Source organism: Leuresthes tenuis, unplaced genomic scaffold, assembly GCF_036924035.1.
Source record: "Leuresthes tenuis unplaced genomic scaffold, fLeuTen1.0.hap1 SCAF_48, whole genome shotgun sequence".
Lineage (NCBI taxonomy): Eukaryota > Metazoa > Chordata > Actinopteri > Atheriniformes > Atherinopsidae > Leuresthes > Leuresthes tenuis.
In genome coordinates, this window is record NW_027325402.1 from 5,735 (window position 1) to 77,823 (window position 72,089).

At 41.9% G+C, this 72,089-nt stretch overlaps 3 non-coding genes and 1 pseudogene across 3 annotated transcripts; 1 reads left to right on the top strand and 3 right to left on the bottom strand.

The window, feature by feature from the left end:
* Positions 1 to 3,916: 3,916 nt before the first annotated feature.
* LOC140285589 (U5 spliceosomal RNA) lies at positions 3,917 to 4,030 on the top strand. The gene has a single exon (XR_011910601.1). It is a non-coding gene; the product is annotated as a U5 spliceosomal RNA (small nuclear RNA).
* A 3,114-nt stretch (positions 4,031 to 7,144) lies between these two features.
* On the bottom strand, positions 7,145 to 7,328 carry LOC140285617 (U2 spliceosomal RNA). Its single transcript, XR_011910626.1, has one exon. It is a non-coding gene; the product is annotated as a U2 spliceosomal RNA (small nuclear RNA).
* Positions 7,329 to 7,636: 308 nt separating this feature from the next.
* On the bottom strand, positions 7,637 to 7,750 carry LOC140285653 (U5 spliceosomal RNA). Its single transcript, XR_011910639.1, has one exon. It is a non-coding gene; the product is annotated as a U5 spliceosomal RNA (small nuclear RNA).
* A 35,073-nt stretch (positions 7,751 to 42,823) lies between these two features.
* LOC140285629 (U2 spliceosomal RNA) lies at positions 42,824 to 43,000 on the bottom strand (annotated as a pseudogene).
* Positions 43,001 to 72,089: the final 29,089 nt, after the last annotated feature.

Genomic DNA, 72,089 nt, shown 5'->3' on the forward strand with positions numbered 1-72,089 from the left:
TCTGACATTCACACCTACTTGCAGTCGAACAGCTCTGCTCCCGCTTTTGATTATGTATGGTTGGATATTCGAACCTTTTCTTAACTGCTTTTTACAAACTTTGGTCGCACGTTCACACCTTCTTGTAGCCGAACACATGCACTCCTGCTTTTGATGATGTATGGTTGGGCATTCGCACCTTTTTTTTACCCATTTTTCAGGTATTATGGGTGGACATTCACACCTTCTTGCAGTTGAACACCTCCTCTCCCACTTATGATCATGTGCGGTTTGATTTTCGAAAATTTTCTTTCATGTTTTCTAGCAATTATTGATGGACATTTAGACCTTCTTGCAGCTGAACACCACCTCTCCCGATTTTGATGATGTATGGACCGGCATTTTTACCTTTTCTAACACATTTTTCAGCAATTATGGTTGGAGATTCACACCTACTCACAGCCGAACAACTCCGCTACCGCATTTGATGGTGTATAGTCGGGCATTCTCACCCTTTCTCATCAGCTTTTTGCAAATTATGATCTGACATTCACACCTACTTCCAGTCGAACAGCTCTGCTCCCGCTTTTGATTATGTTTGGTTAGATATTCGAACCTTTTCTTAACTGCTTTTTACAAACTTTGGTCGGACGTTCACAATATCTTGCAGCCGAACACCTCCGCTTCCGCATTTGATGGTGTATATTCGGGCATACGAACCTTTTCTTACCCGCTTTTTACAAACCAAGGTCGGACTTTCACACCTTCTCTTAGCTGAACAACTCCGCTCCCTCTTTTGATTGTGTACAGTCGGGTAATTTAACCTTTTCTTACCCGCTTTTTACCATCTATGGTCGGACATTCACACCGTCTTACAGCGGAACACCTCCGCTCCCTCTTTTGATGATGTATGGTTAGGCATTCGCACCTTTTCTTACCCATTTTTCAGTAATTATGGGTAGACATTCACACCTTCTTGCAGCTGAACACCTCCTCTCCCGCTTATGATCATGTGCAGTTTGATATTCGAAAATTTTCTTTCATGTTTTCTAGCAATTATTGATGGACATTCAGACCGTCTTGCAGCTGAACACCTCCGCTCCCACTTTTGATGGTGTATAGTCGGGCTTTCGAGCCTTTTCTTCCCCGGTTTTTACAAATTATGGTTGGACATTCAGACCTTCTTGCAGCCGAAAACCTCCACTCCCTCTTTTGATCATACATTGTCGGGCATTCGCACCTTTTCTTACCCGCTTTTTACAAACCATGGTCGGACTTTCACACCTTTTAGTAGCCGAACAACTCCGCTCCCGCTATTGATTGTGTACAGTCGGGTATTTTAACCTTTTCTTACCCGCTTTTTACCAACTATGGTTGGACATTCACACCTTCTCTCACCCGCCTTTTACTATGGTCGGCCATTCACAGCTTCCTCTCCACCATACTTGTATGGTGGGATATTCACACCCACTTGCATCCGAAGACCTCCGCCCCCACTTTTGTTGATATTTAGTCGGTCATTCGCACCTTACCCGCTTTTGGCAAACTATAGCCTTCTTGCAGCCAAACACCTCTGATCTCGCTTTTGATGATGTAAGGTTGGGCATTCAGACCTTGCTTCACCTGCTTTTCACCAAATATAGTCGGACATTCACACCTTCTTGCAGCCGAACACTTCCGCTTTTAGTGTTCTATGAGGCATTCACATATTTTTTTTCACCGTATTTTATAGATTATGGTTGGAAATTCTCACCCACTCTCATCCGAAGACCTCTCCTCCCGCTTTTGTTAATATATAGTCGGGCATTCGAACCTTTTCTTACCCGCTTTTTACAAATTATGGTCGAACATTCACACCTACTTGCAGCTGAATACTTCCGCTCCACCTTTTAGGTATGTATGGTTGGCATTTGCACCTCTTTTTATACTGATTGCTGAAGATTAAGTTGTTCTTTCTCAAACTACAAATTTTTTTTAATTGTTGAAACTTGATTTGAAGTGGATAAATAAGGAGGAAAAACAGTTTTAAGTCAGGCTGATAGAAGGAATTAATTTTATAGCAAAATCTGTATTTCGTCATATGTCGAGAGATGCTTATTGCTGAAGAAGTTCTTTCTCATTCTACAAAGTACAACATTGTTTATCGTTGAAACTTGATTAGACATGAATAAATATGAAGGACAAAGCAGTCTTAACTTGGTTTGAGTTAATGAATTCGTTTTATAGGAGAATCCGAATTCGTGCATAACTCATAAAATAGAGCTTATTTTCGGATTCCTGAAGAATGAGTCTGGTTCTATCTCATAATACAAAGTTTGTTGTTTATTGTTGAAACTTCATCAGAAGTGAAGAAATAAATGAATGCCTATCAACAAATGTGGGATCTAAACTCTAGTGCTTCCTCTAAAATAATTTCCTTTCTCAATTTAGAAATGTGTGTGTGTAAGTCACAACACCCGTGACACCAAAACGGCTTTCTTTTCTCTACACTCTGCACTATGAGCACACACACCAAATCAGAAAGGCTTTTTTCTCTCTTTTCTACATTATGGACTGTGGGGACACAAAACCGCTCTCTCTCTTTTTTTTTTTTAATCGTGTGCCAGGGCGTTGTCTCACGTATTAGATTATGCTTAAGAAACGAATGGGTTTATCAGTCACATCAGAATCCATACATACTGATCCTCCCGTAATAAAATGGTCGGATCTTATCAAACACACTTTGTTTCTTGTGACAATCAAGTCAGCGAAACAGCGTATACACGTCAAGACACTGAATCAAGTTTGCCACAAGAACTCATAAGTTTGGCAGTATTGCTCTGCCGTCAGCAATCATACACCCATTTTATTTTCGTGAGACATGTGCAAGCACCTGTTCATCTACTGTTCTATCACTATGAATTAGTGATCTATTATCAATAAGGATACTTCTACAACTACTATCAAAGTATGTCCGGACTTCTTATGTTGTCAGTTGCTATATATGAATAAGTGGGCAGCTACTGACAAGCATTAAGCATGTCACACAGCCCAAACATATAACATTTCAGGACACACCACACAGTTAACAACCACAGTGAAGCGTGTCAAAGCCCAAACATGTAACATTCAACAGGACACTTACACAACACATTCAAATCAAACAGTCAGACAACATACAAGAACCTATACCCCAGCCGGCATTGCTCCCTGCCTATTTTCCTACAACTCACTATGTGTGCGCACACCTTTATTCACAAACTCTTCAACTTATACTCTTTTACCGAAGCTGCTACAGCTCGATTGGCCAAATACCCTTAGATCCTATTTCGGTGAATTTGACATCTGCCTTGCATGTAACAGATTAGCGGTTTAGCAGTTTTAATTTAGTTTGAGTGAAGGAATTCATTTTATAGCAAAATCCGAAATCGTGAAGAACTCATGAAAGTAAGCTTATTCTCGGATTCCTGAAACTTTAGATTTGCTCTTTCTTTTACTGCAAAGTACAACGTTGTTTTTTTTGTTTAAATCTTTCTAGACATGGTAAATATTAAGGACAAAGCAGTTTTCACATAGTTTGAGTGAAGGAATTCATTTTATAGATAAAATCCCAAGAGTCTGCTGAGAAAAGAGAGTGAATGCGAAGTAGACTTTAACACGGCTATGGGAGCGAGCCGAGTGTGGGCTAACCGGGAGAATTGCTTGAAAGAAACGCGACACCGAATGAGCGATCAGAACAAAGCCTCAATACGGGATTCTCGTGGTATTTTTGTTGCTGCCTTGTCTTTTGCACAGAGTAAAAGACAAGGCAGCCATCGAATAGGGCCCGATTAATCCTACTTGGTCAGCCGAGGAGCAAGGGGGGGGGGAGCAAGCGTCTCAACCAAGCAAAGCTCACCATGGGGAAGGTGGCTATGCCAACTAGCCTGATGCCCTGCTCCCGCAGTGACGGATAATCGTACTCTGGTTTCTCTTCATAACGTACAAGTCTTTCGCCTTTTACTAAAGATTTCTGTGGAGAGCAGCACTAATGAGTTGTTTCTATTTTTGGCAGGCTTTACCTTTGCGGGTGAAGCCCTTTCTGTCTGTGCAAAAGAAATCTTCTTACTGTGCAGAGTGACTTCTCTGAGTAGAGTCGCCTTACTTGTTGCGACTGTGCCGATGTTCGAAGCTGGAGTGCAAAGTTGTTGCTTGAATGGTGCTTGCTGGAGCGTGCGGGAGTGCAAAGTTATACCATTTAAAAGGGCTGAAGAGTGCTCAGTGCAGCGGGTGGGCGACACTCTGGCCACCTTGAAAACCGAGGTTACATCCACTACCAGGGGCAGCCCAAGTTCTGCCGCAAGTGTGGTGAGCATGGGCACCTGGTTGAGGCTTGTACCAAGGTGTTATGTGGGAAGAGCAGAGAAATTGGGCAAACTTTTGGAGAGTGTCCAAATGGCAGGAAATGTAATCTCTGTGGAGAATTAAATCACCTCTTCAGAGATTGCCCTAAATCTTTTGCCAACAAATTAAAGACGGTAAAGCCACAGTCAAGCCAACAAAGAGAAGGACCAAAGGTGGCAGTTGGTGAACAAAGTGAAGAGGTTGACCCAATAAATTCAAACTTCCCGCCAAAAGCTTGGATTGGAAGTGAGGAGCAAAAAGGGGAGGGGCCTGTAGAGGCCTCACCACTCAGTGTTGAAGTCTGTGAGAATTCACAGGCAGAGGGTGGAGCTACGCTAAATGAGGAGGAAGAGCAGACAGGTGAGTCTAGTGAAGATACTCACCTCCCCGAAGGTCAACAGCCGAAGAGGACGGCATCTGAGCCTCTGATTCCCCAGTGGTATCAGAGAAGAGGGGAAGGGTTAGGTCCCTTTCAGACAGTTCTTCAGTGGAAGAACCTAGAGTCTTCCCCTCCGACTCACCAAATGAGGTCTCCTTTTTAACTTCAGCTCTGCAATCGACCCCCAGGGACTCAAAGTTAAATGCAACATTGCGTCAGAGGCCAACATCGAGAGTCCGAAAAGGAAATATAGATCACCCTACTCACTTTTCACCTAAAGAAATGGTTAATGGTTCTCACCTTCTCAACACTAAATGTGAGAAGTGTGAAATCAAAGACAAGAGCCCAGAGTATTTTATCCTTCTTAGACTCCATAAAATCAGATGTGTTTTTAATACAAGAATGTGGACTACCTTTTTTAAAAAACCATAGACAATGGGAGGAAATGTGGCCCCATTTATCGATATGGAGTGGCTCAAATCAAAATAAAAATGATGGTGTGGCCATTCTAATTAAAAATCCGCATGTTCTGGTGAAAGGTAGCACAGTGGTGAGAGACGGACGGGCACTTTTAGCACACTTGAATTTTATGGGGCAAGACTTTAACCTCTTAAATATTTATGGTTTCAATGGAAAAAATGAAAGGTATGACCTTTTAGAAGATATACAGCTTTACATGCTAGGGCAAGTACCTTTAGTTGTAGGAGGGGATTTTAACTGTATCTTGAGCAGGAAAGATAGAAAAAGAGCAGGGGTAGATTTTAAAGTGGATAAGACTTCGATTTTACTTCAGGGCATATGCAGGGATTTTAAGCTTACTGACTGTTTTAAAACCATGCATCCCAGAGAGGAGGGCTTCACCTGGTTTAGTCATGATGGCACCAGAGCCTCTCGCGTTGATTATTTCTTTACTAGAGATTGCCCACCCACTGATGTTAGATTAACCCCTGTTTTCTTTTCAGACCACCTTATGCTCTCCTGCACCCTTTCACCCCCTTCTGGTGTGACGGTAGGAAGTGGTCTGTGGAAACTCAACTGTTCCCTGTTGGAGGATGAAATCATAGTCAGTCAGTACAGGGAATGTTATAAAGAGTGGCAGACCCTTCAAGACCTCTACGAAACACATGCACAATGGTGGGAAATGGTGAAGGAAACGACCCAGACTTTTTTTAAACAGCAAGGTAAACGTAAAAAAAGGAAAGAGAATAGATGTATGATGGGACTACATAAACGCTTACAGCGCTTCTTTAAACTAAATCAGTGTGGCATAGACTTTAAAGAAGAAATCAAAGATGTCAAAAAGGAAATGTCAGTTTTAGCAGAAATAAAGAGTAAAGGAATTTTTGTAAGAAGCAGGGAGCAGGAAATTGAGGAAGGTGAAAAAGAAAGAAAGTTATAAATAAAAAGGAGTGTAATCAAAATCTAAAAAGAGAAGATGGGTTTTTAACAAAATCCACACAAGAGATGATTGAAACTGTACATACCTTTTATAGTAACATGTACAAAGAGAAACCAGTGCACTTGGAAACATCGGCAGAAATCTTAAAATTCGTTGACAAAACCGTAAAAGAGAATGCACACTTGACACAGAATTTTACTGCTTTAGAGTTAAAAAAATGCCTAACAGGTTTTAAGAGAAGTCGAGCTCCGGGTTTAGACGGGCTTCCTGCAGAATTCTATCTGACCTATTGGGACCTTTTATCATCAGACATTTTAGATGTTTTTAAAGATTTTGAAAAACTCGACCGACTGCCTGACAGTTTTAGAGTGGGAATAGTGACTCTACTTTATAAAAAAAATTATAAGACTGACCTAAAGAATTGGAGGCCCATCACACTTTTAAACTTTGACTGTAAACTTTTTTACAGGTAATTCACCCAGACCAAGCTTGTGCCATCTCAGGGAGACAACTCACCGACAGCCTCGTACTGATTCGAGACATCATTGATTACGCTAGAGACAGAAACACCCGGCTTGTCATCTTAAATTTAGACTTTGAAAAAGCATTTGATCGGGTCTCGCATCAATATCTCTTTCAGGTGTTGCAGCCATCGAAAAGGGCCCGATTGTTCCTACTTGGTGAGCTTTGCTTGGTTGAGACGCTTGCCCCCCCCCCCTGCTCCTCGGCTGACCAAGTAGAAACAATCTATTCGATGGCTGCCTTGTCTTTTACTCTGTGCAAAAGACAAGGCAGCCACAAACACCACGGGAACACCGTATTGAGGCTTTGTTCTGACCACTCATTCGGTGTCGCGTTTCTTTCAAGCAATTCTCCCGGTTAGCCCGCACTCGGCTCGCTCCCAGAGCCGTGTTAAAGTCCACTTCGCATTCACTCTCTTTTCTCAGCAGATTAAAAGAAAGTTTCATCTTGGGCTCCCTGAAACTTCCATCCTGCACCGCTGTTTGCTTTTTCACAAGAGCAGAGGAGAGCGCACCGTTCCCAGCGGCACTGCAGTACCGGGTCGAGGCTTGGAGTTAACGGAGCAAGCTTCTTTTTCAACTCCTATTCTTAAAAATCCATTTAATATGTTGTCCTCGTATAGAGGACATATTAAACTGATAAGAACAGATACTACACTTGATCTTAGCCAAAAGGCCGAGAAGCGATAACTGTCCACTGTTTCAGGTCCGAGGGCCCTTGCTGGCACAATGCGCACTTGTAGCAGTGTTCTTTTTATGGCCATAGGTGGCCAGAGTGTCACGTTGCACCTCCGCCCACCCGCTGCACTGAGCACTCTTCAGCCCTTTTAAATGGTATAACTTTGCACTCCCGCATGCTCCAGCAAGCACCATTCAAGCAACAACTTTGCACTCCAGCTTCGAACATCGGCACAGTCGCAACAAGTAAGGCGACTCTACTCAGAGAAGTCACTCTGCAAAGTAGCAAGATTTCTTTTGCACAGACAGAAAGGGCTTCACCCGCAAAGGTAAAGCCTGCCAATAATAGAAACAACTCATTAGTGCTGCTCTCCACGGAAGTCTTTAGTAAAAGGCGAAAGACTTGTATGTTATGAAGAGAAACCAGAGTACGATTATCCGTCACTGCGGGAGCAGGGCATCAGGCTAGTTGGTTTAGCCACCTTCCCCATGGTGAGCTTTGCTTGGCCGAACACATCCACTTCTGCTTTTGATGATGTATAGTTGGGCATTCATACCTTTTCTTACCCATTTTTCAGTAATTATTGGTGGACATTCAGACCTTCTTGCAGCTGAATACCTCCGCTCCCGCTTTTGATGGTGTATAGTCGGGCTTTGGAGGCTTTTCTTCAACGGTGTTTACAAATTATGGTTGGAAATTCAGACCTTGCAGCCTAAAATCTCCGCTCCCTCTTTTGATCATACATTGTGGGGCATTCGCACCTTGTCTTACCCGCGTTTTACAAACCATGGTCGGACTTTCACACCTTCTTGTAGCCGAACAACTCCGCTCCCGCTATTGATTGTGTACAGTCGGGTTTTTTAACCTTTTCTTACCCACTTTTTACCAACTACGGTCGGACATTCACACCTTCTTATGGCGGAACACCTCCGCTGCCTCTTTTGATGGTGTATGTTCGGGCATTTCAACCTTTTCTTACCCGCTTTTTACAAACTATGGTCGGACATTCAAACCTTCTTGCAGCTGAACACCTCCTCTCCCACTTATGATCATGTGCGGTTGGATATTCGAAAAATTTTTTTCATGTTTTCTCGCAATTATTGATGGACATTCAGACCTTCTTGCAGCTGAACACCTCCGCTCCCTATTTTGATGGTGTATATTTTGGCATTCGAACCTTTTCTTACCCGCTTTTTACAAACCATGGTCGGACTTTCACACCTTTTAGTAGCCAAACAACTCCGCTCCCGCTATTGATTGTGTACAGTCGGGTATTTTAACCTTTTCTTACCCACTTTTTACCAATTATGGTCGGACATTCACACCTTCTTTCAGCGGAACACCTCCGCTCCCTGTTTTGATCATTTATGGTCTGGCAATACTACCTTTTCTTCCCCTTTTTTAGGTAATTATGGCTTGACATTCACAGCTTCTTGCAGCCGAACACCTCTTCTCCCGCTTTTGATGATGAATGGTCCGGCATTCTTACCTTTTCTAACACATTTTTCAGCAATTATTGTCGGTCATTCACACCTTTCTCATCAGCTTTTTGCAAATTATGATCTGACATTCACACCTACTTGCAGCCGAACACCTCGGCTTCCGCTTTTGATGGTGTATATTTTGGCAATCGAACCTTTTTTTACCCGCTTTTTACAAACCATGGTCGGACTTTCACACCTTCTTTTAGCCGAATAACTCCGCTCCCGCTATTGATTGTGTAGAGTCGGGTATTTTAACCTTTTCTTACCCGCTTTTTACCAACTATGGTCGGACATTCACACCTTCTTACAGCGGAACACCTCCGCTCCCTCTTTTCATGGTGTATGTTCTGGCATTCGAACCTTTTCTTACCCACTTTTTACAAACTATGCTCGGACATTCACACCTTCTTGCAGCGAAACACCTCCGCTCCCTCTTTTGATTGTGTATGTTCGGGCATTCAAACCTTTTCTTACCCGCCTTTTACAAACTATGGTCGGACATTCAAACCTTCTTGTGGCCGACACATCCACTTCTGCTTTTTATGATGTATAGTTGGGCATTCACACCTTTTCTTACCCATTTTTCAGTAATTATTGGTGGACAGTCAGACCTTCTTGCAGCTGAACACCTCTGCTCCCGCTTTTGATGGTGTATAGTCGGGCTTTCGAGGCTTTTCTTCAACGGTGTTTACAAATTATTGTTGGAAATTCAGACCTTGCAGCCGAACACCTCCGCTCCCTCTTTTGATCATACATTGTCGGGCATTCGCACCTTGTCTTACCCGCGTTTTACAAACCATGGTCGGACTTTCACACCTTCTTGTAGCCGAACAACTCCGCTCCCGCTATTGATTGTGTACAGTCGGTTATTTTAACCTTTTCTTACCCGCTTTTTACCAATTATGGTCGGACATTCACACCGTCTTACAGCGGAACACCTCCGCTCCCTCTTTTGATGGTGTATGTTCGGGCATTCGAACTTTTTCTTACCCACTTTTTACAAACTATGGTCGGACATTCAAACCTTCTTGTAGCAGAACACATCCACTTCTTCTTTTGATGATGTATGGTTGGGCATTCGCACCTTTTCTTACCCATTTTTCAGGAATTATGGGTGGACATTCACACCTACTTGCAGTCGAACAGCTCTGCTCCCACTTTTGATTGTTTGGTTGGATATTCAAACCTTTTCTTAACTGCTTTTTACAAACTTTGGTCGGACATTCACACCTTCTTGCAGCCGAACACCTCCGCTTCCGCTTTTGATGGTATATATTCGGGCATTCGAACCTTTTCTTACCCGCTTTTTACCAACTATGGTCGGACATTCGCACCATCTTACAGCGGAACACCTCCGCTCCCTCTTTTGATGGTGTATGTTCGGGCATTCGCACCTTTTCTTACCTGCTTTTTACAAACTTTGGTCGGACGTTCACACCTTCTTGCAGCCGAACACCTCCGCTTCCGCTTTTGATGGTATATATTCGGGCATTCGAACCTTTTTTTACCCGCTTTTTACCAACTATGGTCCGACATTCGCACCATCTTACAGCGGAACACCTCTACTCCCGCTTTTGATGATGAATGGTCTGGCATTCTTACCTTTTCTAACACATTTTTCAGCAATTATTGTCGGTCATTCACACCGTCATTGGAGACGTCCTTTGAGTGAAGGAATATATTTCCCCATTCCAAGTCTGAGAATGGGAAACAGTAGTGAAAAAATATGTGCGCCTACTTTATTGGCTGTGTCGCTCACTCCAGAGTAATTCGATTTTTTTAATGTTTGTGGTGCTCGCCCTCACATTTCCTTGGCCAAACCTACACACTGGCATTGACAAGGTGTGGGAGAGTTTGTTGCTACATGTCAGAAAGAAACAGATTGGACCGTTTCACCTGCTGATCCAAATTTGATGTTTTCTGAACGATTGTCAGCATACAAAAAAACATTTTTGAGTACAATGCATTGTCAAAGAACTGTGGAATTAATTCCTACCACAGAATCACATTTTTCAGCAACTTTTGTTGGTCATTCACACCTTTCTCATCAGCTTTTTGCATATTATGATCTGACATTCACACCTACTTTCAGCCGAACACCTCGGCTTCCGCTTTTGATGGTGTATATTTTGGCATTCGAACCTTTTCTTACCCGCTTTTTACAAACCATGGTCGGACTTTCACACCTTCTTTTAGCCGAACAACTCCGCTCCCGCTATTGATTGTGTAGAGTCGGGTATTTTAACCTTTTCTTACCCGCTTTTTACCAACTATGGTCGGACATTCACACCTTCAACATGCCCTTCAATGTCCACAATTTTTGCGTCACGAACAGGATCCCTCGACTGGTGTCTCTGGACCGGACCGCAGTGCATGGCCAGCCTGGACTGAAGTAGCTGTTCCAGCCTCATACCTCCAAGGCCTTTTCTGAGAGAGAGGACTGGCAGGTCCTTTTCCTGAATACCAGCGCTGGGATCATTTTTTAAATATGATAGTCTGAGACGATAGGACTGCTTTTTAGTTTTTATTTGAATAAAAGAGGGTTTCCCGGTTGTGTCATTAGTGAGACAGAGATTTCATGGGTAAGTGAAACTTTTGAAGCAGTCCGAAGAAGTGTGAAGTACTCCGAAGAAGTGTGAGTACAGATTAAAGGTCCTCATTGGAGACGTCCTTTGAGTGAAGGAATATATTTCCCCATTCCAAGTCTGAGAATGGGAAACAGTAGGTCTCAGACTTTTGACCCTACCGGGGGACCTAAGCATGTTGAAATGAAAAAGAAATATGGTCCAGAGGTTTTCCACCTGAAGGTTCTTTTAGTATGTTAGAAATAAGAAAATTAGAAGAAAAGTTTTGCAAATATGAGAAAGAGATGAAGCAAAAAAAAGAAAATTAAGTTTAAATAAGAAGTAAGAAAGGTATAGAATGTTGGAAAAAATAAAGTGTATTAAGAGAAAGAAAGGAAAATGTTAAACAAATGTCATGACGGAATGATGATAATAATTTAGTATGTGGACGAAAACATAATTCAGCTCTGATTAAGACTGAATCTTCTTTTAAACCACCACCATATTCCACTGATAACACTTTTTCTCCTTCTGCACCTCTTTACCCCACCCTGAGCGCTCTCGCTGTGCCGGATCCAGACCTGGACTCCTGCCCTCCACGACGCCTGCAACAACAACAGCCAGCCCTGCCACAAGCCTCTGGCTCTCGGGAAGAAGGGACTTCTTCCATCCTCCCTCGGGAAGAAATTCCATCATTCTCACAACATCAGTTACATAGGTCTGATGATGAGGAAAAGGAAGACGTTTGGTTCTCCAGCGTACCTGCCCAAGAACTTTTAACGCAAGTGACAAAAATCCTTTACCCACAATCTGGACTTCAGAGATCTAAACGTGAGAAAAAACAAAACCAGATTCAAACCATGCCTATGGTTAAAGTTGCAGTTCCCACTGGACCATTACTGGTTTATCGACCCTGGACTGAGACTGACATCATGGAAGCATAACAATGCTTACCAGATCCAGAGATTTCTGGACCCCATTTTGCTGACGAGTTGCGAGATTTCTGCGCACAATTCTGCCCGACCGGGGTTGAATTGCGTCGCATATTGGCAAAAAAGTTCAAACTGACCGACCTCTGCAAAATAGAGGCCAGTATGCTACAACTGGATTTGCGACCTACCAACAGTGAACGAGGACATAATGATAACGCTCAATATGAAGCAGCCATCCAAAGACTGTGTCAAGCCATCACCACTCAATTTCCAAACAAAATCAATATGTCCCACAATTACACCTGCAAACAGAAACCCGGTGAAGGGACTGATGATTTTGTACACCGCATCCTTGAGGAAGTCAGCAAGCACAGCGGTCATCAGAGACCAAGGGATTTGGGTAATGAATCAGGACCATGGGAGAGTATTGCATGCAATGCAATAATTAAAGGCCTCATGCCAGATGTCGCCACTGAAGTAAAGAACATTTACGTGGGATGGTGTGAGGGTCCTCTTTTGGCTGACGTTCGCCGATATGCTCGCCATGCTCATAACCAAGTTGAGACGCGTAAGACAACCAAAAGGGACAAGTGTGAAAAGGAGCTGCATTTGGCAGCCAGTTGGTGTAAACAGAGGACGAGGCCGAAGTTGAAGACGTGGACGTGTGGGAGAGGAGGTCGAAATGGGCCACGCCAGAGCTATGATCCGAATATTTGTTTTTACTGTGGCTGTGTCCACAGCTGAAAAGTGATGAAATTGGGCAAAAGGCTGACTGAGGGTGGGAGGCAGGTTCTGGACGTCACGCGGCAGCGGAGCCTCCACTAATGGGTGATAGCACAAACACACTCACACATTTTTCCTGCTCTGTGTAGTGAAGAAACGCTTGCCGACTGTGATTCACGTAGTAAAGTTTTGCATGCTAGTTCCGTCCTAGAGCAAAGATATTTCTCTCAGAATATAGGAACTTATGTTCATCAGTAGTGACGTCAGGGGAGGTTGATTGTCCTCCAAAGTTAAGTGGAAACCACGTTTACTCTATGTCTGCATCAGGCCAGGTTGTGAAGGAGAAAATGACATCGCCCATTGCGTGTGTCACTCCCGATGGGCTCTCCTTCAAACACTCATTTTTGTTATCAGAGTTGTGTCCCATTAACCTGATGGGCTGTGATCTCATGTGTAAATTAGGCATTATTTTAACTTCTACACCAGAGGGTGTTAACGTTATGTTACAGCCTGACAAAGTTTTTACAGCAGTGCAGTTTGATTCATCTGCACTTACATATGCTTATGAGTGGAAACTTCCCAGCTCTCCTTTTTCACAACAACTAGTGGAAGAAGCAAAAGCGTTAGTTTCACCCCTTTCTGATTTCATGCAACCTGCTGATTTGCACTGAACATCACACATTTCTTTGGGGCCTGACAATGACTATGAGAAGAAGTGAAAAAATATGTGCGCCTACTTTATTGGCTGTGTCGCTCACTCCAGAGCAATTCGATTTTTTTAATGTTTGTGGTACTCGCCCTCACATTTCCTTGGCCAAACCTACACACTGGCATTGACAAGGTGTGGGAGAGTTTGTTGCTACATGTCAGAAAGAAACGGATTGGACCGTTTCACCTGCTGATCCAAATTTGATGTTTTCTGAACGATTGTCAGCATACAAAAAAACATTTTTGAGTACAATGCATTGTCAAAGAACTGTGGAATTAATTCCTACCACAGAATCACATTTTTCAGCAACTTTTGTTGGTCATTCACACCTTTCTCATCAGCTTTTTGCATATTATGATCTGACATTCACACCTACTTTCAGCCGAACACCTCGGCTTCCGCTTTTGATGGTGTATATTTTGGCATTCGAACCTTTTCTTACCCGCTTTTTACAAACCATGGTCGGACTTTCACACCTTCTTTTAGCCGAACAACTCCGCTCCCGCTATTGATTGTGTAGAGTCGGGTATTTTAACCTTTTCTTACCCGCTTTTTACCAACTATGGTCGGACATTCACACCTTCAACATGCCCTTCAATGTCCACAATTTTGGCGTCACGAACAGGATCCCTCGACTGGTGTCTCTGGACCGGACCGCAGTGCATGGCCAGCCTGGACTGAAGTAGCTGTTCCAGCCTCATACCTCCAAGGCCTTTTCTGAGAGAGAGGACTGGCAGGTCCTTTTCCTGAATACCAGCGCTGGGATCATTTTTTAAATATGATAGTCTGAGACGATAGGACTGCTTTTTAGTTTTTATTTGAATAAAAGAGGGTTTCCCGGTTGTGTCATTAGTGAGACAGAGATTTCATGGGTAAGTGAAACTTTTGAAGCAGTCCGAAGAAGTGTGAAGTACTCCGAAGAAGTGTGAGTACAGATTAAAGGTCCTCATTGGAGACGTCCTTTGAGTGAAGGAATATATTTCCCCATTCCAAGTCTGAGAATGGGAAACAGTAGGTCTCAGACTTTTGACCCTACCGGGGGACCTAAGCATGTTGAAATGAAAAAGAAATATGGTCCAGAGGTTTTCCACCTGAAGGTTCTTTTAGTATGTTAGAAATAAGAAAATTAGAAGAAAAGTTTTGCAAATATGAGAAAGAGATGAAGCAAAAAAAAGAAAATTAAGTTTAAATAAGAAGTAAGAAAGGTATAGAATGTTGGAAAAAATAAAGTGTATTAAGAGAAAGAAAGGAAAATGTTAAACAAATGTCATGACGGAATGATGATAATAATTTAGTATGTGGACGAAAACATAATTCAGCTCTGATTAAGACTGAATCTTCTTTTAAACCACCACCATATTCCACTGATAACACTTTTTCTCCTTCTGCACCTCTTTACCCCACCCTGAGCGCTCTCGCTGTGCCGGATCCAGACCTGGACTCCTGCCCTCCACGACGCCTGCAACAACAACAGCCAGCCCTGCCACAAGCCTCTGGCTCTCGGGAAGAAGGGACTTCTTCCATCCTCCCTCGGGAAGAAATTCCATCATTCTCACAACATCAGTTACATAGGTCTGATGATGAGGAAAAGGAAGACGTTTGGTTCTCCAGCGTACCTGCCCAAGAACTTTTAACGCAAGTGACAAAAATCCTTTACCCACAATCTGGACTTCAGAGATCTAAACGTGAGAAAAAACAAAACCAGATTCAAACCATGCCTATGGTTAAAGTTGCAGTTCCCACTGGACCATTACTGGTTTATCGACCCTGGACTGAGACTGACATCATGGAAGCATAACAATGCTTACCAGATCCAGAGATTTCTGGACCCCATTTTGCTGACGAGTTGCGAGATTTCTGCGCACAATTCTGCCCGACCGGGGTTGAATTGCGTCGCATATTGGCAAAAAAGTTCAAACTGACCGACCTCTGCAAAATAGAGGCCAGTATGCTACAACTGGATTTGCGACCTACCAACAGTGAACGAGGACATAATGATAACGCTCAATATGAAGCAGCCATCCAAAGACTGTGTCAAGCCATCACCACTCAATTTCCAAACAAAATCAATATGTCCCACAATTACACCTGCAAACAGAAACCCGGTGAAGGGACTGATGATTTTGTACACCGCATCCTTGAGGAAGTCAGCAAGCACAGCGGTCATCAGAGACCAAGGGATTTGGGTAATGAATCAGGACCATGGGAGAGTATTGCATGCAATGCAATAATTAAAGGCCTCATGCCAGATGTCGCCACTGAAGTAAAGAACATTTACGTGGGATGGTGTGAGGGTCCTCTTTTGGCTGACGTTCGCCGATATGCTCGCCATGCTCATAACCAAGTTGAGACGCGTAAGACAACCAAAAGGGACAAGTGTGAAAAGGAGCTGCATTTGGCAGCCAGTTGGTGTAAACAGAGGACGAGGCCGAAGTTGAAGACGTGGACGTGTGGGAGAGGAGGTCGAAATGGGCCACGCCAGAGCTATGATCCGAATATTTGTTTTTACTGTGGCTGTGTCCACAGCTGAAAAGTGATGAAATTGGGCAAAAGGCTGACTGAGGGTGGGAGGCAGGTTCTGGACGTCACGCGGCAGCGGAGCCTCCACTAATGGGTGATAGCACAAACACACTCACACATTTTTCCTGCTCTGTGTAGTGAAGAAACGCTTGCCGACTGTGATTCACGTAGTAAAGTTTTGCATGCTAGTTCCGTCCTAGAGCAAAGATATTTCTCTCAGAATATAGGAACTTATGTTCATCAGTAGTGACGTCAGGGGAGGTTGATTGTCCTCCAAAGTTAAGTGGAAACCACGTTTACTCTATGTCTGCATCAGGCCAGGTTGTGAAGGAGAAAATGACATCGCCCATTGCGTGTGTCACTCCCGATGGGCTCTCCTTCAAACACTCATTTTTGTTATCAGAGTTGTGTCCCATTAACCTGATGGGCTGTGATCTCATGTGTAAATTAGTCATTATTTTAACTTCTACACCAGAGGGTGTTAACGTTATGTTACAGCCTGACAAAGTTTTTACAGCAGTGCAGTTTGATTCATCTGCACTTACATATGCTTATGAGTGGAAACTTCCCAGCTCTCCTTTTTCACAACAACTAGTGGAAGAAGCAAAAGCGTTAGTTTCACCCCTTTCTGATTTCATGCAACCTGCTGATTTGCACTGAACATCACACATTTCTTTGGGGCCTGACAATGACTATGAGAAGAAGTGAAAAAATATGTGCGCCTACTTTATTGGCTGTGTCGCTCACTCCAGAGCAATTCGATTTTTTTAATGTTTGTGGTACTCGCCCTCACATTTCCTTGGCCAAACCTACACACTGGCATTGACAAGGTGTGGGAGAGTTTGTTGCTACATGTCAGAAAGAAACGGATTGGACCGTTTCACCTGCTGATCCAAATTTGATGTTTTCTGAACGATTGTCAGCATACAAAAAAACATTTTTGAGTACAATGCATTGTCAAAGAACTGTGGAATTAATTCCTACCACAGAATCACATTTTGAAGCATGTTTTTAATCTGAAAAAGATTTGTCTTCGATACCCATGTTGGCTGAAGTGCCCAATGATCTTTGGGCGAAGAGCAAATATGATGTGGGGTTGTTTATTGTTGAAACTAGATTAGAAATAGATAAATATGAAGGACAAAGCAGTTTGAACTTGGTTTGAGAGAAGGAATTAATTTTATTGCAAAATCCGAATTCATGCATAACTCGTCAAATAGATAGTGAAGTGTCGTTCGTGAGCGATTCGTTCGATATGAACAAATTTTTTATATGACTCGGGAGTAACGAGTTGTCTCAGCGAGTGATTCGTTCATTTTCATGCAGTACCCTTCCTCACCACATGGCAGGCGGCAGCTTCATAAGCTCAGTCAGCAGCACAGGAAACAGTATTGATTAGTTTACGACTCAACTCCTTGGGTCTTCGTTCATTTGTCACGTTTTAAATTCTACGTTTCATTTGAAAGGCTGAAGAGCAGTAGGCACAACAGTTCGTTCACAAACCGCATCGTTAATCTCATAGACTATTCTACCATCAACAACTTGGAAACCACAATCGACTCTCTAGATGCAGAAAAAGCATTTAATGGAGGGAACTGGAAATTTTTATTCGCAGCATAAAACAAATTTGGGTTTGGGTCACACTTCATCAACTGGATAAGGATATTATATAGCTCCCCAAATGCAAGTGTCAGGACAAATGATCAAACTTCTCCAAGCTTCAGTCTGCAGAGAGGTACAAGACAGGGTTGCTCACTTTCTCCCTCACTTTTTGCTATTTTCATCAAACCTTTAGCAGCTGCTATCAGACAAGATAGAAATATTAAAGGCATCCAACCCCAAAATATTGAGCATAAAATAAGTCTTTATGCTGATGATGTATTATTTTTCCTTCAGAACTCAGAGACGTCTCTCACTCACACGATCACACTCATAAATAAATTCTCGGCACTTTCTGACTACTCTATCAAATGGTCTAAGACCACAGTTCTGCCCATTAACTGTAGGGTCCAGAATATACCTGCGATCACTTTACAGTCAGGAAATATTAGATATTTAGGCATAAACATTTCCTCCAGGCTCTCAGAGCTAACAAAGCTAAATTATGTGCAATTATTAAAGAGAGTAGAGGACGATCTCTCTCGTTGGAAGTCCTTACCTATATCACTTATGGGGAGAGTTACAACCATTAAAATGATGATACTACCAAAAGTTAACTATTTGTTCTCAATGATCCCCATAAAACCATTTGCTACTTGGTTTAAGTCACTAGATTCATGCATCTCCAAATTTCTGTGGAAAAACAAACCACCACGTATTAGTTTAAAAACCCTACAGAAGACCAAGGACAGTGGTGGATTAGATTTACCTAATTTTCAGCACTATTCCTTAGCCAATAGGTTACAATATATATCAAAATGGTTTAAACCTTGTTGTTGTCACAGTTCCCAGAGACGTTGTAATCGTTGAGGATTCTATATTCACCCCCTCATTAGAGGCACGTGTTGCAGATTGATGACACTGAATCTTCTTCTCTGTTCATTGCTGGCATCATTCCCAGCATCGTAAGTGTTCGTGGCATTGTTAGCCTCTTCTTCTGGATCTTGATATTGAGCATCCTTTTGTATTTCTGGTTTGTAAGTCCTCTCTCTTCGTTCACCGGAGTCTTCGTCTCTTTGTCCTTGAGTTTGGTGATTTTTTCTTCTTTTGATGCCTTGACACAGTGTGACAGGTGATACCACGTGGGAGATCCTTTAACTTGGACTGCTGTCCCTGTGCTGCGAAATGGCTGTGCTGCTCAAATGGTCTCTCCTTCATCATATACACAGTTATTTATACATCACCTTCCACCATGAAGCGTTGTCCCTTTTTGTTTCTCTCTTTGTTCTTAAAATGCTGTTATGCATGTCTAAACCAATCCATTAAACTAGATCATTTTGGCAGTAAAGCGATCTACAATGTGCTTGGTCGCAAAGCTGCTCATCTGTGGTAAACAGCTCTTCAAAAAGGCATTCTTCAATTGATTTCACTAATTTTATGTAATAATTTTGTGATTTCCTACAAAACTACACTTCTTCTCCCATCTGTCTGAGTATTTAATATTGTCTGGGTCCCGTTAAAACATGTATTTTTCCCATCTAATTCCTTGTTTGCTTTAAAACAAGTATTCCCCATTTTCTATCCCTTCAGTAGCCAACCAGTTTGTATGGAGTACACTGGAGCAACTTGACTGATCAGTAAAACACTGCTTTTGTTGTCACCGCAAGGCTTCCCCCGTCGGTTGTTTCACTGAGACACTACTGAGTAACTACAACTCAACACAGTTTATACACATAACATTCATATACATACTAACAAACAAACAAACAATAATTTATCGCAATTTTCTCATCTCTGTTTGAACGTACACCCAGGTAAATATTCCTGTAGTCTTCTCATACCGACTATGGACCCATTCATTGTTTAACTTCACTGTTTTGCAAATCCTAATTGAATATTACACATTGACATTGAACTTTACTGGATAAGCAGGTCTTCATTGCATTCAGCAGCCTATATGTGAGCATCTATGTGTAAGCTGTTCTTCTTTGCATTTATCAGCAGCAAGCAATTCTTCACTGCACATGCATATGTAAATAGTAAAACAATTCCAATGTGTTAGCGAAACCTTCTATATCACAGTGGTTTCTAAAATCTATTTTAAGTTCTTTGCCATCAGTGAGATGACATAGTTTACAAAGTGTGTCAAATTATCACTGAAGATCTTTTCAGGAATTTCAAATCTAGAAATGAGTTATTTTACGCGTGATTTTGCTACTGAGAGTGCATCTGCTTGTGCACATGGAAATATTTCAGACCATTTGGTAAAAACCTCTGTTGTCACTGAGCAGAATCGTTTCCCTTAACATTAATTTAGTTCAATGAAATCTACACAATAATGAAATAATGAAATACAAACAAATATGTTGAAAAAGATACACTGGCTTAGGGAATTATCTTCGTTTTGGTCTTAGATTGCCCTGTGGAATGTATTTTGCACATATTTGACCTGCTAGACAAAACTTTATTCATTTATTTATTCTAAAAAAAAAAATTCAATAATTAGTAAAACCATATGCTGTAAAAACCTTGTTCATTATTGCTTCCATCCCTCCTGTTGAGACATGACATGGTCCGTGGCTCAATACTGCAGCATATTTAAACAAATTCTTTGGCAGTATGGTTTTCCTTCCGGTCATTCATACGAGTCTATTGTAGATGGCAATTGAATAACATCTAATAATGCTAAAATATTTGTAGTTTATACATTTAGCTGTGGATGTCAACATACCTGTTTTTCCAATGCTGTGTTAACACATGTACAGTTGAGAAGGCATACTGACTGTCAGTGTAAACGTTAACAACCTTTTTGTTATTTAATTTACAAGCTTCAGTTAAAGCTACCAATTCGACTGCTTGAACAGAGTAATTTTTTGGTAGTGGTTGTTTTAAGAAAACTTCAGTTTCTGTTACTACTGCAAATCCTGTAGCATTTGTGCCATCAGGGTTTTTTGCTTGACCTGTTGAATAAATATAGTTATTTCTGCATTTTCATAACGTATATCAGTTAAGTCTGGCCTGGGTAAAACACTGATGGTTATTTCTGACATGCAATCATGAGGCTTTCCATCTGTGGGGTAGGTAGCAGTGTGGATGGATTAAGTGTAGCACATCTCTCGACAACAAGGTTTGGCTGTGAAAGAAGAACTGTTATGTAGGAGAGATGTCTGCTAAAGATATTTTGTTAAGTAACCATATCACAGCCACTGCATGAGGTACCTTAAGTGTTAATGGGTGAAATAACACCATTATTGTTGATGCCTGCACTGCCAATGGCTTCTGGCCATTGATTCAAAAGTACGATCTCGTCCCTTTTTCCCCCTTTCAGTGGACACTGGCCCCTAATTACCGCAATTCAGCAGGGGGTCTTTCATTAGGAGTACTGGACTCCCCCGTGCACGGTTTCAGCTCCGACCCTGGAAAGCGGAAAAAACGTTGAGATCTGGTTTGAGGACCCAATTGTTGTGAAAAGTCTCTCAATGAGACTCAGAGTTGCTGGAGTCAGTTAATGCAAATGTTTAATCTTGCAGCAAGTTCAAGAATGTGTGTGTGTATGGGTGTATGTGTGCGAACGTGTGTGAGTTTATGTGTGTGAGAGTTTAAAGAACCTGTTATCCACAGGCAGGTCTTAACTAGTATGGCACAGGTCCAGCCTGTCTCATCTTTTTTGGAAGGTCCAGCGCTCGGCCGTAACCCTTCTGTCTGTTTGGACTCTCACATACATTCGGTTAATCATAGAAAAACGAGAACAAAACTTTTTAGCCCCTTAAATTCATAAAACAGACATGGTGCAGTTATTTCCATTCTAGAAAATAAGAGTAATCACCACCATTCCTATAAATTCTGGATATTCTAACAATCTGAATCTTTTTTAAATGTTCGATGAAGCCCTTTGCTGTTCTGTTTAGAGACTCAGCTGATCATAAACCAAGTTTTGCTCTTGAACCAAGCTTCTAAACTCTTCACCTTTTTCATTTCTCAGTTAGTATTCACTTTAAAACTGATTAAAAGAAAAATTAAATGAATGCCTATCAACAAATGTGGGATCTAAACTCTAGTGCTTTCTCTAAAATAATTTCCTTTCTCAATTCAGAAATGTGTGTGTGTAAGTCACAACACCCGTGACACCAAAACGGCTTTCTTTTCTCTCTTTTCTCTACACTCTGCACTGTGAGCACACACACCAAATCAGAAAGGCTTTTTTCTCTCTTTTCTACATTATGGACTGTGGGGACACAAAACCGCTCTCTCTCTTTTTTTTTTTGATTGTGTGCCAGGGCGTTGTCTCATGTATTAGATTATGCTTAAGATACGAATGGGTTTATCAGTCACATCAGAATCCATACATACTGATCCTCCCGTAATAAAATGGTCGGATCTTATCAAACACACTTTGTTTCTTGTGACAAGTCAGCGAAACAGCGTATACACGTCAAGACACTGAATCAAGTTTGCCACAAGAACTCATAAGTTTGGCAGTATTGCTCTGCCGTCAGCAATCATACACCCATTTTATTTTCATGAGACATGTGCAGGCACCTGTTCATCTACTGTTCTATCACTATGAATTAGTTTATCTATTATCAATAAGGATACTTCTACAACTACTATCAAAGTATGTCCGGACTTCTTATGTTGTCAGTTGCTATATATGAATAAGTGGGTTGCTACTGAAAAGCATTAAGCATGTCACACAGCCCAAACATATAACATTTCAGGACACACCACACAGTTAACAACCACAGTGAAGCGTGTCAAAGCCCAAACATGTAACATTCAACAGGACACTTACACAACACATTCAAATCAAACAGTCAGACAACATACAAGAACATATACCCCAGCCTGGTAGGAAGGTCCAGCGCTCGGCCGTAACCCTTCTGTCTGTTTGGACTCTCACATACATTCGGTTAATCATAGAAAAACGAGAACAAAACTTTTTAGCCCCTTAAATTCATAAAACAGACATGATAGTCTGAGACGATAGGACTGCTTTTTAGTTTTTATTTGAATAAAAGAGGGTTTCCCGGTTGTGTCATTAGTGAGACAGAGATTTCATGGGTAAGTGAAACTTTTGAAGCAGTCCGAAGAAGTGTGAAGTACTCCGAAGAAGTGTGAGTACAGATTAAGGTCCTCGTTGGAGACGTCCTTTGAGTGAAGGAATATATTTCCCCATTCCAAGTCTGAGAATGGGAAACAGTAGGTCTCAGACTTTTGACCCTACCGGGGGACCTAAGCATGATGAAATGAAAAAGACATATGGTCCAGAGGTTTTCCACCAGAAGGTTGTTTTAGTATGTTAGAAATAAGAAAATTATAAGAAAAGTTTTGCAAATATGAGAAAGAGATGAAGCAAAAAAAAAGAAAATTAAGTTTAAATAAGAAGTAAGAAAGGTATAGAATTTTGGAAAAAATAAAGTGTATTAAGAGAAAGAAAGGAAAATGTTAAACAAATGCCATGACGGAATGATGATAATAATTTAGTATTAGCTGTGCCGGATCCAGACCTGGACTCCTGCCCTCCACAACGCCTGCAACAACAACAGCCAGCCCTGCCACAAGCCTCTGGCTCTCGGGAAGAAGGGACTTCTTCCATCCTCCCTCGGGAAGAAATTCCATCATTCTCACAACATCAGCTACATAGGTCTGATGATGAGGAAAAGGAAGACGTTTGGTTCTCCAGCGTACCTGCCCAAGAACTTTTAACGCAAGTGACAAAAATCCTTTACCCACAATCTGGACTTCAGAGATCTAAACGTGAGAAAAAACAAAACCAGATTCAAACCATGCCTATGGTTAAAGTTGCAGTTCCCACTGGACCATTACTGGTTTATCGACCCTGGACTGAGACTGACATCATGGAAGCATAACAATGCTTACCAGATCCAGAGATTTCTGGACCCCATTTTGCTGACGAGTTGCGAGATTTCTGCGCACAATTCTGCCCGACTGGGGTTGAATTGCGTCGCATATTGGCAAAAAAGTTCAAACCGTCCGACCTCTGCAAAATAGAGGCCAGTATGCTACAACTGGATTTGCGACCTACCAACAGTGAACGAGGACATAATGATAACGCTCAATATGAAGCAGCCAACGAAAGACTGTGTCAAGCCATCACTACTCAATTTCCAACCAAAATCAATATGTCCCACATTTACACCTGCAAATAGAAACCCGGTGAAGGGACTGATGATTTTGTACACCGCATCCTTGAGGAAGTCAGCAAGTCTCTGATGACCGCTGTGGTCATCAGAGACCAAGGGATTTGGGTAATGAATCAGGACCATGGGAGAGTATTGCATGCAATGCAATAATTAAAGGCCTCATGCCAGATGTCGCCACTGAAGTAAAGAACATTTACGTGGGATGGTGTGAGGGTCCTCGTTTGGCTGACGTTCGCCGATATGCTCGCCATGCTCATAACCAAGTTGAGACGCGTAAGACAACCAAAAGGGACAAGTGTGAAAAGGAGCTGCATTTGGCAGCCATGACCATGTATTACGCAGTTGGTGTAAACAGAGGACGAGCCTCCACTAATGGGTGATAGCACAAACACACTCACACATTTTTCCTGCTCTGTGTAGTGAAGAAACGCTTGCCGACTGTGATTCACGTAGTAAAGTTTTGCATGCTATTTCCGTCCTAGAGCAAAGATATTTCTCTCAGATTATGGGAACTTATGTTCATCAGTAGTGACGTCAGGGGAGTTTTATTGTCCTCCAAAGTTAAGTGGAAACCACGTTTACTCTATGTCTGCCTCAGGCCAGGTTGTGAAGGAGAAAATGACAATGCCCATTGCGTGTTGTCACTCCCGATGAGCTCTCCTTCAAACACTCATTTTTGTTATCAGAGTTGTGTCCCATTAACCTGATGGGCTGTGATCTCATGTGTAAATTAGGCATTATTTTAACTTCTACACCAGAGGGTGTTAAGGTTATGTTACAGCCTGACAAAGTTTTCACAGCAGTGCAGTTTGATTCATCGGCACTTACATATGCTTATGAGTGGAAACTTCCCAGCTCTCCTTTTTCACAACAACTAGTGGAAGAAGCAAAAGTGTTAGTTTCACCCCTTTCTGATTTCATGCAACCTACTGATTTGCACTGCACATCACACATTTCTTTGGGGCTTGACAATGACTATGAGAAGAAGTGAAAAAATATGTGCGCCTACTTTATTGGCTGTGTCGCTCACTCCAGAGCACTTCGATTTTTTTAATGTTTGTGGTACTCGCCCTCACATTTCCTTGGCCAAACCTACACACTGGCAGTGACAAGGTGTGGGAGAGTTTGTTGCTACATGTCAGAAAGAAATGGAGTGGACCGTTTCACCTGCTGATCCAAATTTGATGTTTTCTGAACGATTGTCAGCATACAAAAAAACATTTTTGAGTACAATGCATTGTCAAAGAACTGTGGACTTAATTCCTACCACAGAATCACATTTTGAAGCATGTTTTTTATCTGAAACAGATTTGTCTTCGATACCCATGTTGGCTGAAGTGCCCAATGATCTTTGGGCTAAGAGCAAATATGATGTGGGGTTGATAAAAGGCTGTGAACCAGTAATTGTCACCCCTAAATCAGACTTTTGTCCATGTAAAAAACAATACCCTTTTAAGCCTGAAGCAATTAAAGGGATTAAACCTGTTTTTCAATCTTTTCAGAAAACAGGCGTTATTGTTCCTTTTGAAAATTCACCTGTGCTTACTCCATTGTTTCCTGTTAAAAAGATTAAAGATGCTGGCCAGCCAGATGAATGGCGTTTTGTACAGGACCTCCAAGCGGTGAATGCTGCAGTTCAGCCACATGCTCCTACTGTGCCCAACCCACACACTATTTTGTCTCAAATTACATCAGATGCACAGTTTTTCTCAGTGGTTGACTTGTCGCCAGTGCACCCTGATAGCCCATTTTGGTTTGCTTTTTAGTTTGAAGGGAGATCTTGGACTTTTACCCGGTTATGCCAGGGGTACTGTGAAAGTCCCACTATTTACAATGCTGCCCTCAAAGCTAGTCTGGATTAACTTCAATCAACCACAGGCTCTGCTCTTTTGCAGTATGTGGATGACATCCTTTTATGTGGTCCATCTAAACAACAGTGTGAAAAAGACAGTGAATCTGTTGAAACATCTTCCTTCTTATGGCCATAAAGCCAGCCTTTCTAAGTTACAGTTTGTACAGGACGAAGTCACCTTTTTGGGTCATGTGATTTCTAAGGATGGGCGCTCACTTTCTCCTAAACGTGTTGCTGCAGTTCAGATCATTCCTAAACCGGTTACTAAAAAACAGCTTATGTCATTCTTAGGTATAACATCTTACTGCAGGAACTTTATTCCTAACTACTCTTTTCTCGAAGCTCTCTTAGGTGCTCTTATCCATGGTAAAGGCAGCTGCAGTTCTGACATGCAGCTCCAGTCAGCTGATCGTGTTCCATGGACTCCTGAGGCTGAATCAGCCTTTAGTCAGCTTAAGCTGGCTCTTCAAACAGCACCAACACTTGGCATTCCAGATCCTCATAAACCTTTCATACAGGCAGTTGATGAGAAGCATGGTTGTATGACATCTGTTCTTATGCAGGAACATGGGGCAGGCAAAGGCCAGTGGCTCATTTCTCAGCAAAACTGGACTCTGTGGCTGCAGGCCTGCCTGGTTGTCTTCGTGCTGTTGCAGCTGCAAAGAAAGCTGTCCTGGCCTCCCAAGATATTGTGGGCTACGCTAATTTGACTGTTTTGGTTCCTCATACTGTTGCCATTATTCTTCTCGAGCAGAAAACTTCACATCTTTCAACTGCTTGTTGGCTCAGATACACCTCTGTGCTCCGTGATATGCCAAATGTCACTGTTAAACGTTGTACTGTTCTGAATCCTGCTACTTTGCTTCCGACTCCTGAGGATGGGGAGCCTCATGACTGTGAAGCTGTTTTGGAACAAGTTTGTACACCCCGACCTGATCTTTTAGAGACTCCTCTTCCAAACTCTGACATGATTCTTTTTGTAGATGGATCAGCTTTGCGTGATCCAGCCACAGGTACTAACTGTGTTTGGTTTGCAGTATGTTCTTCACATGACACTTTGTTGTCTGGTTCTCTTCCTAAACATTTCTCCGCTCAAACTACTGAGCTTATTGCACTTACTGAAGCTTGTAAGTTGGCAGCTGGTAAGTCTGTCACTATTTACACAGATTCCAGATATGCTTTTGGTGTTGTTCATGACTTTGGTGCGCTGTGGAAACACAGGCATTTCCTTAAATCAGATGGTAAAACTATTCTGAACTCCAAGCAGGTTTCTGATCTTCTTGATGCGATCCTTTTGCCTACAGCAATCTCGGTCTGTAAGTGTGCGGCTCACACTAACTCAGACGATCCTGTTGCTTGTGGCAATGCCAGAGCTGATGCTGCAGCTAAGCAAGCAGCTAATTTTTTTCCTGTTTTCGCTTCCCTCTCTTTGCAGGCAGAAGACTCCCTCACAGATCTCCATGCTTTGCAAACTTTTGCCTCTGCAGATGAAATTTGGTCCTCTGGACGCATTTGGTCCTCTGTGGGTGCAACTCATACGGATGGTGTTTGGATGGGACCTGAGGGTAAACCCTGTCTACCTAAACATTTTTTTCCTCATTTTTCAAAATTGACACATGGGTTGAACCATGTGTCAAAAGGAGGGATGCTGAATGCACTCACTGCTCAGTGGTTCACAAAAGGGTTCAGTTCATATGCGCAAAAATACTGTCAGTCATGTATGGTTTGTGCCACACATAATGTAGGAAAGGCATTACACACATCGCAAGTTGCACACCCTCCACCAGAGAAACCTTTTGAACATTTGATGATGGATTTTGTTGAACTCACACCAGCTGAAGGAAAGAAATATGCACTAGTAATAGTGGACGTGTTTAGTAAATGGGTTGAAGTTTTCCCTGCAAAACATGCAAACAGTAATGCAGTGACTAAAGCACTGCTAAACAGAAATCATTCCTAGATGGGGCATTCCAGAGAAGATCAGCAGTGATAATGGCACACATTTTGTAAACACTGCATTGACTGAGGTTGGTAAATTCCTGGGAATAAGCTTGCGCACACATTGTGCTTATCATCCACAGAGTGGAGGTGCTGTGGAAAGAGAAAATGGTACATTAAAGTCCAAGTTAGCCAAATGTTGTGAAGAAACAGGTCTGCCATGGACAAAAGCATTACCTATTGTGCTTACCTACATGAGAATGAGAATCAGAGCTCAAGTGAATCTCAGCCCATTTGAAATTTTATTTGGCAGACCTCCTAACCTGGGATTGGGACCTGTAACCAGACCCCTCCCTTCCACAACTGTTTGTGATGATGCTATGTTTTCTTACTGTCGAAACATTTCCACTGTTCTATCTCAAGTTTCACAGGCAGTAAAAGCAGCCCTTCCAGCCACAGAAAACACACCACTCCAACCAGATGACAGGTGGTGAAGGAACTTCACATTGGAAGCACAAACGTTGGCAAGGCCCGTTCCAGGTGCTACTGGTCACTCACACAGCTGTTAAAGTTGCAGAGAGAGCAACCTGGATTCATGCCAGTCACTGTAAGAAGGTACCAGAACCAGTAGATGACTTCCACCCTGACATACATCAGCCTAACCAACACGCCCGGAAGGACAAAGATAAGAGTCAGCAGTAAAAGCTGTACTCCACCGGTGTGTTAAGTGCTAGTAACCTCTGACACCGAAGATTGAAACATCCTTACTGAGACCAGCGATGAAGATGATCATACACATGCTGTGAACCATGGAAGAAACTGTTTGTTGTTTGTATTTTCTTATTTGTAACCAGCATGTGCACATTGTATCTTGATTTCACAGGAAGCAATAATACAGGGCTGCTGTATTTCCCCACGACCCGAGAGACCACCGAAGCCACACAGCCCCCCCCAGCACACACCCAACCGCCCAGAGCGACGGGACAGCAACCCACCACCACCACTATGTGATCAAGCTAATCAGAAGGGACCAGAGAGAATTAAATTCAGCCAATTGATGTTTTGAGGAAGCAGACATTGTTTCCATGCTAATATAATCTAAAAGAAAATTTCTAAACTGGTTAATACACAGATTGTTCTTCGCTTTCCAGTTCATGAGAATAGTTTTCTTTGCTATACATAACACTGTGAGGATCATGTGTGCTAAGCTAAATTCCACATTGATGTTGTCTAAGTCACCCAGTATGCACAGTGTGGGGCATGCAGGAATGGTACACTTTAGTCATGTTGATAGGTCCGCACAGACTTCAAGCCAGAACTTCTGGACAGGCGCACAAAACCACAAAGCGTGTGCATAATCATCAGGTGTGTTATCTGTGCAATGTGAGCAGATGTTTGAGTGTGTTAAACCCATCCTGAACATCCTTTGTCCTGTATAGTGTGTTCTATGAAGAATTTTGTATTGTATGAGCTGTAAATTAGGATTTCGAGTCATTCTGAAGGTGTTCAAACATATATGTGGCCAGAAGCTATGACTAGAACTGATGGATAAATCTGCCTCCCATTTTGAGGACGGTAGAGACATTGTGTCATCTATCTTAGACAATAATTTATATATTTTTGATAGTAGTTTTGGGGTGCAGATGCTTAGAAATTCTACTACCCTAATCGGGAGTTGTAAGTCTGGTTGGTGGAGGATATATTTCTTTTTTATTATAGACTTAAGTTGTTGATATTCTAGGAATTTATTGCTGCCTATCTCATGTTGTGATATGAGCTCATAAAATAAAATAAAATGTCCATTTTGGATTATATGTTCCAGATGTTTGATTCCTTTGATCTTCCAGAGAGTAAAGTTTAGCATTTTTTTGTTTTGCAGGATGTCAGGATTGTTCCAGATGGGTGTAAGCTTACACGGGACAAGTGAAGACTATGTTATTTTAAGAAATTCCCACCAGGCTGTCAGAGAGGTGCTGATGTTAAATGCTTTTGAAACATTTGTGATTTTTTACGTTTTGACTAATAAGTGGCAGGTCAGAGATTTCCAGATTATCACACAATGCTTGTTCTATATTTATCCATGGTTCATCTATTGGGCTAGGTTTAAACCATTTTGATATATACTGTAACATATTGGCTAAGGAATAGTGCTGAAAATTAGGTAAATCTAATCCACCCTGTCCTTGGTCTTCTGTAGGGTTTTTAAACTAATACGTGGTGGTTTGTTTTTCCACAGAAATTTGGAGATGCATGAACCTAGTGACTTAAACCAAGTAGCAGATGGTTTTATGGGGATCATTGAGAACAAATAGTTAACTTTTGGTAGTATCATCATTTTAATGGTTGTAACTCTCCCCATAAGTGATATAGGTAAGGACTTCAAACGAGAGAGATCGTCCTCTACTGTCTTTAATAATTGCACATAATTTAGCTTTGTTAGCCCTGAGAGCCTGGAGGAAATGTTTATTCCTAAATATCTAATATTTCCTGACTGTAAAGTGATCGCAGGTATATTCTGGTCCCTATAGTTAATGGGCAGAACTGTGGTCTTAGACCAATTGATAGAGTAGTCAGAAAGTGCTGAGAATTTATTTATGAGTGTGATCGTGTGAGTGAGAGACGTTTGTGAGTTCTGAAGGAAAAGTAATACATCATCAGCATAAAGACTTATTTTATGCTCAATATTTTGGGGTTGGATGCCTTTAATATTTCTATCTTGTCTGATAGCAGCTGCTAAAGGTTCGATGAAAATAGCAAAAAGTGAGGGCGAAAGTGGGCAACCCTGTCTTGTACCTCTCTGCAGACTGAAGCTTGGAGAAGTTTGATCATTTGTCCTGACACTTGCACTTGGGGAGTCAGTTATTTTCTTTTGAGGAGATAAGAGGCTTTAATAATAATATCTTGCAAGAGAGAACAACACAGTACAGAATACAGAGTTGCTCTGACCACTGAAGCAAAAACACACAGTTATATTGCCCACTCATCACGTCATCTGTTTTTGGGTATAGTTGATTGTTCTTCTAACTTTCCTCCCCAACCATTAGTTGAGGTTACCCAGACACACTCGTAAATACCAGCCTAACCCTGTCCCCCCTAAAGTGTAGCTATCTCATAATAACAAGCCCACCATTGTAAAGAGGAATTTAAGAAAACAGGGCAGGGTGGTACCTTGCAGCTCAGTGTTTTGCAGGTTATACACAGTAACACTCAATGCAATGCATATAAGAATTATTTTCCATTACATTCCTCCCTTTTGATTATAATAATACCATTATATTAATCAACCCAAAAGAAACAAGGAAAATAATAACTTTATCTGTAAAACATCAGCCTGCATTTGCACACAACGTGAGTTTAAAATGCAGGCATCATAGTGATAAAGGGTCCAATGATAAACAATCAAAACATGAACAATTAAATATGATTATCTTCCGCCCTCTCTAAGTCAGCGTCACTAGAGGAAAAATTTTGAAAGCAAAAAAGTTCTTTGAGTCATTTGAATCATTTGGTGAGATACATACAATGAGGCCTTTCACACAGGGAAAAATACAGCAGCCCTGTATTATTGCTTCCTGTGAAATCAAGATACAATCATCAAAAGCAGGAGTGGATGTGTTCGGCTACAAGAAGGTTTGAATGTCCGAGCATAGTTTGTAAAAAGCGGGTAAGAAAAGGTTCGAATGCCTGAACATACATCATCAAAAGCAGGACTGGATGTGTTCGGCTATAAGAAGGTTTGAATGTCCGACCATAGTTGGTAAAAAGTGGGTATGAAAAGGTTCGAATGCCCAAAATCGGCTGAAAAAAACTGTGTTCGGCTGCAAAAAGGTGTGAATGTTTGACTAAAGTTTGTAAGACAAGGTTCGAATGCCTGACAATGTATGATCAAAAGCGGGAGCGGAGGTATTCAGCTGCAAGAAGGTCTAAATGTCCATCATTAATTGCTAGAAAACATGAAAGAAAATTTTCGAAAATCAATCTGCATATGATCATAAGTGGGAGAGGAGGTGTTCAGCTGCAAGAAGGTGTGAATGTCCTACCATAATTGCTGAAAAATGTGTTAGAAACGGTAGGAATGCCGGACCATACATCATCAAAAGCTAGAGAGGTGGTGTTCGGCTGCAAGTAGGTGTGAATGTCTGACTAAAGTTCAAATATATTAACAAAAGCGGGAGGAGAGCTCTTCGGATGAGTGGTTGAGAATTTCCAACCGTAATCTATAAAATGCGGTGAAAAAAAAGGTGTGATAGAAACCTAAAAGGTGGAGCGGAAGTGTTCGGCTGCAAGAAGGTGTGAATGTCCGTCTATAGTTGGTGAAAAGCAGGAAAAGCAAGGTCTGAATGCCCAATCTTACATCATCAAAAGCGAGATCAGAGGTGTTTGGCTGCAAGAAAACGGGTTAGGTGTGAATGACCGACTAAATATCAACAAAAGTGGGGGCGGAGGTCTTCGGATGCAAGTGGGTGTGAATATCCCACCATACAAGTATGGTGGAGAGGAAGCTGTGAATGTCCGACCATGGTTTGTAAAACGCGGGTAAGACAAGGTGCGAATGTCCGACAATGTATGATCAAAAGAGGGAGCGGAGGTGTTCGGCTGCAAGGTCTGAATTTCCAACCATAATTTGTAAACACCGTTGAAGAAAAGCCTCGAAAGCCCGACTATACACCATCAAAAGCGGGACCAGAGGTGTTCAGCTGCAAGAAGGTCTGAATGTCCACCAATAATTACTGAAAAATGGGTAAGAAAAGGTGTGAATGCCCAACTATACATCATCAAAAGCAGAAGTGGATGTGTTCGGCCACAAGAAGGTTTGAATGTCCGACCATAGGTTGTAAAAGGCGGGTAAGAAAAGGTTTGAATGCCCGAACATACACAATCAAAAGAGGGAGCGGAGGTGTTTCGCTGCAAGAAGGTGTGAATGTCCGAGCATAGTTTGTAAAAAGTGGGTAAGAAAAGGTTCGAATGCCCGAACATACACCATCAAAAGAGGGAGCGGAGGTGTTCCGCTGCAAGAAGGTGTGAATGTCCGAGCATAGTTTGTAAAAAGCGGGTAAGAAAAGGTTCGAATGCCCGAACATACACCATCAAAAGAGGGAGCGGAGGTGTTCCGCTGTAAGAAGGTGTGAATGTCCAACCATAGTTGGTAAAAAGCGGGTAAGAAAAGGTTAAAATAACCGACTCTACACAATCAATAGCGGGAGCGGAGTTGTTCGGCTAAAAGAAGGTGTGAAAGTCCGACCATGGTTTGTAAAAAGCGGGTAAGAAAAGGTTCGAATGCAAAAATATACACCATCAAAAGCGGAAGCCGAGGTGTTCGGCTGCAAGTAGGTCTGAATGTCCACCCATAATTAATGAAAAGCGGGCAACAAGTAGGTTCGAATGCCCAACCATACATCAACAAAAGCAGGAGTGGATGTGTTTGGCTACAAGAAGGTTTGAATGTCCGAGCATAGTTTGCAAAAAGCGGGTAAGAAAAGGTGCGAATGCCCGACAATGTATGATCAAAAGAGGGAGTGGAGGTTTTCGGCTACAAGAAGGTTTGAATGTCCAACCATAGTTTGTAAAAAGCGGGTAAGAAAAGGTGCGAATTCCCGAACATACACCATCAAAAGAGGGAGCGGAGGTGTTCCGCTGTAAGATGGTGCGAATGTCCGACCATAGTTGGTAAAAAGCGGGTAAGAAAAGGTTCGAATGCCCGAATATATACCATCATAAGCGGAAGCGGAGGTGTTCGGCTGCAAGAAGGTGTGAACGTCCGACCAAAGTTTGTAAAAAGCAGTTAAGAAAAGGTTCGAATATCCAACCAAACATAATCAAAAGTGGGAGCAGAGCTGTTCGACTGCAAGTAGGTGTGAATTTCCACCCATAATTCCTGAAAAATGGGTAAGAAAAGGTGCGAATGCCCAACCATACATCATCAAAAGAAGAAGTGGATGTGTTCTGCTACAAGAAGGTTTGAATGTCCGACCATAGCTTGTAAAAAGTGGGTAAGAAAAAGTTCGAATGCTCGAACATACACCATCAAAATTGGAAGCGGAGGTGTTCCGCTGTAAGACGGTGTGAATGTCCGACCATAATTGGTAAAAAGCGGGTAAGAAAAGGTTAAAATACCCGACTGTACACAATCAATAGCGGGAGCGGAGTTGTTCGGCTACAAGAAGGTGTGAAAGTCCGACCATGGTTTGTAAAACGCGGGTAAGACAAGGTGCGAATGCCCGACAATGTATGATCAAAAGAGGGAGCGGAGGTGTTCGGCTGCAAGGTCTGAATTTCCAACCATAATTTGTAAACACCGTTGAAGAAAAGCCTCGAAAGCCCGACTATACACCATCAAAAGCGGGAGCAGAGGTGTTCAGCTGCAAGAAGGTCTGAATGTCCACCAATAATTACTGAGAAATGGATAAGAAAAGGTGTGAATGCCCAACTATACATCATCACAAGCAGAGGTGGATGTGTTCGGCCACAAGAAGGTTTGAATGTCCGACCATAGTTTGTAAAAGGCGGGTAAGAAAAGGTTTGAATGCCCGAACATACACAATCAAAAGAGGGAGCGGAGGTGTTTCGCTGCAAGAAGGTGTGAATGTCCGACCATAGTTTGTAAAAAGTGGGTAAGAAAAGGTTCGAATGCCAGAACATACACCATCAAAAGAGGGAGCGGAGGTTTTCCGCTGTAAGAAGGTGTGAATGTCCGACCATAGTTGGTAAAAAGCGGGTAAGAAAAGGTTAAAATACCCGACTCTACACAATCAATAGCGGGAGCGGAGTTGTTCGGCTAAAAGAAGGTGTGAAAGTCCGACCATGGTTTGTAAAAAGCGGGTAAGAAAAGGTTCGAATGCAAAAATACACACCATCAAAAGCGGAAGCCGAGGTGTTCGGCTGCAAGTAGGTGTGAATGTCCACCCATAATTAATGAAAAGCGGGCAAGAAGTAGGTTCGAATGCCCAACCATACATCAACAAAAGCAGGAGTGGATGTGTTTGGCTACAAGAAGGTTTGAATGTCCGAGCATAGTTTGTAAAAAGCGGGTAAGAAAAGGTGCGAATGCCCGACAATGTATGATCAAAAGAGGGAGTGGAGATTTTCAGCTACAAGAAGGTTTGAATGTCCAACCATAGTTTGTAAAAAGCGGGTAAGAAAAGGTGCGAATGCCCGAAAATACACCATCAAAAGAGGGAGTGGAGGTGTTCCGCTGTAAGATGGTGCGAATGTCCGACCATAGTTGGTAAAAAGCGGGTAAGAAAAGGTTCGAATGCCCGAATATATACCATCAAAAGCGGAAGCGGAGGTGTTCGGCTGCAAGAAGGTGTGAACGTCCGACCAAAGTTTGTAAAAAGCAGGTAAGAAAAGGTTCGAATATCCAACCAAACGCAATCAAAAGTGGGAGCAGAGCTGTTCGACTGCAAGTAGGTGTGAATGTCCACCCATAATTCCTGAAAAATGGGTAAGAAAAGGTGCGAATGCCCAACCATACATCATCAAAAGAAGAAGTGGATGTGTTCTGCTACAAGAAGGTTTGAATGTCCGACCATAGTTTGTAAAAAGTGGGTAAGAAAAAGTTTGAATGCCCGAACATACACCATCAAAAGAGGGAGAGGAGGTGTTCCGCTGTAAGACGGTGTGAAAGTCCGACCATAATTGGTAAAAAGCGGGTAAGAAAAGGTTAAAATACCCGACTCTACACAATCAATAGCGGGAGCGGAGTTGTTCGGCTACAAGAAGGTGTGAAAGTCCGACCATGGTTTGTAAAACACAGGTAAGACAAGGTGCGAATGCCCGACAATGTATGATCAAAAGAGGGAGCGGAGGTGTTCGGCTGCAAGGTCTGAATTTCCAACCAATAATTACTGAAAAATGGGTAAGAAAAGGTGTGAATGCCCAACTATACATCATAAAAAGCAGAAGTGGATGTGTTCGGCTGCAAGAAGGTGTGAATGTCCGAGCATAGTTTGTAAAAAGTGGGTAAGAAAAGGTTCGAATGCCAAAATATACACCATCAAAAACGGAAGCCGAGGTGTTCGGCTGCAAGTAGGTGTGAATGTCAGATCATAATTTGCAAAAAGCTGATGAGAAAGGTGTGAATGACCGACAATAATTACTGAAAAATGTGTTAGAAAAGGTAAGAATGCCGGACTATTCATCATCAAAAGCAGAGAAGAGGTGTTCGGATGCAAGAAGCTGTGAATGTCCAGCCATAATTACTCAAAAACGGGTAAGAAAAGGTAGTATTGCCAGACCATAAATGATCAAAACAGGGAGCGGAGGTGTTCCGCTGTAAGAAGGTGTGAATGTCCGACCATAATTGGTAAAAAGCGGGTAAGAAAAGGTTAAAATACCCGACTGTACACAATCAATAGCGGGAGCGGAGTGGTTTGGCTACTAAAAGGTGTGAAAGTCCGACCATACATCCTCAAAAGCAGAACTGGATGTGTTCGGCTACAAGAAGGTTTGAATGTCTGACCATAGTTTGTAAAAAGCGGGTAAGAAAAGGTTCGAATGCCCAAACATACACCATCAAAAGAGGGAGCGGAGGTGTTCCGCCATAAGAAGGTGTGAATGTCCGACCGTAGTTGGTAAAAAGCGGGTAAGAAAAAGTTCGAATGGCTAACCATACATCATCAAAAGCAGGACTGGATGTGTTCGGCTACAAGGTTTGAATGTCCGAGCATAGTTTGTTAAAAGCGGGTAAGAAAAGGTTCGAATGCCCGAACATACACCATCAAAAGAGGGAGCGGAGGTGTTCCGCCATAAGAAGGTGTGAATGTCCGACCGTAGTTGGTAAAAAGCGGGTAAGAAAAGGTTAAAATGGCCGTCTGTACACAATCAATAGCGGGAAGGGATGTGTTCGGCTACAAGAAGGTGTGAAAGTCCGACCATGTTTTGTAAAAAGCGGTTAAGAAAAGGTGTGAATGCCCGACAATGTATGATCAAAAGAGGGAGCGGAGGTTTTCGGCTGCAAGAAGGTCTGAATGTCCAACCATAATTTGTAAAAACCGGGGAGGAAAAGGCTCGAAAGCCCGACTATACACCATCAAAAGCGGGAGCAGAGGTGTTCAGCTGCAAGAAGGTCTCAATGTCCATCAATAATTGCTAAAAAACATGAAAGAAAATTTTCGAATATCAAACCGCACATGATCATATGCGGGAGAGGAGGTGTTCAGCTGCAAGAAGGTGTGAATGTCCACCCATAATTCCTGAAAAATGGGTAAAAAAAGGTGCGAATGCCCAACCATACATCATCAAAAGCAGGTGTGAATGTCAGATCATAATTTGCAAAAACCTGATGAGAAATGGTGAGAATGCCCGACTATACACCATCAAATGCGGGAGCGGAGGTGTTCGGCTGTGAGTAGGTGTGAATGTCCGACCATACTTGCTGAAAAATATGACAAAGCAGTTTTCACTTGGTTTGAGTGAAGGATTTCCTAAAGGTTTAGTGTTGTTCTTTGGTATACTGCAAAGTAATACTTTCTATTTTGTTGAAACCGATTAAGTTAAAACTGCTTTGTCCTTCATATTTATCCATGTCATAATAGCTTTAAACAAAAAAGAATGTTGTACTTTGCAGGATAGGAAAGAACAACTCTAAACCTTTTCAGGAATCCGAGAATAAGCGTCGATTGACGAGTTCTACACAATTTCGGATTTTGATATAAAATGAATTCGTTCACTCAAACCAAGTTAAAACTGCTTTTGTCCTTCATATTTATCCATGTCTGAATAGGTTTCAACAAAAAAGAAAGTATTACTTTGCAGTATACCAAAGAACAACACTAAACCTTTAGGAATCCGAGAATAAGCTTCTTTTCACCAGTTCTACACAATTTTGGATTTTGATATAAAATGAATTCCTTCACTCAAACCAAGTTAAAACTGCTTTGTCCTTCATATTTATCCATGTCTGAATGGGTTTCAACAAAATAGAAAGTATTACTTTGCAGTATACCAAAGAACAACACTAAACCTTTAGGAATCCGAGAATAAGCTTCTTTTCACCAGTTCTACACAATTTTGGATTTTGATATAAAATGAATTCCTTCACTCAAACCAAGTTAAAACTGCTTTGTCCTTCATATTTATCCATGTCTGAATCGGTTTCAACAAAATAGAAAGTATTACTTTGCAGTATACCAAAGAACAACACTAAACCTTTAGGAATCCGAGAATAAACTTATTTCCACGAGTTCTACACAATTTCGGATTTTGATATAAAATGAATTCCTTCACTCAAACCAAGTGAAAACTGCTTTGTCATATTTTTCAGCAAGTATGGTCGGACATTCACACCTACTCACAGCCGAACACCTCCGCTCCCGCATTTGATGGTGTATAGTCGGGCATTCTCACCATTTCTCATCAGGTTTTTGCAAATTATGATCTGACATTCACACCTGCTTTTGATGTTGTATGGTTGGGCATTCGCACCTTTTTTTACCCATTTTTCAGGAATTATGGGTGGACATTCACACCATCTTGCAGCTGAACACCTCCTCTCCCGCATATGATCATGTGCGGTTTGATATTCGAAAATTTTCTTTCATGTTTTCTTGCAATTATTGATGGACATTGAGACCTTCTTGCAGCTGAACACCTCTGCTCCCGCTTTTGATGGTGTATAGTCGGGCTTTCGAGCCTTTTCTTCCCCAGTTTTTACAAATTATGGTTGGACATTCAGACCTTCTTGCAGCCGAAAACCTCCGCTCCCTCTTTTGATCATACATTGTCGGGCATTCGCACCTTTTCTTAACCACTTTTTACAAAACATGGTTGGACTTTCACACTTTCTTGTAGCCGAACACATCCCTTCCCGCTATTGATTGTGTACAGTCGGGTATTTTAACCTTTTCTTACCCGCTTTTTACCAACTACGGTCGGACATTCACACCTTCTTATGGCGGAACACCTCCGCTCCCTCTTTTGATGGTGTAGGTTCGGGCATTCGAACCTTTTCTTACCCGCTTTTTACAAACTATGCTCGGACATTCAAACCTTCTTGTAGCCGAACACATCCAGTCCTGCTTTTGATGATGTATGGTTGGGCATTCGCACCTTTTTTTTTACCCATTTTTGAGGAATTATGGGTGGACATTCACACCTTCTTGCAGCTGAACACCTCCTCTCCCACTTATGATCATGTGCGGTTGGATATTCGAACATTTTTTTTCATGTTTTCTAGCAATTATTGATGGACATTCAGACCTTCTTGCAGCTGAACACCTCCGCTCCCGCTTTTGATGGTGTATAGTGGGGCTTCCGAGCCTTTTCTTCCCCGGTTTTTACAAATTATGGTTGGACATTTAGACCTTCTTGCAGCCGAAAACCTCCGTTCCCTCTTTTGATCATACATTGTCCGGCATTCGCACCTTTTCTTACCCGCTTTTTACAAACCATGGTCGGACTTTCACACCTTTTAGTAGCCAAACAACTCCGCTCCCGCTATTGATTGTGTACAGTCGGGTATTTTAACCTTTTCTTACCCGCTTTTTACCAATTATGGTGGGACATTCACACCTTCTTACAGCGGAACACCTCCACTCCCTGTTTTGATCATTTATGGTCTGGCAATACTACCTTTTCTTACCCGTTTTTGAGTTATTATGGCTGGACATTCACAGCTTCTTGCAGCCGAACACCTCTTCTCCCGCTTTTGATGATGACTGGTCCGGCATTCTTACCTTTTCTAACACATTTTTCAGCAATTATTGTTGGTCATTCACACCTTTCTCATCAGCTTTTTACAAATTATGATCTGACATTCACACCTACTTGCAGCCGAACACCTCGGCTTCCGCTTTTGATGGTGTATATTTTGGCATTCGAACCTTTTCTTACCCGCTTTTTACAAACCATGGTCGGACTTTCATACCTTCTTTTAGCCGAACAACTCCGCTCCCGCTATTGATTGTGTAGAGTTGGGTATTTTAGCCTTTTCTTACCCGCTTTTTACAAACTATGGTCGGACATTCACACCTTCTTACAGCGGAACACCTCCGCTCCCTCTTTTGATGGTGTATGTTCTGGCATTCGAACCTTTTCTTACCCACTTTTTACCAACTATGCTCGGACATTCACACCTTCTTGCAGTGAAACACCTCCGCTCCCTCTTTTGATTGTGTATGTTCGGGCATTCGAACCTTTTCTTACCCGCCTTTTACAAACTATGGTCGGACATTCAAACCTTCTTGTGGCCGAACACATCCACTTCTGCTTGTGATGATGTATAGTTGGGCATTCACACCTTTTCTTACCCATTTTTCAGTAATTATTGGTGGACATTCAGACCTTCTTGCAGCTGAACACCTCCGCTCCCGCTTTTGATGGTGTATAGTCGGGCTTTCGAGCCTTTTCTTCAACGGTGTTTACAAATTATGGTTGGAAATTCAGACCTTGCAGCCGAAACACTCCGCTCCCTCTTTTGATCATACATTGTCGGGCATTCGCACCTTGTCTTACCCGCTTTTTACAAACCATGGTCGGACTTTCACACCTTCTTGTAGCCGAACAACTCCGCTCCCGCTATTGATTGTGTACAGTCCGGTTTTTTAACCTTTTCTTACCCGCTTTTTACCAACTATGGTCGGACATTCGCAGCATCTTACAGCGGAACACCTCCGCTCCCTCTTTTGATGGTGTATGTTCGGGCATTCGAACTTTTTCTTACCCGCTTTTTACAAACTATGGTCGGACATTCAAACCTTCTTGTAGCAGAACACATCCACTTCTTCTTTTGATGATGTATGGTTGGGCATTCGCACCTTTTCTTACCCATTTTTCAGGAATTATGGGTGGATATTCACACCTACTTGCAGTCGAACAGCTCTGCTCCCACTTTTGATTATGTTTGGTTGGATATTCGAACCTTTTCTTAACTGCTTTTTACAAACTTTGGTCGGACGTTCACACCTTCTTGCAGCCGAACATCTCCGCTTCCGCTTTTGATGGTATATATTCGGGCATTCGAACCTTTTCTTACCCACTTTTTACCAACTATGGTCGGACATTCACACCGTCTTTCAAGTGTAACACCTCCGCTCCCTCTTTTGATGGTGTATGTTCGGGCATTCGCACCTTTTCTTACCCGCTTTTTACAAACTATGGTCGTACATTCAAACCTTGTAGCCGAAAACCTCCACTCCCTCTTTTGATCATACTTTGTCGGGCATTCGCACCTTTTCTTACTCGCTTTTTACAAACTATGCTCGGACATTCAAACCTTCTTGTAGCCAAACACATCCACTCCTGCTTTTGTTGATGTATGGTTGGGCATTCGAACCTACTTGTTGCCCGCTTTTCATTAATTATGGGTGGACATTCACACCTTGTCACAGCCAAACACCTCCGCTCCCTGTTTTGATCATGTATGGTTGGACATTCGCACCTTTTCTCACCCGCTTTTTGCAAACTATGGTCGGCCATTCACAGCTTCCTCTCCACCATACTTGTATGGTGGGATATTCACACCCACTTGCATCCGAAGATCTCCGCCCCCACTTTTGTTGATATTTAGTCGGTCATTCACACCTTACCCGTTTTCTTGCCGCCAAACACCTCTGATCTCGCTTTTGATGATGTAAGATTGGGCATTCAGACCTTGCTTTTCCTGCTTTTCACCAACTATAGATGGACATTCACACCTTCTTGCAGCCGAACACTTCCGCTCCACCTTTTAGGTTTCTATCACACCTTTTTTTTCACCGCATTTTATAGATTATGGTTGGAAATTCTCAACCACTCATCCGAAGACCTCTCCTCCCGCTTTTGTTAATATATTTGAACTTTAGTCAGACATTCACACCTACTTGTAGCCAAACACCACCTCTCTAGCTTTTGATGAGGTATGGTCCGGGATTCTTACCGTTTCTAACACATTTTTCAGCAATTATGGTAGGATATTCACACCTTCTTGCAGCTGAACACCTCCTCTCCCACTTATGATCATGTGCGGATTGATTTTCGAAAATTTTCTTTCATGTTTTCTAGCAATTAATTATGGACATTTAGACCTTCTTGCAGCTGAACACCTCCGCTCCCGCTTTTGATCATACATTGTCAGGCATTCGCACCTTGTCTTACCCGCTTTTTACAAACTTTAGTCGAACATTCACACCTTTTTGCAGCCGAACACAGTTTTTTGCAGCCGAATTTGGGCATTCGCACCTTTTCATACCCACTTTTTACCAACTATGGTCGGACATTCACACCGTCTTACAGCGGAACACCTCCGCTCCCTCTTTTGATGGTGTATGTTCGGGCATTCGAACCTTTTCTTACCCGCTTTTTACAAACTATGCTCGGACATTCAAACATTCTTGTAGCCAAACACATCCACTCCTGCTTTTGATGATGTATGGTATGGCATTCGAACCTACTTGTTGCCCGCTTTTCATTAATTATGGGTGGACATTCACACCTTGTCGCAGCCAAACACCCTGTTTCGATCATGTATGGTTGGACATTCGCACCTTTTCTCACCCGCTTTTTGCAAACTATGGTCGGCCATTCACAGCTTCCTCTCCACCATACTTGTATGGTGGGATATTCACACCCACTTGCATCCGAAGACCTCCGCCCCCACTTTTGTTGATATTTAGTCGGTCATTCGCACCTTACCCGCTTTTGGCAAACTATGGCCTTCTTGCAGCCAAAAACCTCTGATCTCGCTTTTGATGATGTAAGGTTGGGCATTCAGACCTTGCTTCACCTGCTTTTCACCAAATATAGTCGGACATTCACACCTTCTTGCAGCCGAACACTTCCGCTCCACCTTTTAGTTTTCTATGGGGCATTCACACCTTTATTTTCACCGCATTTTATAAAAACACCACAGGAACACCGTATTGAGGCTTTGTTCTGACCGCTCATTCGGTGTCGCGTTTCTTTCAAGCATTTCTCCTGGTTAGCCCGCACTCGGCTCGCTCCCAGAGCCGTGTTAAAGTCTACTTCGCATTCACTCTCTTTTCTCAGCAGACTAAAAGAAACTTCCATCCTGCACCGCTGTTAGCTTTTTCACAAGAGCAGAGGAGAGCGCACCGTTCCCAGCGGCACTGCAGTACCGGGTCGATGCTTGGAGTGAACGGAGCAAGCTCCTTTTTCAACTCCTATTGATAAAAATCCATTTAATATGTAGTCCTTGCATAGACATATCACATATTAAACTGATAAGTACAGATGGATTATGTGCAATTAGTAAAGAGAGTAGAGGACGATCTCTCTCGTTGGAAGTCCTTACCTATATCACTTATGGGGAGAGTTACAACCATTAAAATGATGATACTACCAAAAGTTAACTATTTGTTCTCAATGATCCCCATAAAACCATCTGCTACTTGGTTTAAGTCACTAGATTCATGCATCTCCAAATTTCTGTGGAAAAACAAACCACCACGTATTAGTTTAAAAACCCTACAGTAGACCAAGGACAGTGGTGGATTAGATTTACCTCATTTTCAGCACTATTCCTTAGCCAATAGGTTACAATATATATCAAAATGGTTTAAACCTTGTTGTTGTCACAGTTCCCAGAGACGTTGTAATCGTTGAGGATTCTATATTCACCCCCTCATTAGAGGCACGTGTTGCAGATTGATGACACTGAATCTTCTTCTCTGTTCATTGCTGGCATCATTCCCAGCATCGTAAGTGTTCGTGGCATTGTTAGCCTCTTCTTCTGGATCTTGATATCGAGCATCCTTTTGTATTTCTGGTTTGTAAGTCCTCTCTCTTCGTTCACCGGAGTCTTCGTCTCTTTGTCCTTGAGTTTGGTGATTTTTTCTTCTTTTGATGCCTTGACACAGTGTGACAGGTGATACCACATGGGAGATCCTTTAACTTGGACTGCTGTCCCTGTGCTGCGAAATGGCTGTGCTGCTCAAATGGTCTCTCCTTCATCATATACACAGTTATTTATACATCACCTTCCACCATGAAGCGTTGTCCCTTTTTGTTTCTCTCTTTGTTCTTAAAATGCTGTTATAAATGTCTAAACCAATCCATTAAACTAGATCATTTTGGCAGTAAAGCGATCTACAATGTGCTTGGTCGCAAAGCTGCTCATCTGTGGTAAACAGCTCTTCAGAAAGGCATTCTTCAATTGATTTCACTCATTTTATGTAATAATTTTGTGATTTCCTACAAAACTACACTTCTTCTCCCATCTGTCTGAGTATTTAATATTGTCTGGGTCCCGTTAAAACATGTATTTTTCCCATCTAATTCCTTGTTTGCTTTAAAACAAGTATTCCCCATTTTCTATCCCTTCAGTAGCCAACCAGTTTGTATGGAGTACACTGGAGCAACTTGACTGATCAGTAAAACACTGCTTTTGTTGTCACCGCAAGGCTTCCCCCGTCGGTTGTTTCACTGAGACACTACTGAGTAACTACAACTCAACACAGTTTATACACATAACATTCATATACATACTAACAAACAAACAAACAATAATTTATCGCAATTTTCTCATCTCTGTTTGAACGTACACCCAGGTAAATATTCCTGTAGTCTTCTCATACCGACTATGGACCCATTCATTGTTTAACTTCACTGTTTTGCAAATCCTAATTGAATATTACACATTGACATTGAACTTTACTGGATAAGCAGGTCTTCATTGCATTCAGCAGCCTATATGTGAGCATTTATGTGTAAGCTGTTCTTCTTTGCATTTATCAGCAGCAAGCAATTCTTCACTGCACATGCATATGTAAATAGTAAAACAATTCCAATGTGTTAGCGAAACCTTCTATATCACAGTGGTTTCTAAGGTCTATTTTAAGTTCTTTGCCATCAGTGAGATGACATTGTTTACAAAGTGTGTCAAATTATCACTGAAGATCTTTTCAGGAATTTCAAATCTAGAAATGAGTTATTTTACGCGTGATTTTGCTACTGAGAGTGCATCTGCTTGTGCACATGGAAATATTTCAGACCATTTGGTAAAAACCTCTGTTGTCACTGAGCAGAATCGTTTCCCTTAACATTAATTTAGTTCAATGAAATCTACAAAATAATGAAATAATGAAATCCAAACAAATATGTTGAAAAAGATACACTGGCTTAGGGAATTATCTTCGTTTTGGTCTTAGATTGCCCTGTGGAATGTATTTTGCACATATTTGACCTGCTAGACAAAACTTTATTCATTTATTTATTCTAAAAAAATGTTTTTAATAATTAGTAAAACCATATGCTGTAAAAACCTTGTTCATTATTGCTTCCATCCCTCCTGTTGAGACATGACATGGTCCGTGGCTCAATACTGCAGCATATTTAAACAAATTCTTTGGCAGTATGGTTTTCCTTCCGGTCATTCATACGAGTCTATTGTAGATGGCAATTGAATAACATCTAATAATGCTAAAATATTTGTAGTTTATACATTTAGCTGTGGATGTCAACATACCTGTTTTTCCAATGCTGTGTTAACACATGTACAGTTGAGAAGGCATACTGACTGTCAGTGTAAACGTTAACAACCTTTTTGTTATTTAATTTACAAGCTTCAGTTAAAGCTACCAATTCGACTGCTTGAACAGAGTAATTTTTTGGTAGTGGTTGTTTTAAGAAAACTTCAGTTTCTGTTACTACTGCAAATCCTGTAGCATTTGTGCCATCAGGGTTTTTTGCTTGACCTGTTGAATAAATATAGTTATTTCTGCATTTTCATAACGTATATCAGTTAAGTCTGGCCTGGGTAAAACACTGATGGTTATTTCTGACATGCAATCATGAGGCTTTCCATCTGTGGGGTAGGTAGCAGTGTGGATGGATTAAGTGTAGCACATCTCTCGACAACAAGGTGTGGCTGTGAAAGAAGAACTGTTATGTAGGAGAGATGTCTGGTAAAGATATTTTGTTAAGTAACCATATCACAGCCACTGCATGAGGTACCTTAAGTGTTAATGGGTGAAATAACACCATTATTGTTGATGCCTGCACTGCCAATGGCTTCTGGCCATTGATTCAAAAGTACGATCTTGTCCCTGTTTCCCCCTTTCAGTGGACACTTGCCCCTAATTACCGCAATTCAGCAGGGGGTCTTTCATTAGGAGTACTGGACTCCCCCGTGCACGGTTTCAGCTCCGACCCTGGAAAGCGGAAAAAACGTTGAGATCTGGTTTGAGGACCCAATTGTTGAGAAAAGTCTCTCAATGAGACTCAGAGTTGCTGGAGTCAGTTAATGCAAATGTTTAATCTTGCAGCAAGTTCAAGAATGTGTGTGTGAATGGGTGTATGTGTGCGAACGTGTGTGAGTTTGTGTATGTGAGAGTTTAATGAACCTGTTATCCACAGGCAGGTCTTAACTAGTATGGCACAGTTCCAGCCTGTCTCATCTTTTTTGGAAGGTCCAGCGCTCGGCCGTAACCCTTCTGTCTGTTTGGACTCTCACATACATTCGGTTAATCATAGAAAAACGAGAACAAAACTTTTTAGCCCCTTAAATTCATAAAACAGACATGGTGCAGTTATTTCCATTCTAGAAAATAAGAGTAATCACCACCATTCCTATAAATTCTGGATATTCTAACAATCTGAATCTTTTTTAAATGTTCGATGAAGCCCTTTGCTGTTCTGTTTAGAGACTCAGCTGATCATAAACCAAGTTTTGCTCTTGAACCAAGCTTCTAAACTCTTCACCTTTTTCATTTCTCAGTTAGTATTCACTTTAAAACTGATTAAAAGAAAAATTAAATGAATGCCTATCAACAAATGTGGGATCTAAACTCTAGTGCTTTCTCTAAAATAATTTCCTTTCTCAATTCAGAAATGTGTGTGTGTAAGTCACAACACCTGTGACACCAAAACGGCTTTCTTTTCTCTCTTTTCTCTACACTCTGCACTGTGAGCACACACACCAAATCAGAAAGGCTTTTTTCTCTCTTTTCTACATTATGGACTGTGGGGACACAAAACCGCTCTCTCTCTTTTTTTTTTTGATTGTGTGCCAGGGCGTTGTCTCACGTATTAGATTATGCTTAAGATACGAATGGGTTTATCAGTCACATCAGAATCCGTACATACTGATCCTCCCGTAATAAAATGGTCGGATCTTATCAAACACACTTTGTTTCTTGTGACAAGTCAGCGAAACAGCGTATACACGTCAAGACACTGAATCAAGTTTGCCACAAGAACTCATAAGTTTGGCAGTATTGCTCTGCCGTCAGCAATCATACACCCATTTTATTTTCATGAGACATGTGCAGGCACCTGTTCATCTACTGTTCTATCACTATGAATTAGTTTATCTATTATCAATAAGGATACTTCTACAACTACTATCAAAGTATGTCTTATGTTGTCAGTTGCTATATATGAATAAGTGGGTTGCTACTGAAAAGCATTAAGCATGTCACACAGTCCAAACATATAACATTTCAGGACACACCACACAGTTAACAACCACAGTGAAGCGTGTCAAAGCCCAAACATGTAACATTCAACAGGACACTTACACAACACATTCAAATCAAACAGTCAGACAACATACAAGAACATATACCCCAGCCGGGTAGGAAGGTCCAGCGCTCGGCCGTAACCCTTCTGTCTGTTTGGACTCTCACATACATTCGGTTAATCATAGAAAAACGAGAACAAAACTTTTTAGCCCCTTAAATTCATAAAACAGACATGATAGTCTGAGACGATAGGACTGCTTTTTAGTTTTTATTTGAATAAAAGAGGGTTTCCCGGTTGTGTCATTAGTGAGACAGAGATTTCACGGGTAAGTGAAACTTTTGAAGCAGTCCGAAGAAGTGTGAAGTACTCCGAAGAAGTGTGAGTACAGATTAAGGTCCTCATTGGAGACGTCCTTTGAGTGAAGGAATATATTTCCCCATTCCAAGTCTGAGAATGTGAAACAGTAGGTCTCAGACTTTTGACCCTACCGGGGGACCTAAGCATGATGAAATGAAAAAGACATATGGTCCAGAGGTTTTCCACCAGAAGGTTCTTTTAGTATGTTAGAAATAAGAAAATTAGAAGAAAAGTTTTGCAAATATGAGAAAGAGATGAAGCAAAAAAAAAGAAAATTAAGTTTAAATAAGAAGTAAGAAAGGTATAGAATTTTGGAAAAAATAAAGTGTATTAAGAGAAAGAAAGGAAAATGTTAAACAAATGCCATGACGGAATGATGATAATAATTTAGTATTAGCTGTGCCGGATCCAGACCTGGACTCCTGCCCTCCACAACGCCTGCAACAACAACAGCCAGCCCTGCCACAAGCCTCTGGCTCTCGGGAAGAAGGGACTTCTTCCATCCTCCCTCGGGAAGAAATTCCATCATTCTCACAACATCAGCTACATAGGTCTGATGATGAGGAAAAGGAAGACGTTTGGTTCTCCAGCGTACCTGCCCAAGAACTTTTAACGCAAGTGACAAAAATCCTTTACCCACAATCTGGACTTCAGAGATCTAAACGTGAGAAAAAACAAAACCAGATTCAAACCATGCCTATGGTTAAAGTTGCAGTTCCCACTGGACCATTACTGGTTTATCGACCCTGGACTGAGACTGACATCATGGAAGCATAACAATGCTTACCAGATCCAGAGATTTCTGGACCCCATTTTGCTGACGAGTTGCGAGATTTCTGCGCACAATTCTGCCCGACTGGGGTTGAATTGCGTCGCATATTGGCAAAAAAGTTCAAACCGTCCGACCTCTGCAAAATAGAGGCCAGTATGCTACAACTGGATTTGCGACCTACCAACAGTGAACGAGGACATAATGATAACGCTCAATATGAAGCAGCCAACCAAAGACTGTGTCAAGCCATCACCACTCAATTTCCAACCAAAATCAATATGTCCCACATTTACACCTGCAAACAGAAACCTGGTGAAGGGACTGATGATTTTGTACACCGCATCCTTGAGGAAGTCAGCAAGCACAGCGGTCATCAGAGACCAAGGGATTTGGGTAATGAATCAGGACCATGGGAGAGTATTGCATGCAATGCAATAATTAAAGGCCTCATGCCAGATGTCGCCACTGAAGTAAAGAACATTTACGTGGGATGGTGTGAGGGTCCTCGTTTGGCTGACGTTCGCCGATATGCTCGCCATGCTCATAACCAAATTGAGACGCGTAAGACAACCAAAAGGGACAAGTGTGAAAAGGAGCTGCATTTGGCAGCCATGACCATGTATTACGCAGTTGGTGTAAACAGAGGACGAGGCCGAAGTCGAAGACGTGGACGTGTGGGATCAGAGCTATGATCCGAATATTTGTTTTTGCTGTGGCCAGACTGGACACTGGAAGAAGGACTGTCCACAGCTGAAAAGTGATGAAATTGGGCAAAAGGCTGACTGAGGGTGGGAGGCAGGTTCTGGACGTCACGCAGCAGCGGAGCCTCCACTAATGGGTGATAGCACAAACACACTCACACATTTTTCCTGCTCTGTGTAGTGAAGAAACGCTTGCCGACTGTGATTCACGTAGTAAAGTTTTGCATGCTATTTCCGTCCTAGAGCAAAGATATTTCTCTCAGAATATGGGAACTTATGTTCATCAGTAGTGACGTCAGGGGAGTTTTATTGTCCTCCAAAGTTAAGTGGAAACCACGTTTACTCTATGTCTGCCTCAGGCCAGGTTGTGAAGGAGAAAATGACAATGCCCATTGCGTGTTGTCACTCCCGATGAGCTCTCCTTCAAACACTAATTTTTGTTATCAGAGTTGTGTCCCATTAACCTGATGGGCTGTGATCTCATGTGTAAATTAGGCATTATTTTAACTTCTACACCAGAGGGTGTTAAGGTTATGTTACAGCCTGACAAAGTTTTCACAGCAGTGCAGTTTGATTCATCGGCACTTACATATGCTTATGAGTGGAAACTTCCCAGCTCTCCTTTTTCACAACAACTAGTGGAAGAAGCAAAAGTGTTAGTTTCACCCCTTTCTGATTTCATGCAACCTACTGATTTGCACTGCACATCACACATTTCTTTGGGGCCTGACAATGACTATGAGAAGAAGTGAAAAAATATGTGCACCTACTTTATTGGCTGTGTCGCTCACTCCAGAGCACTTCGATTTTTTTAATGTTTATGGTACTCGCCCTCACATTTCCTTGGCCAAACGTACACACTGGCAGTGACAAGGTGTGGGAGAGTTTGTTGCTACATGTCAGAAATAAATGGAGTGGACTGTTTCACCTGCTGATCCAAATTTGATGTTTTCTGAACGATTGTCAGCATACAAAAAAACATTTTTGAGTACAATGCATTGTCAAAGAACTGTGGACTTAATTCCTACCACAGAATCACATTTTGAAGCATGTTTTTTATCTGAAACAGATTTGTCTTCGATACCCATGTTGGCTGAAGTGCCCAATGATCTTTGGGCAAAGAGCAAATATGATGTGGGGTTGATAAAAGGCTGTGAACCAGTAATTGTCACCCCTAAATCAGACTTTTGTCCATGTAAAAAACAGTACCCTTTTAAGCCTGAAGCAATTAAAGGGATTAAACCTGTTTTTCAATCTTTTCAGAAAACAGGCGTTATTGTTCCTTTTGAAAATTCACCTGTGCTTACTCCATTGTTTCCTGTTAAAAAGATTAAAGATGCTGGCCAGCCAGATGAATGGCGTTTTGTACAGGACCTCCAAGCGGTGAATGCTGCAGTTCAGCCACATGCTCCTACTGTGCCCAACCCACACACTATTTTGTCTCAAATTACATCAGATGCACAGTTTTTCTCAGTGGTTGACTTGTCGCCAGTGCACCCTGATAGCCCATTTTGGTTTGCTTTTTAGTTTGAAGGGAGATCTTGGACTTTTACCCGGTTATGCCAGGGGTACTGTGAAAGTCCCACTATTTACAATGCTGCCCTCAAAGCTAGTCTGGATTAACTTCAATCAACCACAGGCTCTGCTCTTTTGCAGTATGTGGATGACATCCTTTTATGTGGTCCATCTAAACAACAGTGTGAAAAAGACAGTGAATCTGTTGAAACATCTTCCTTCTTATGGCCATAAAGCCAGCCTTTCTAAATTACAGTTTGTACAGGACGAAGTCACCTTTTTGGGTCATGTGATTTCTAAGGATGGGCGCTCACTTTCTCCTAAACGTGTTGCTGCAGTTCAGATCATTCCTAAACCGGTTACTAAAAAACAGCTTATGTCATTCTTAGGTATAACATCTTACTGCAGGAACTTTATTCCTAACTACTCTTTTCTCGAAGCTCTCTTAGGTGCTCTTATCCATGGTAAAGGCAGCTGCAGTTCTGACATGCAGCTCCAGTCAGCTGATCGTGTTCCATGGACTCCTGAGGCTGAATCAGCCTTTAGTGAGCTTAAGCTGGCTCTTCAAACAGCACCAACACTTGGCATTCCAGATCCTCATAAACCTTTCATACAGGCAGTTGATGAGAAGCATGGTTGTATGACATCTGTTCTTATGCAGGAACATGGGGCAGGCAAAGGCCAGTGGCTCATTTCTCAGCAAAACTGGACTCTGTGGCTGCAGGCCTGCCTGGTTGTCTTCGTGCTGTTGCAGCTGCAGAGAAAGCTGTCCTGGCCTCCCAAGATATTGTGGGCTACGCTAATTTGACTGTTTTGGTTCCTCATACTGTTGCCATTATTCTTCTCGAGCAGAAAACTTCACATCTTTCAACTGCTTGTTGGCTCAGATACACCTCTGTGCTCCGTGATATGCCAAATGTCACTGTTAAACGTTGTACTGTTCTGAATCCTGCTACTTTGCTTCCGACTCCTGAGGATGGGGAGCCTCATGACTGTGAAGCTGTTTTGGAACAAGTTTGTACACCCCGACCTGATCTTTTAGAGACTCCTCTTCCAAACTCTGACATGATTCTTTTTGTAGATGGATCAGCTTTGCGTGATCCAGCCACAGGTACTAACTGTGTTTGGTTTGCAGTATGTTCTTCACATGACACTTTGTTGTCTGGTTCTCTTCCTAAACATTTCTCCGCTCAAACTACTGAACTTATTGCACTTACTGAAGCTTGTAAGTTGGCAGCTGGTAAGTCTGTCACTATTTACACAGATTCCAGATATGCTTTTGGTGTTGTTCATGACTTTGGTGCGCTGTGGAAACACAGGCATTTCCTTAAATCAGATGGTAAAACTATTCTGAACTCCAAGCAGGTTTCTGATCTTCTTGATGCGATCCATTTGCCTACAGCAATCTCGGTCTGTAAGTGTGCGGCTCACACTAACTCAGACGATCCTGTTGCTTGTGGTAATGCCAGAGCTGATGCTGCAGCTAAGCAAGCAGCTAATTTTTTTCCTGTTTTTGCTTCCCTCTCTTTGCAGGCAGAAGACTCCCTCACAGATGTCCATGCTTTGCAAACTTTTGCCTCTGCAGATGAAATTTGGTCCTCTGGACGCATTTGGTCCTCTGTGGGTGCAACTCATACGGATGGTGTTTGGATGGGACCTGAGGGTAAACCCTGTCTACCTAAACATTTTTTTCCTCATTTTTCAAAATTGACACATGGGTTGAACCATGTGTCAAAAGGAGGGATGCTGAATGCACTCACTGCTCAGTGGTTCACAAAAGGGTTCAGTTCATATGCGCAAAAATACTGTCAGTCATGTATGGTTTGTGCCACACATAATGTAGGAAAGGCATTACACACATCGCAAGTTGCACACCCTCCACCAGAGAAACCTTTTGAACATTTGATGATGGATTTTGTTGAACTCACACCAGCTGAAGGAAAGAAATATGCACTAGTAATAGTGGACGTGTTTAGTAAATGGGTTGAAGTTTTCCCTGCAAAACATGCAAACAGTAATGCAGTGACTAAAGCACTGCTAAACAGAAATCATTCCTAGATGGGGCATTCCAGAGAAGATCAGCAGTGATAATGGCACACATTTTGTAAACACTGCATTGACTGAGGTTGGTAAATTCCTGGGAATAAGCTTGCGCACACATTGTGCTTATCATCCACAGAGTGGAGGTGCTGTGGAAAAAGAAAATGGTACATTAAAGTCCAAGTTAGCCAAATGTTGTGAAGAAACAGGTCTGCCATGGACAAAAGCATTACCTATTGTGCTTACCTACATGAGAATGAGAATCAGAGCTCAAGTGAATCTCAGCCCATTTGAAATTTTATTTGGCAGACCTCCTAACCTGGGATTGGGACCTGTAACCAGACCCCTCCCTTCCACAACTGTTTGTGATGATGCTATGTTGTCTTACTGTCGAAACCTTTCCACTGTTCTATCTCAAGTTTCACAGGCAGTAAAAGCAGCCCTTCCAGCCACAGAAAACACACCACTCCAACCAGATGACAGGTGGTGAAGGAACTTCGCAGGAAACATTGGAAGTCCAAACGTTGGCAAGGCCCGTTCCAGGTGCTACTGGTCACTCACACAGCTGTTAAAGTTGCAGAGAGAGCAACCTGGATTCATGCCAGTCACTGTAAGAAGGTACCAGAACCAGTAGATGACTTCCACCCTGACATACATCAGCCTAACCAACACGCCCGGAAGGACAAAGATAAGAGTCAGCAGTAAAAGCTGTACTCCACCGGTGTGTTAAGTGCTAGTAACCTCTGACACCGAAGATTGAAACATCCTTACTGAGACCAGCGATGAAGATGATCATACACATGCTGTGAACCATGGAAGAAACTGTTTGTTGTTTGTATTTTCTTATTTGTAACCAGCATGTGCACATTGTATCTTGATTTCACAGGAAGCAATAATACAGGGCTGCTGTATTTCCCCACGACCCGAGAGACCACCAGACGCCCGAAGCCACACAGCCCCCCCCAGCACACACCCAACCGCCCAGAGCGACGGGACAGCAACCCACCACCACCACTATGTGATCAAGCTAATCAGAAGGGACCAGAGAGAATTAAATTCAGCCAATTGATGTTTTGAGGAAGCAGACATTGTTTCCATGCTAATATAATCTAAAAGAAAATTTCTAAACTGGTTAATACACAGATTGTTCTTCGCTTTCCAGTTCATGAGAATAGTTTTCTTTGCTATACATAACACTGTGAGGATCATGTGTGCTAAGCTAAATTCCACGTTGATGTTGTCTAAGTCACCCAGTATGCACAGTGTGGGGCATGCAGGAATGCTACACTTTAGTCATGTTGATAGGTCCGCACAGACTTCAAGCCAGAACTTCTGGACAGGCGCACAAAACCACAAAGCGTGTGCATAATCATCAGGTGTGTTATCTGTGCAATGTGAGCAGATGTTTGAGTGTGTTAAACCCATCCTGAACATCCTTTGTCCTGTATAGTGTGTTCTATGAAGAATTTTGTATTGTATGAGCTGTAAATTAGGATTTCGAGTCATTCTGAAGGTGTTCAAACATATATGTGGCCAGAAGCTATGACTAGAACTGATGGATAAATCTGCCTCCCATTTTGAGGACGGTAGAGACATTGTGTCATCTATCTTAGACAATAATTTATATATTTTTGATAGTAGTTTTGGGGTGCAGATGCTTAGAAATTCTACTACCCTAATCGGGAGTTGTAAGTCTGGTTGGTGGAGGATATATTTCTTTTTTATTATAGACTTAAGTTGTTGATATTCTAGGAATTTATTGCTGCCTATCTCATGTTGTGATATGAGCTCATCAAATAAAATAAAATGTCCATTTTGGATTATATGTTCCAGATGTTTGATTCCTTTGATCTTCCAGAGAGTAAAGTTTAGCATTTTTTTGTTTTGCAGGATGTCAGGATTGTTCCAGATGGGTGTAAGCTTACACGGGACAAGTGAAGACTATGTTATTTTAAGAAATTCCCACCAGGCTGTCAGAGAGGTGCTGATGTTAATGCTTTTGAAACATTTGTGATTTTTTACGTTTTGACTAATAAGTGGCAGGTCAGAGATTTCCAGATTATCACACAATGCTTGTTCTATATTTATCCATGGTTCATCTATTGGGCTAGGTTTAAACCATTTTTATATATACTGTAACCTATTGGCTAAGGAATAGTGCTGAAAATTAGGTAAATCTAATCCACCCTGTCCTTGGTCTTCTGTAGGGTTTTTAAACTAATACGTGGTGGTTTGTTTTTCCACAGAAATTTGGAGATGCATGAACCTAGTGACTTAAACCAAGTAGCAGATGGTTTTATGGGGATCATTGAGAACAAATAGTTAACTTTTGGTAGTATCATCATTTTAATGGTTGTAACTCTCCCCATAAGTGATATAGGTAAGGACTTCAAACGAGAGAGATCGTCCTCTACTGTCTTTAATAATTGCACATAATTTAGCTTTGTTAGCCCTGAGAGCCTGGAGGAAATGTTTATTCCTAAATATCTAATATTTCCTGACTGTAAAGTGATCGCAGGTATATTCTGGTCCCTATAGTTAATGGGCAGAACTGTGGTCTTAGACCAATTGATAGAGTAGTCAGAAAGTGCTGAGAATTTATTTATGAGTGTGATCGTGTGAGTGAGAGACGTTTGTGAGTTCTGAAGGAAAAGTAATACATCATCAGCATAAAGACTTATTTTATGCTCAATATTTTGGGGTTGGATGCCTTTAATATTTCTATCTTGTCTGATAGCAGCTGCTAAAGGTTCGATGAAAATAGCAAAAAGTGAGGGAGAAAGTGGGCAACCCTGTCTTGTACCTCTCTGCAGACTGAAGCTTGGAGAAGTTTGATCATTTGTCCTGACACTTGCACTTGGGGAGTCAGTTATTTTCTTTTGAGGAGATAAGAGGCTTTAATAATAATATCTTGCAAGAGAGAACAACACAGTACAGAATACAGAGTTGCTCTGACCACTGAAGCAAAAACACACAGTTATATTGCCCACTCATCACGTCATCTGTTTTTGGGTATAGTTGATTGTTCTTCTAACTTTCCTCCCCAACCATTAGTTGAGGTTACCCAGACACACTCGTAAATACCAGCCTAACCCTGTCCCCCCTAAAGTGTAGCTATCTCATAATAACAAGCCCACCATTGTAAAGAGGAATTTAAGAAAACAGGGCAGGGTGGTACCTTGCAGCTCAGTGTTTTGCAGGTTATACACAGTAACACTCAATGCAATGCATATAAGAATTATTTTCCATTACATTCCTCCCTTTTGATTATAATAATACCATTATATTAATCAACCCAAAAGAAACAAGGAAAATAATAACTTTATCTGTAAAACATCAGCCTGCATTTGCACACAACGTGAGTTTAAAATGCAGGCATCATAGTGATAAAGGGTCCAATGATAAACAATCAAAACATGAACAATTAAATATGATTATCTTCATCCCTCTCTAAGTCAGCGTCACTAGAGGAAAAATTTTGAAAGCAAAAAAGTTCTTTGAGTCATTTGAATCATTTGGTGAGATACATACAATGAGGCCTTTCACACAGGGAAAAATACAGCAGCCCTGTATTATTGCTTCCTGTGAAATCAAGATACAATGTGCACATGCTGGTTACAAATAAGAAAATACAAACAACAAACAGTTTCTTCCATGGTTCACAGCATGTGTATGATCATCTTCATCGCTGGTCTCAGTAAGGATGTTTCAATCTTCGGTGTCAGAGGTTACTAGCACTTAACACACCGGTGGAGTACAGCTTTTACTGCTGACTCTTATCTTTGTCCTTCCGGGCGTGTTGGTTAGGCTGATGTATGTCAGGGTGGAAGTCATCTACTGGTTCTGGTACCTTCTTACAGTGACTGGCATGAATCCAGGTTGCTCTCTCTGCAATTTTAACAGCTGTATGAGTGACCAGTAGCACCTGGAACGGGCCTTGCCAACGTTTGGACTTCCAATGTTTCCTGCGAAGTTCCTTCACCACCTGTCATCTGGTTGGAGTGGTGTGTTTTCTGTGGCTGGAAGGGCTGCTTTTACTGTCTGTGAAACTTGAGATAGAACAGTGGAAAGGTTTCGACAGTAAGACAACATAGCATCATCACAAACAGTTGTGGAAGGGAGGGGTCTGGTTACAGGTCCCAATCCCAGGTTAGGAGGTCTGCCAAATAAAATTTCAAATGGGCTGAGATTCACTTGAGCTCTGATTCTCATTCTCATGTAGGTAAGCACAATAGGTAATGTTTTTGTCCATGGCAAACCTGTTTCTTCACAACATTTGGCTAACTTGGACTTTAATGTACCATTTTCTCTTTCCACAGCACCTCCACTCTGTGGATGATAAGCACAATGTGTGCGCAAGGTTATTCCCAGGAATTTACCAACCTCAGTCAATGCAGTGTTTACAAAATGTGTGCCATTATCACTGCTGATCTTCTCTGGAATGCCCCATCTAGGAATGATTTCTGTTTAGCAGTGCTTTAGTCACTGCATTACTGTTTGCATGTTTTGCAGGGAAAACTTCAACCCATTTACTAAACACGTCCACTATTACTAGTGCATATTTCTTTCCTTCAGCTGGTGTGAGTTCAACAAAATCCATCATCAAATGTTCAAAAGGTTTCTCTGATGGAGGGTGTGCAACTTGCGATGTGTGTAATGCCTTTCCTACATTATGTGTGGCACAAACCATACATGACTGACAGTATTTTTGCGCATATGAACTGAACCCTTTTGTGAACCACTGAGCAGTGAGTGCATTCAGCATCCCCCCTTTTGACACATGGTCCAACCCATGTGTCAATTTTGAAAAATGAGGAAAAAAATGTTTAGGTAGACAGGGTTTACCATCAGGTCCCATCCAAACACCATCCATATAAGTTGCACCCACAGAGGACCAAATGCGTCCAGAGGACCAAATTTCATCTGCAGAGGCAAAAGTTTGCAAAGCATGGAGATCTGTGAGGGAGTCTTCTGCCTGCAAAGAGAGGGAAGCGAAAACAGGAAAAGATTTAGCTGCTTGCTTAGCTGCAGCATCAGCTCTGGCATTGCCACAAGCAACAGGATTGTCTGAGTTAGTGTGAGCCGCACACTTACAGACCGAGATTGCTGTAGGCAAAAGGATCGCATCAAGAAGATCAGAAACCTGCTTGGAGTTCAGAATAGTTTTACCATCTGATTTAAGGAAATGCCTGTGTTTCCACAGCGCACCAAAGTCATGAACAACACCAAAAGCATATCTGGAATCTGTGTAAATAGTGACAGACTTACCAGCTGCCAACTTACAAGCTTCAGTAAGTGCAATAAGCTCAGTAGTTTGAGCAGAGAAATGTTTAGGAAGAGAACCAGACAACAAAGTGTCATGTGAAGAACATACTGCAAACCAAACACAGTTAGTACCTGTGGCTGGATCACGCAAAGCTGATCCATCTACAAAAAGAATCATGTCAGAGTTTGGAAGAGGAGTCTCTAAAAGATCAGGTCGGGGTGTACAAACTTGTTCCAAAACAGCTTCACAGTCATGAGGCTCCCCATCCTCAGGAGTCGGAAGCAAAGTAGCAGGATTCAGAACAGTACAACGTTTAACAGTGACATTTGGCATATCACAGAGGTGTATCTGAGCCAACGAGCAGTTGAAAGATGTGAAGTTTTCTGCTCGAGAAGAATAAAGGCAACAGCATGAGGAACCAAAACAGTCAAATTAGCGTAGCCCACAATATCTTGGGAGGCCAGGACAGCTTTCTCTGCAGCTGCAACAGCACGAAGACAACCAGGCAGGCCTGCAGCCACAGAGTCCAGTTTTGCTGAGAAATGAGCCACTGGCCTTTGCCTGCCCCATGTTCCTGCATAAGAACAGATGTCATACAACCATGCTTCTCATCAACTGCCTGTATGAAAGGTTTATGAGGATCTGGAATGCCAAGTGTTGGTGCTGTTTGAAGAGCCAGCTTAAGCTGACTAAAGGCTGGAGCTGCATGTCAGAACTGCAGCTGCCTTTACCATGGATAAGAGCACCTAAGAGAGCTTCGAGAAAAGAGTAGTTAGGAATAAAGTTCCTGCAGTAAGATGTTATACCTAAGAATGACATAAGCTGTTTTTTAGTAACTGGTTTAGGAATGATCTGAACTGCAGCAACACGTTTAGGAGAAAGTGAGCGCCCATCCTTAGAAATCACATGACCCAAAAAGGTGACTTCGTCCTGTACAAACTGTAACTTAGAAAGGCTGGCTTTATGGCCATAAGAAGGAAGATGTTTCAACAGATTCACTGTCTTTTTCACACTGTTGTTTAGATGGACCACATAAAAGGATGTCATCCACATACTGCAAAAGAGCAGAGCCTGTGGTTGATTGAAGTTAATCCAGACTAGCTTTGAGGGCAGCATTGTAAATAGTGGGACTTTCACAGTACCCCTGGCATAACCGGGTAAAAGTCCAAGATCTCCCTTCAAACTAAAAAGCAAACCAAAATGGGCTATCAGGGTGCACTGGCGACAAGTCAACCACTGAGAAAAACTGTGCATCTGATGTAATTTGAGACAAAATAGTGTGTGGGTTGGGCACAGTAGGAGCATGTGGCTGAACTGCAGCATTCACCGCTTGGAGGTCCTGTACAAAACGCCATTCATCTGGCTGGCCAGCATCTTTAATCTTTTTAACAGGAAACAATGGAGTAAGCACAGGTGAATTTTCAAAAGGAACAATAACGCCTGTTTTCTGAAAAGATTGAAAAACAGGTTTAATCCCTTTAATTGCTTCAGGCTTAAAAGGGTATTGTTTTTTACATGGACAAAAGTCTGATTTAGGGGTGACAATTACTGGTTCACAGCCTTTTATCAACCCCACATCATATTTGCTCTTAGCCCAAAGATCATTGGGCACTTCAGCCAACATGGGTATCGAAGACAAATCTGTTTCAGATAAAAAACATGCTTCAAAATGTGATTCTGTGGTAGGAATTAAGTCCACAGTTCTTTGACAATGCATTGTACTCAAAAATGTTTTTTTGTATGCTGACAATCGTTCAGAAAACATCAAATTTGGATCAGCAGGTGAAACGGTCCACTCCATTTCTTTCTGACATGTAGCAACAAACTCTCCCACACCTTGTCACTGCCAGTGTGTACATTTGGCCAAGGAAATGTGAGGGCGAGTACCACAAACATTAAAAAAATCGAAGTGCTCTGGAGTGAGCGACACAGCCAATAAAGTAGGCGCACATATTTTTTCACTTCTTCTCATAGTCATTGTCAGGCCCCGAAGAAATGTGTGATGTGCAGTGCAAATCAGTAGGTTGCATGAAATCAGAAAGGGGTGAAACTAACGCTTTTGCTTCTTCCACTAGTTGTTGTGAAAAAGGAGAGCTGGGAAGTTTCCACTCATAAGCATATGTAAGTGCCGATGAATCAAACTGCACTGCTGTGAAAACTTTGTCAGGCTGTAACATAACCTTAACACCCTCTGGTGTAGAAGTTAAAATAATGCCTAATTTACACATGAGATCACAGCCCATCAGGTTAATGGGACACAACTCTGATAACAAAAATGAGTGTTTGAAGGAGAGCTCATCGGGAGTGACAACACGCAATGGGCATTGTCATTTTCTCCTTCACAACCTGGCCTGAGGCAGACATACAGTAAACGTGGTTTCCACTTAACTTTTGAGGACAATCAAACTCCCCTGACGTCACTACTGATGAACATAAGTTCCTATATTCTGAAAGAAATATCTTTGCTCTAGGACGGAAATAGCATGCAAAACTTTACTACGTGAATCACAGTCGGCAAGCGTTTCTTCACTACACAGAGCAGGAAAAATGTGTGAGTGTGTTTGTGCTATCACCCATCAGTGGAGGCTCCGCTGCCGCGTGACGTCCAGAACCTGCCTCCCACCCTCAGTCAGCCTTTTGCCCAATTTCATCACTTTTCAGCTGTGGACAGTCCTTCTTCCAGTGTCCAGTCTGGCCACAGTAAAAACAAATATTCGGATCATAGCTCTGGCGTGGCCCATTTCGACCTCCTCTCCCACACGTCCACGTCTTCAACTTCGGCCTCGTCCTCTGTTTACACCAACTGCGTAATACATGGTCATGGCTGCCAAATGCAGCTCCTTTTCACACTTGTCCCTTTTGGTTGTCTTACGCGTCTCAACTTGGTTATGAGCATGGCAAACATATCGGCGAACGTCAGCCAAACGAGGACCCTCACACCATCCCACGTAAATGTTCTTTACTTCAGTGGCGACATCTGGCATGAGGCCTTTAATTATTGCATTGCATGCAATACTCTCCCATGGTCCTGATTCATTACCCAAATCCCTTGGTCTCTGATGACCGCTGTGCTTGCTGACTTCCTCAAGGATGCGGTGTACAAAATCATCAGTCCCTTCACCGGGTTTCTGTTTGCAGGTGTAAATGTGGGACATATTGATTTTGGTTGGAAATTGAGTGGTGATGGCTTGACACAGTCTTTGGATGGCTGCTTCATATTGAGCGTTATCATTATGTCCTCGTTCACTGTTGGTAGGTCGCAAATCCAGTTGTAGCATACTGGCCTCTATTTTGCAGAGGTCGGTCGGTTTGAACTTTTTTGCCAATGTGCGACGCAATTCAACCCCAGTCGGGCAGATTGTGCGCAGAAATCGCGCAACTCGTCAGCAAAATGGGGTCCAGAAATCTCTGGATCTGGTAAGCATTGTTATGCTTCCATGATGTCAGTCTCAGTCCAGGGTCGATAAACCAGTAATGGTCCAGTGGGAACTGCAACTTTAACCATAGGCATGGTTTGAATCTGTTTTTGTTTTTTCTCACGTTTAGATCTCTGAAGTCCAGATTGTGGGTAAAGGATTTTTGTCACTTGCGTTAAAAGTTCTTGGGCAGGTACGCTGGAGAACCAAACGTCTTCCTTTTCCTCATCATCAGACCTATGTAACTGATGTTGTGAGAATGATGGAATTTCTTCCAGAGGGAGGATGGAAGAAGTCCCTTCTTCCCGAGAGGCTTGTGGCAGGGCTGGCTGTTGTTGTTGCAGGGCAGGAGTCCAGGTCTGGATCCGGCACAGCTAATACTAAATTATTATCATCATTCCGTCATGGCATTTGTTTAACATTTTCCTTTCTTTCTCTTAATACACTTTATTTTTTCCAAAATTCTATACCTTTCTTACTTCTTATTTAAACTTAATTTTCTTTTTTTTGCTTCATCTCTTTCTCATATTTGCAAAACTTTTCTTCTAATTTTCTTATTTCTAACATACTAAAAGAACCTTCAGGTGGAAAACCTCTGGACCATATGTCTTTTTCATTTCATCATGCTTAGGTCCCCCGGTAGGGTCAAAAGTCTGAGACCTACTGTTTCCCATTCTCAGACTTGGAATGGGGAAATATATTCCTTCACTCAAAGGACGTCTCCAATGAGGACCTTAATCTGTACTCACACTTCTTCGGAGTACTTCACACTTCTTCGGACTGCTTCAAAAGTTTCACTTACTCATGAAATCTCTGTCTCACTGATGACACAACCGGGAAACACTCTTTTATTCAAATAAAAACTAAAAAGCAGTCCTATCGTCTCAGACTATCATATTTCAAAAATGATCCCAGCGCTGGTATTCAAGAAAAGGACCTGCCAGTCCTCTCTCTCAGAAAAGGCCTTGGAGGTATGAGGCTGGAACAGCTACTTCAGTCCAGGCTGGCCATGCACTGCGATCCGGTCCAGAGACACCAGTCGAGGGATCCTGTTCTTGACGCCAAAATTGTGGTGGAAATTTAGTAACGCACAGAGTCAGTTATTTTCTTCTGAGGAGATAAGAGGCTTTAATAATAATATCTTGAAAGAGAGAACAACACAGTACAGAATACAGAGTTGCTCTGACCACTGAAGCAAAAACACACAGTTATATTGCCCGCTCATCACGTCATCTGTCTTTGGTTGATAGTTGATTGTTCTTCTAACTTTCCTCCCCAACCATCAGTTTAGGTTACCCAAAAGGAGTGTATTGCTCCATCACAAGTATGCTTCTTTCACATACAGGGTAATATGAAGAATTTTATGCCTGAAACCTATTTAGACATGCAAAAATATGAAGGACAAAGCAGTTTTAACTTGGTTTGAGTGAAGGAATTCATTTTATATCAAAATCCGGAATTGTGCATTATGGCAGCAGAATTGTAGTCTGAATACCTTTATGCCAAACAGATTTGCTTTGCCAAGGGAAGTTTTATAAATGTTTATTGTTTATGTTTACAATATATAAACTAGCAGAATAATTAATTCATCCTCCTGGTCCCTCCCACCCCGGAGAGGGCAGCCAGAGACTGGCTGCAATAGGCAACCTTTCAACCCAACCCAACACAGGGCAGGAGGGCCTGATGTCCACCAGGCTCGGGGCCTGCAGTCACCATATTCCGGGAGCTACTGTACCCCCAGAAGGAACCCATCCCGCCCCACCCCACTCAACCCAACCCCACCCCGGAGGACCTCTACAAAAACAAACAAACAACAACAAAAATCAAACAAACAAACAAACAAATCACCCGGTCACACCAGTCGCAGCAGCGAGACCCACCATCACCCAGGCCCCCCCCAACAGGGGAAAAGCACACCCCCACACAGACCCCCTCCCCCTCACCGCACGCCCCAACACCCTAAAAAAAATAACCACCTGCGGACACCTTGGAGTTCCCAGAGCAACAAGGCCGGCACCAGGATCTGCACCAACCCACGCATATTGTGGCATGTCCAGGGCAACCCAGACCCCCCAGGCACAGGCAGGGCCCCGCCCCGGGCGGAAGGCAGCGGCAAGCCACCAGGTCCAGGCCCAGCTCCACCACCCACGCCAGAGCGGCCCGGTCACCCGGTACAGAGCCAGCAGCCACCACCCCAAGGCCCCTAAGGGACCCCGCCCCACACCGCAAGACAGCCCCACCCGCAAGCCCCCAAAACTGCCCTCCAAGCCCGACACACAGTCCCCCCCAGCAATGACCAACCCGGTCCCCACGACCCGAGAGACCACCAGACGCCCGAAGCCACACAGCCCCCCCCAGCACACACCCAACCGCCCAGAGCGACGGGACAGCAACCCACCACCAACACTATGTGATCAAGCTAATCAGAGGGGACCAGAGAGAATTAAATTCAGCCAATTGATGTTTTGAGGAGGCAGACATTGTTTCCATGCTAATATAATCTAAAAGAAAATTTCTAAACTGGTAAATACACAGATTGTTCTTCGCTTTCCAGTTCATGAGAATAGTTTTCTTTGCTATACATAACACTGTGAGGATCATGTGTGCTAAGCTAAATTCCACGTTGATGTTGTCTAAGTCACCCAGTATACACAGTGTGGGGCATGCAGGAATGCTACACTTTAGCCATGTTGATAGGTCCGCACAGACTTCAAGCCAGAACTTCTGGACAGGCGCACAAAACCACAAAGCGTGTGCATAATCATCAGGTGTGTTATCTGTGCAATGTGAGCAGATGTTTGAGTGTGTTAGACCCATCCTGAACATCCTTTGTCCTCTATAGTGTGTTCTATGAAGAATTTTGTATTGTATGAGCTGTAAATTAGGATTTTGAGTCATTCTGAAGGTGTTCAAACATATTTGTGGCCAGAAGCTATGACTAGAACTAATGGATAAATCTGCCTCCCATTTTGAGGACGGTAGAGACATTGTGTCATCTATCTTAGACAATAATTTATATATTTTTGATAGTAGTTTTGGGGTGCAGATGCTTAGAAATTCTGCTACCCTAATCGGGAGTTGTAAGTCTGGTTGGTGGAGGATATATTTCTTTGTTATTATAGACTTAAGTTGTTGATATTCTAGGAATTTATTGCTGCCTATCTCATGTTGTGATATGAGCTCATCAAATGAAATAAAATGTCCATTTTGGATTATATGTTCCAGATGTTTGATTCCTTTGATCTTCCACAGAGTAAAGTTTAGCATTTTTTTGTTTTGCAGGATGTCAGGATTGTTCCAGATGGGTGTAAGCTTACACGGGACAAGTGAAGACTTTGTTATTTTAAGAAATTCCCACCAGGCTGTCAGAGAGGTGCTGATGTTAATGCTTTTGAAACATTTGTGATTTTTTACGTTTTGACTAATAAGTGGCAGGTCAGAGATTTCCAGATTATCACACAATGCTTGTTCTATATTTATCCATGTTCATCTATTGGGCTAGGTTTAAACCATTTTGATATATACTGTAACCTATTGGCTAAGGAATAGTGCTGAAAATTAGGTAAATCTAATCCACCACTGTCCTTGGTCTTCTGTAGGGTTTTTAAACTAATACGTGGTGGTTTGTTTTTCCACGGAAATTTGGAGATGCATGAATCTAGTGACTTAAACCAAGTAGCAGGTTGGTTTTATGGGGATCATTGAGAACAAATAGTTAACTTTTGGTAGTATCATCATTTTAATGGTTGTAACTCTCCCCATAAGTGATATAGGTAAGGACTTCCAACGAGAGAGATTGTCCTCTACTGTCTTTAATAATTGCACATAAATTAGCTTTGTTAGCTCTGAGAGCCTGGAGGAAATGTTTATGCCTAAATATCTAATCTTTCCTGACTGTAAAGTGATCGCAGGTATATTCTGGACCCTACAGTTAATGGGCAGAACTGTGGTCTTAGACCAATTGATAGAGTAGTCAGAAAGTGCTGAGAATTTATTTATGAGTGTGATCGTGAGTGAGAGACGTCTGTGAGTTCTGAAGGAAAAGTAATACATCATCAGCATAAAGACTTATTTTATGCTCAATATTTTGGGGTTGGATGTCTTTAATATTTCTATCTTGTCTGATAGCAGCTGCTAAAGGTTTGATGAAAATAGCAAAAAGTGAGGGAGAAAGTGAGCAACCCTGTCTTGTACTTCTCTGCAGACTGAAGCTTGGAGAAGTTTGATCATTTGTCCTGACACTTGCATTTGGGGAGTCAGTTATTTTCTTGTGAGGAGATAAGAGACTTTAATAATAATATCTTGCAAGAGAGAACAACACAGTACAGAATACAGAGTTGCTCTGACCACTGAAGCAAAAACACACAGTTATATTGCCCGCTCATCACGTCATCTGTTTTTGGGTATAATTGATTGTTCTTCTAACTTTCCTCCCCAACCATCAGTTGAGGTTACCCAGACACACTCGTAAATACCAGCCTAACCCTGTCCCCCCTAAAGTGCAGCTATCTCATTATAACAAGCCCACCATTGTAAAGAGGAATTTAAGAAAACAGGGCAGGGTGGTACCTTGCAGCTCGGTCATTTGCAGGTTATACACAGTAACACTCAATACAATGCATATAAGAATTATTTTCCATTACATTCCTCCCTTTTGATTATAATAATACCATTATATTAATCAACCCAAAAGAAACAAGGAAAATAATAACTTTATCTGTAAAACATCAGCCTGCATTTGCACACAACGTGAGTTTAAAATGCAGGCATCATAGTAATAAAGGGTCCAATGATAAACAATCAAAACATGAACAATTAAACATGATTATCTTCATCCCTCTCTAAGTCAGTGTCACTAGAGGAAAAATTTTGAAAGCAAGAAAGTTATTTGAGTCATTTGGTCTTTTTCACACTGTTGTTTAGATGGACTACATAAAATGATGTCATCCACATACTGCAAAAGAGCAGAGCCTGTGGTTGATTGAAGTTAATCCAGACTAGCTTTGAGGGCAGCATTGTAAATAGTGGGACTTTCACAGTACCCCTGGCATAACCGGGTAAAAGTCCAAGATCTCCCTTCAAACTAAAAAGCAAACCAAAATGGGCTATCAGGGTGCACTGGCGACAAGTCAACCACTGAGAAAAACTGTGCATCTGATGTAATTTGAGACAAAATAGTGTGTGGGTTGGGCACAGTAGGAGCATGTGGCTGAACTGTAGCATTCACCGCTTGGAGGTCCTGTACAAAACGCCATTCATCTGGCTGGCCAGCATCTTTAATCTTTTTAACAGGAAACAATGGAGTAAGCACAGGTGAATTTTCAAAAGGAACAATAACGCCTGTTTTCTGAAAAGATTGAAAAACAGGTTTAATCCCTTTAATTGCTTCAGGCTTAAAAGGGTATTGTTTTTTACATGGACAAAAGTCTGATTTAGGGGTGACAATTACTGGTTCACAGCCTTTTATCAACCCCACATCATATTTGCTCTTAGCCCAAAGATCATTGGGCACTTCAGCCAACATGGGTATCGAAGACAAATCTGTTTCAGATAAAAAACATGCTTCGAAATGTGATTCTGTGGTAGGAATTAAGTCCACAGTTCTTTGACAATGCATTGTACTCAAAAATGTTTTTTTGTATGCTGACAATCGTTCAGAAAACATCAAATTTGGATCAGCAGGTGAAACAGTCCACTCCATTTCTTTCTGACATGTAGCAACAAACTCTCCCACACCTTGTCACTGCCAGTGTGTACGTTTGGCCAAGGAAATGTGAGGGCGAGTACCACAAACATTAAAAAAATCGAAATGCTCTGGAGTGAGCGACACAGCCAATAAAGTAGGCGCACATATTTTTTCACTTCTTCTCATAGTCATTGTCAGGCCCCAAAGAAATGTGTGATGTGCAGTGCAAATCAGTAGGTTGCATGAAATCAGAATGGGGTGAAACTAACGCTTTTGCTTCTTCCACTAGTTGTTGTGAAAAAGGAGAGCTGGGAAGTTTCCACTCATAAGCATATGTAAGTGCCGATGAATCAAACTGCACTGCTGTGAAAACTTTGTCAGGCTGTAACATAACCTTAACACCCTCTGGTGTAGAAGTTAAAATAATGCCTAATTTACACATGAGATCACAGCCCATCAGGTTAATGGGACACAACTCTGATAACAAAAATGAGTGTTTGAAGGAGAGCTCATCGGGAGTGACAACACGCAATGGGCATTGTCATTTTCTCCTTCACAACCTGGCCTGAGGCAGACATAGAGTAAACGTGGTTTCCACTTAACTTTGGAGGACAATAAAACTCCCCTGACGTCACTACTGATGAACATAAGTTCCTATATTCTGAGAGAAATATCTTTGCTCTAGGACGGAAATAGCATGCAAAACTTTACTACGTGAATCACAGTCGGCAAGCGTTGCTTCACTACACAGAGCAGGAAAAATGTGTGAGTGTGTTTGTGCTATCACCCATTAGTGGAGGCTCCGCTGCCGCGTGACGTCCAGAACCTGCCTCCCACCCTCAGTCAGCCTTTTGCCCAATTTCATCACTTTTTAGCTGTGGACAGTCCTTCTTCCAGTGTCCAGTCTGGCCACAGTAAAAACAAATATTCGGATCATAGCTCTGGCGTGGCTCCTCTCCCACACGTCCACGTCTTCGACTTCGGCCTCGTCCTCTGTTTACACCAACTGCGTAATACATGGTCATGGTTGCCACATGCAGCTCCTTTTCACACTTGTCCCTTTTGGTTGTCTTACGCGTCTCAACTTGGTTCTGAGCATGGCGAGCATATCGGCGAACGTCAGCCAAACGAGGACCCTCACACCATCCCACGTAAATGTTCTTTACTTCAGTGGCGACATCTATATAATATTGTCTGGGTCCCGTTAAAACATGTATTTTTCCCATCTAATTCCTTGTTTGCTTTAAAACAAGTATTCCCCATTTTCTATCCCTTCAGTAGCCAACCAGTTTGTATGGAGTACACTGGAGCAACTTGACTGATCAGTAAAACACTGCTTTTGTTGTCACCGCAAGGCTTCCCCCGTCGGTTGTTTCACTGAGACACTACTGAGTAACTACAACTCAACACAGTTTATACACATAACATTCATATACATACTAACAAACAAACAAACAATAATTTATCGCAATTTTCTCATCTCTGTTTGAACGTACACCCAGGTAAATATTCCTGTAGTCTTCTCATACCGACTATGGACCCATTCATTGTTTAACTTCACTGTTTTGCAAATCCTAATTGGATATTACACATTGACATTGAACTTTACTGGATAAGCAGGTCTTCATTGCATTCAGCAGCCTATATGTGAGCATTTATGTGTAAGCTGTTCTTCTTTGCATTTATCAGCAGCAAGCAATTCTTCAGTGCACATGCATATGTAAATAGTAAAACAATTCCAATGTGTTAGCGAAACCTTCTATATCACAGTGGTTTCTAAGGTCTATTTTAAGTTCTTTGCCATCAGTGAGATGACATTGTTTACAAAGTGTGTCAAATTATCACTGAAGATCTTTTCAGGAATTTCAAATCTAGAAATGAGTTATTTTACGCGTGATTTTGCTACTGAGAGTGCATCTGCTTGTGCACATGGAAATATTTCAGACCATTTGGTAAAAACCTCTGTTGTCACTGAGCAGAATCGTTTCCCTTAACATTAATTTAGTTCAATGAAATCTACAAAATAATGAAATAATGAAATCCAAACAAATATGTTGAAAAAGATACACTGGCTTAGGGAATTATCTTCGTTTTGGTCTTAGATTGCCCTGTGGAATGTGTTTTGCACATATTTGACCTGCTAGACAAAACTTTATTCATTTATTTATTCTAAAAAAATGTTTTTAATAATTAGTAAAACCATATGCTGTAAAAACCTGGTTCATTATTGCTTCCATCCCTCCTGTTGAGACATGACATGGTCCGTGGCTCAATACTGCAGCATATTTAAACAAATTCTTTGGCAGTATGGTTTTCCTTCCGGTCATTCATACGAGTCTATTGTAGATGGCAATTGAATAACATCTAATAATGCTAAAATATTTGTAGTTTATACATTTAGCTGTGGATGTCAACATACCTGTTTTTCCAATGCTGTGTTAACACATGTACAGTTGAGAAGGCATACTGACTGTCAGTGTAAACGTTAACAACCTTTTTGTTATTTAATTTACAAGCTTCAGTTAAAGCTACCAATTCGACTGCTTGAACAGAGTAATTTTTTGGTAGTGGTTGTTTTAAGAAAACTTCAGTTTCTGTTACTACTGCAAATCCTGTAGCATTTGTGCCATCAGGGTTTTTTTCTTTGATCTGTTGAATAAATATAGTTATTTCTGCATTTTCATAATGTATATCAGTTAAGTCTGGCCTGGGTAAATCACTGATGGTTATTTCTGACATGCAATCATGAGGCTTTCCATCTGTGGGGTAGGTAGCAGTGTGGATGGATTAAGTGTAGCACATCTCTCGACAACAAGGTGTGGCTGTGAAAGAAGAACTGTTATGTAGGAGAGATGTCTGGTAAAGATATTTTGTTAAGTAACCATATCACAGCCACTGCATGAGGTACCTTAAGTGTTAATGGGTGAAATAACACCATTATTGTTGATGCCTGCACTGCCAATGGCTTCTGGCCATTGATTCAAAAGTACGATCTCGTCCCTTTTTCCCCTTTCAGTGGACACTGGCCCCTAATTACCGCAATTCAGCAGGTGGTCTTTCATTAGGAGTACTGGACTCCCCCGTGCACGGTTTCAGCTCCGACCCTGGACAGCGGAAAAAACGTTGAGATCTGGTTTGAGGACCCAATTGTTGAGAAAAGTCTCTCAATGAGACTCAGAGTTGCTGGAGTCAGTTAATGCAAAGGTTTAATCTTGCAGCAAGTTCAAGAATGTGTGTGTGTATGGGTGTATGTGTGCGAACGTGTGTGAGTTTGTGTGTGTGAGAGTTTAAAGAACCTGTAATCCACAGGCAGGCCTTAACTAGTATGGCACGGGTCCAGCCTGTCTCATCTTTTTTGGAAGGTCCAGCGCTCGGCCGTAACCCTTCTGTCTGCTTGGACTCTCACATACATTCGGTTAATCATAGAAAAACGAGAACAAAACTTTTTAGCCCCTTAAATTCATAAAACAGACATGGTGCAGTTATTTCCATTGTAGAAAATAAGAGTAATCACCACCATTCCTATTAATTCTGGATATTCTAACAATCTGAATCTTTTTTAAATGTTCGATGAAGCCCTTTGCTGTTCTGTTTAGAGACTCAGCTGATCATAAACCAAGTTTTGCTCTTGAACCAAGCTTCTAAACTCTTCACCTTTTTCATTTCTCAGTTAGTATTCACTTTAAAACTGATTAAAAGAAAAATTAAATGAATGCCTATCAACAAATGTGGGATCTAAACTCTAGTGCTTCCTCTAAAATAATTTCCTTTCTCAATTCAGAAATGTGTGTGTGTAAGTCACAACACCCGTGACACCAAAATGGCTTTCTTTTCTCTCTTTTCTCTACACTCTGCACTGTGAGCACACACAACAAATCAGAAAGGCTTTTTTCTCTCTTTTCTACATTATGGACTGTGGGGACACAAAACCGCTCTCTCTTTTTTTTTTTTTGATTGTGTGCCAGGGCGTTGTCTCACGTATTAGATTATGCTTAAGATACGAATGAGTTTATCAGTCACATCAGAATCCATATATACTGATCCTCCCGTAATAAAATGGTCGGATCTTATCAAACACACTTTGTTTCTTGTGACAAGTCAGCGAAACAGCGTATACACGTCAAGACACTGAATCAAGTTTGCCACAAGAACTCATAAGTTTGGCAGTATTGCTCTGCCGTCAGCAATCATACACCCATTTTATTTTCATGAGACATGTGCAGGCACCTGTTCATCTACTGTTCTATCACTATGAATTAGTTTATCTATTATCAATAAGGATACTTCTACAACTACTATCAAAGTATGTCCGGACTTCTTATGTTGTCAGTTGCTATATATGAATAAGTGGGTTGCTACTGAAAAGCATTAAGCATGTCACACAGCCCAAACATATAACATTTCAGGACACACCACACAGTTAACAACCACAGTGGAGCGTGTCAAAGCCCAAACATGTAACATTCAACAGGACACTTACACAACACATTCAAATCAAACAGTCAGACAACATACAAGAACCTATACCCCAGCCGGCATTGCTCCCTGCCTATTTTCCTACAACTCACTATGTGTGTGCACACCTTTATTCACAAACTCTTCAACTTATACTCTTTTACCGAAGCTGCTACAGCTCGATTGGCCAAATACCCTTAGATCCTATTTCGGTGAATTTGACATCTGCCTTGCATGTAACAGATTAGCGGTTTAGCAGTTTTAATTTAGTTTGAGTGAAGGAATTCATTTTATAGCAAAATCCGAAATCGTGAAGAACTCATGGAAGTAAGCTTATTCTCGGATTCCTGAATCTTTAGATTTGCTCTTTCTTTTACTGCAAAGTACAACGTTGAGCAGCACTAATGAGTTGTTTCTATTTTTGGCAGGCTTTACCTTTGCGGATGAAGCCCTTTCTGTCTGTGCAAAAGAAATCTTGTTACTGTGCAGAGTGACTTCTCTGAGTAGAGTCGCCTTACTTGTTGCGACTGTGCCAATGTTCGAAGCTGGAGTGCAAAGTTGTTGCTTGAATGGTGCTCGCTGGAGCGTGCGGTAGTGTAAAGTTATACCATTTAAAAGGGCTGAAGAGTGCTCAGTGCAGCGGGTGGGCCGAGGTGCAAAGTGACACTATGGCCATAAA